We start from the raw sequence: 60948 nt of genomic DNA on the forward strand, positions 1-60948 counted from the left end.
TACCCCTTTGACCCTGCCCCATGCCTCCATGCTGAAGTCAGTGAAGCTTAACGCTGAAGTGCAACTAAAACTTGAAAAACTTCGTTTGGCTGAGAGAATTGATATACATACTGCACAACATTTGAAGATGGTTTGCCTCGCAAAATGAAAAGTCCACCTGCTGCCTTGAAAATACGGTTTTGGTCAACAAGAAAATTCTTTTGGTTTTAACGCAGAAATTACAGATCAGGAAGTGGATTTCTTTTTTTAAGTTCATTAATCTTGAATTGACTTTTTAACTAAGGTCAGGAAGACTGGACAGAGAACACCGGAGTTCAGCAACGGATTGTCAATTGAATGAAGTTCCAGACTTTGACTGGGCCATTCAAATAAATGAATATATTCTTTTGATTTTAGCCATTTCAAATTTGTAGCTCTGGCTGTATGTTCAGGGTTATTTTTGTCCTAAAAGGTCATTTTTTGTGTGTGTTAAGTCTTCTGCAGACAGTGGTGGGTTTTCTTCAGCTATGTTGTACCAGAAAACATAAATACCATAAACACTGAGCAGCTGTTTCATAAATCCATGCATTTTGAATGAATAACACAGGAAAAAGCATCAAAAGCACATGCTCTTTATTCAATCTCCTGCACAGTTCACGGCGACCTTCTGGCAAAAACAGAAAAACAGCTTCAATCGAAATATGATGTATGTGTGGAGAACGCCGGGCTCATTTTCCTCCACTTATTAGTGCGAAGCATATTAAGGGAGCGCTAATGAAACGTGCTGCAGTCGAGACAGAGGAATCCGAAGCTGGAGATTGTAAATCTTTCCCTCTGACACCGAGGTGAACGGTGCTTCATTTGGGAAAGGAGCCCCGCCGTATCAACGGTCCGAAGCTCATAAAACCCTCCCGAGTTTGAACCGCACATCCGGGTCGTAAAAGAATCACCTGAAGAGTTGCTGGAACTACTTTCAGCCGCACACATCAATCACGTCTCAGTTTAGGGCTCACACCGGCTGAATTTGAATATAATATATATATATATATATATATATATATATATATATATATATATATATATATTTTTTTTTTTATTGGAGTTGACTTCGCCAAGATAAAGTCGCAGCGATTAATCTTGTTCTTCCCACGCCTCGCCGCCATGAATCGCAGTCGCACGGGCGGATGAGTGTTTTGGGATCCGACAACATCCTTGCTCAGTTTGTGCACTTCGAGGTCAAACGTCGTAGGATGGAGAAGAAATTTAAGATGGAGAGTGATCACTCTCTATCACTCCCAAAACCCACAACAATGATAATACCAGTTTTCAAAGCGATGAAAGAAAATTTGTAGAGGTGTTGTATGAATAAACCTGTGTGTGTGTGTGTGTGTGTGGTGTGTGTGTGTGTGTGTGTGTTTGTTCTGCTTTGTTTTTTCTCCCCATATCTTGAATAATAGACAGATATATGATGGCTGAGAGATGAGCGCTGGCACACAAGTAGATCTTGTGTAACTGTTTAAATCCGTCTCTGCCTTGATTCTTAAAGACTCATCGTGATAACAGATGTATTCAGTTTCACTTTTGATTTAATTGCAAAATTGTGGATGGGCGCCCCGGGCGATTTTGACAAGAGCAGAACATTGACAAAGATTTGCGCACATTTGTAGCGAAGACTCAGCTACTGACACGAACTAACTGCAGAGTAGTTTTGACTTTCAGAGAGAGCCTAGTCAAAGGAGCCTGAACAGACCCGCTCTCATTCGCCCAGCTGTTAGACATGGCAGACCTCTGTCAGCATCAGTTAGCCACGACTTACCAAGGAAATCGCAACCACGGCCCTCGCTGCAGCGACAAACACTCACACCCACACACTTCTGTAATAGGTCTCATTTCCCTGCCATTGTCCCGGCGTGGCCAGCGGCCAATGAAGAACATCTGCCACGCCAGTCGAACCAGGAAGCGCAGCTAATTCGAGTCCGTTTGGATTGCACCGCTCGCCTCACCTCCTTCCTGTTACCGTACTCAAGGTTTTTCTTCTTCTTCGCTCTCTCTTCTTGCAGCAATTACAACATTTCTCGCATTCCCTCCTCCTCTCTATCCACCCTTTTGGCAAGCGGCGCAACCATCCTGGTCAGGTCTCCTCTGTGTTCGCGCGCCAAAGCTGACAAAACAAATTGGAGGCGGCCACCGTGATCTGACGGCGCGAAAGGAGCGGCGAGAGGAGCTGAGAATCCACACAGGGCGTGCCATTGTTTCCCAACCACCGAAGGATTTTGGCAGCTGTCAGGCCCTTTCTTTCCGAAAACCCGGTCGAGCCTTCCTGCTCTGGCAGAGGTCGGAACAGAAGAGGCAGTTTGCCGTGAAAATAAGAAGCATTTGTGTGGCTCGAGGGCCGTTTGTGCGTCGCGCCGACCCGGAGCGGAAGCCGCGCTGACGGGATGAACAGAGGGAGGGGAGCTCTGACGTGTGCTCGGTATGGTTTCTCTGAAAATGATGACTTACTGGAAACGTTTTTCGATAAAGTGGACTTTGTACAGAGATAATAGGCCGGCCGCTCGCAGTTCGACTCTGTTTCGTTTCAAAAACATGGACGAACGGTTGGGATTTTTCGGGGCTCGGAGTCCAGAGCAGCACTTGTTTCCACTGGCTTTGTGGCCAATAAGCCAGACAGGAGGCAGAAAATGATACCAAATGACAGCACATTTTCCACTGCACATCCGCTCCAATATATATATCTATATAGATATATATATATTTGTGTGTGTGTGTGTGTGTGTTGTGCTTAAGACACCTGCGGGTTGGGTTTCTGAATCTGAAACACACTCAGTTATATTTTAGTTTCTCACATTATTTCCCATTGATCCCTGAAATTACATTAAATTCATATTAATGAGCCTAATTAGAAAGTTTTTGCATGAATACAGACCCGCCGACAATCCATAACCAACAGCTGTCTGTTTTGGAAAACGTGTCGGCGTTTCTATTGAGTTGCAATTTGAAGTTCCCGACGCATTCTGAAGGAAACCGATCATTTTGAGTGGGCAGTCGGTATAACACTTAGGCTAAATGTATAGATAGCTAATAACAGATGTACGGAAGAGGATTAGAGCCAATGAAAGAAATCAGACTTTTTCTTCTTTCACAATTCAGATTTTAAACACAGGAGACTGACTTTATTCACAGAAAACTTAAATCTCAAAGTTTTGATTTTTTTTTCTCCTTGTAGACTTCTGACAGAACAAGTTTAATGTCTCAGAATTATGACTTTGATCTCAGAAGATAGGGTTAAGGTTTGAAAATTCTGGAAAAAAGTCAAAATCCTGAAACTGTGGTCAAAATTCAGAGATAAAGTCGGAGTTATGACAATTTGGATTAATAGTCTTAGATCAAAAGTCAAGAATCTAGAGGGAAAATAGTGAAATTACAACTGTCAGAGAGCGTGACTCAAACAGTCTGCAGGGCCATGTTGCAACGATCTCCAATCGACCCAAAGGGTCTGAGTGACAACTATGAAAGTAAACCTGAGTTGTTTGATAAAAGCGATGAAGCAATATAGAAGAACAAGGACATTCCGAACAAAAGGCGACTCCAAATTTTAAACCGGTAAGGACACTGTGCACCAAGCTGCAAAGTTCTTTGTTCGCAAACTGATAGAAAACACACAACTGGAAGATAAAAACCAGAAGCATGGAAAAAGATGAAGAACACGTCAGTCACATGAAATCCCCATTCTCATGCTGGGGAGTAGATGTTGTTATTGTGTTTCTGTAAATGAAGCTCTCTGCCCTCTTCGAATCTGCAGTCTCCAAGCTAGTCTCGGCTCCTTCAGACTAGCCACTGACAATTAGCAACGCCTCGTGTCACTTCCCATCTGCTGAGAAATTCTGTTTTCTTTTTGGACATTAGCAGAATATTGACAAAGATGTGCCTACATTTGTACTGTCTCGAGCAGCTCTTTTTAGCAACAGCAAGTTTTCAATTAAATAATTGCACTTTTACACCCACAAATGGATGGGAGGCTCGATAAAGGAGACGTTCTTCGGCCTTGCTGCCGCGCGGGTAATACTGTAATAGGCAAACAGCCTTCTTTATCTCTAAAGGGAAAGAATAGGACACCAGGAGACAGATGCACAGGGCAACGGAGACGGCCAGTGTGTGACTCGGTTTAATATCGTTAGCTGCATGTCCTCTTTCATTCGTTACCGGGACGGGAGAGAGCGCAGTGTGTGTATACGTGTGTTGTGTGTGAGAGAAAGGAGCAAGCAAAAGAGGACACGGCACAAGGACAAATATGTCTCACGGAACAGGACAATGTCAGCTCTACCCATACAGGGACACAGAAGAAACCTAGTCGCATTTATGAGCGGAAAATACTTTTAAAAATTCAAATAAGCCCAACACAACATTCAGATTTATTTATATATATATATAAATATAAAATATTTTTAGACGTAGACATTTTTTTTTCATATATATTTATATCTTTTTGTATCAAAATATTTTTACATATAAACCATACCTATACGTACCTTCATGTGTGTATAATAGGTTTAAGTATTTCTATCAGCTCTCCTGCGTTTGGATTTCCTGTTTTGTTCCACTCAGAAAGATTTGCCTCCTGCTTCGGCGCCACACAAATGCAAAGCGTCGAAAGCGTGACGCCCTTTTCACTGGGCCATCCGAGGACATGGGGGACTCACCTGCGCTAGCTGCTGAAAACGGGCCATGCAAACCACCACACACACACACGCACACCCACACACACACACATACAAAGAGTGACACTTTGTCACGAGTAATTGGGGGACGGATGAAATCGAGTGCAGTGGCTACGCAGGGACAGCGTGTTGCACTAATGAAACAGGACACTCATCTGCTGCAGCACCAGAGTCCAGATGAAAAACATCTGTTTCAACATCTCCAGCTTCCTGAAGCTACACGTCTGGGAGGACTGTGGCAGCTCGACCTTGACGGCGGTCCATTTTTATTCAACTTCAGCACCTTTTTTTTTTTTTTATGCCATCGCCTCGGCTGCCTCTGAATTATGGCCGTGGAGATTTTGCTCTTGTTCTGCCTTTTTTTGTGTGTGTGTAACCACGACTGTTTGCACAGAGACAAAATCTGATTAGTGGAAATTCCCACTGTACTTTGACTGGACGGGGATTAGGGTCTGCCCGAGTTCCGCTGGTCTGTCAGATGAATTAGGGCTGGAGCGTAAGGCGGCAGTAAGAACGTTAAGAACGACGAAAATGAAAATTTGACCAATGATTCGGCGGCATTAATCACCTACCGCAAGAGTTTCAGCTGGTGAAGACTGTGGGAAAAACTTTAGATGTGGTAGCAAATATCACCGTTGATGTTGTGCATGTGGAGCATTAAGTATTTTGTACACACTGGAAAACTCTCAAAGGCGCAAACACCCTTTTACGATGCAGAAACGACGATAAATACACCTGTAGTACGACATTTACCCCATAAAAAGAAATGCTTTGGACCAACTGGAAATGTGACCCCAGAGCATGATGCATCCACCACCGTGCTCCTCTGTGGGTTCGGTGTTCATTTGGTGACATTAACTCCTATGTTTTGTGGCAAACAATCTTTTGACCCAAAATGTTCAAATTTGGGTTTAGGAGATCCCTTACTACATTCTCCTAGACTTTGTCAGTTTTCCCTGGGAGGAGAGAGTTCTGCTTTTCAGCCCTACTTCTTTGCTAAGACATGAAAACTACAGGAGCGTTGTCTCGTGTAGAACGCAAGTAGTACTTATCTTTCTTTTATCAGTTTTCGAGACGCATGTGATTTTTGCAACATGCCCGTTAGCTTATGGATGTTCTCCAGTGACTGCTTCCACGGTACATGGTGTACTTATAAACCTCTAAATTGTTTAAGCGCCTCTCCTGACTGATGCCTTTGCGCAGTGAGTCGTTTTATCTTTTGTGATTATTTCTGCAAACTTCTTTTAGGCAGTGTTGGGTGAACTTCTGCGACTCTACTGATGAAACAGCAGAGCTAATTTTTTACTTAGCACTTTAGCTAACTTTGAAAACGTTTAACGCTCTTAGCCTCCCCTAAAAAAGTTTTTTGTGTGTTTGATTCCTTATTACTCGCACTCTTTTTTTTTTTCTTCCCCCACTTGAATTACACAAGAACACAGTTGTGTGTTCCAGCAGGACATGCAACCAGGAACTTATCAAGAGTGGTTTTGGAATGGCTAAGAAATGGCTTAAAGTAAGCTTCTGGAATGACTGTTTCAAAGCCCCGAAGTCCACAAACTTGGACTATGCCAAGAAGTCGGGTCCCAGTCGGGTCCCAGTGGGGAAAAAGAAAAGAAAAGAAAAAAAAAAACCTGCCCAGCTTAAAGTGATTCCAAAAACAGAAACTAGAGCAGTGGTCAAAAACTCAGCTTCAGCCAGAATTGTAGTGGATGCTTAGTGATGATGTGTGGTTGATGTGCAAATTTCTATGGACTCTTGAGTCGAAAACAGTATCTATGAAGATAGATCTAAACACCGATTTGTGTAATTCTGACCATGTGTTGATAATGGAGAGAATCTGCAATAAATTGACACTTGTGCGTCAAATTATTATTTTTAAAAATATTTGCAGTTGTATGTTGTATAACAATTGTATCCTGGAAAAACTGCCAGCTGGAAAATTTGAAAAGACATTTCTTCCATCGGATCTACATAAATCACTTATTACATGTTAAAATCATAAGTTTACATCAACTAATGTCCAAAAGGGATCGAACAAGGGTTTAGTGTCTGCTGTGTTAACACTGGGCTATCAAAATCAATCAATCAATCAAATTTTATTTGTATAGCACATTTCAGCAGCAAGGCATTTCTAAGTGCTTTATATTATAAGCACAAAAACACAAAGTCATGCAACATGGAATAAACAATACATTGTTACATATTACATATTACGCCACATCAGGGAGAACGTGGCGCTGACCGGGTTCAGGCTACACCTTTCTTCCACGGTTCGTCCTCATATTTATGGATGTTATTGCTGGCTAGTTAGCGTATTAAGAGGCCAACAAAGCACTGGGTTACGACAATAGTTTTGTCACTTCCTCGACGGTTTTGCAAGAAAACTATTCGGTTACCACCACTCTGCTTTCGAAAACAACAAATTCCTCCCCGTTTGTTATTTCACAATGAATTGCCGATCAGTCAAATAGCGGATTGAAACTCAAGGACCCGCGGCTATGACTCCAATCTATTATTCCACATTCTTGTTGGTTTCTAAGTGCTATCTTTGACATGTTCACATGCTTCTCCTGTGCTCTGAGGCCGTCTGGAGCAGTCTGGACCTGACATGAGGCAGGAGGAGTCCCCGGTAAGCCAAATATTATTTTGCAGAAATTCAATATGTGGACACATGTATAATATCCAATAACTCAGTCGCTGTGCACCACCCAATGTGCAACAGTCATAAGAACGCACAGTCTGGATGATGTACCAAAACACACCTCAGGCCAGCGTCTCCAAGTGGGGTCCAGTAAGCCGCTCTACAACTCTCCCGACAGCATTTTTTTGTTTTGTTTTTAATTAACTCTCCTCAATGTTTTTGAACGCAAACACGTGCAGCAATTTAGACATCCTGAGCTTTAGCAGAATATTAAGACTGGCATCGTTCACATCAGTGTGGGTTGCAGCCTGGCGCCCACATTTTTTTTCTTTCCTTGTTCTTTTTCATTGTTATTGCAGAACTTGGAAAAAAAAAGGTTAAGATACAGCACGGCTTCTGAGCCGTCAGCAGACCTCAGACGTGTGATCGTGCGCCTCCGGCTCTCCGGTCGAGGGTTTTCACACGGCCTGCGCGAAGATGTTCGCGTTGCTCTTTGGCTGCGTCGTTGGCCTCTGACAGCCGTAATCGCAACTTCGGTTTATTTAAAAGTGGTCTTACGGGAATGTGCGGGGGGGGATCAAGCACTAGCCTCTGTGAAGCCATAAAACTCTCATCTACGACCAGCCGTAAAAGAAGCAAAGGGGGAAAAAGATGCCCATTGAAAGCATCACATTTAGTGCCATAATAACAATGACCCTCTTTTTGTTATTCTTGTTACTTTTATTACATGTAAGCATGATTGATTCACTGCCTCGGAGAGACTGAAGCGTTAGGATATAAGTGACATGGTGTTTGTGATAGAACAGCATAGTTTCCAGGGTTGGGAGTCTCTGGGGGTCAGATGTCCTGTGAGGTTTCAATACCATGTGACTTTTAGGGCGTTTTCTCACCCGATAGCCCGGTAGATTTGGCTGCACGTTCAGCTGCTGTGGTTTTCTTTCACGCTGCGCCGAGGCAAACGACCCAAACTGATTGAAAAACTTGTTCACCACTCCTCAACGGTGGCGGGCGCTGCGCCAAGAACCTCTGCAGGAAACGAAACAAAAACCTCAAAGGAAATGTGAGCACAACTTCCTTTTTCACAAAATGTAAGCAAAAAATTTACTTTGCATCAGATTTTAGTTTAGTTGTAGGACTTGGTGAACGATCAGGAGACATTTCTTCCTCTGGGGTTTTGGTTAAAGGCCCTGAGTTGTATTTCTACCTCCGGTCCGCTCCAATCTACACGCGCATTTGGACCAGAGCAGTTTTTAATCTATTTAAAACCTAATGGGGAATTTGCGTCCATTTCCAGTTGCATCCCACCTACTGCCCAGTAACGACTTGGCTCAGATTCACAATCTGATTATGTTGACAGGAGGCAGCAGGTTCTGAAAGGCATTTTCACCAAGTATTTGCTTATACGTGCAAATCACTGAGTTCATGTGTTCCAGTCACCTCTACGGCTGATGGTGTGCAAAATGCAGCACTGCTTCTATAGAAAGTTCAGTAAAGTCTTGCACTATAGAACGCCGTCTGTGCTATAAGTCTGATAACTGGACCACGCAGTGCGCAGAAGTCGCCAACTTTCTGCAGCGCCAACAGCTACAGACCTCCAAACTGCGTCGCACTTGACGTTCTTGAGCTAACCGGAGAGCCACATGCAAAGTGTCAGATGAAGATGTGTGAACCATTGTACTCAGGAGAAGAGGAGATTTGTTCTCTAGTGATTAGTCATACCACTCTGGCAGCCCAATGGACAAGTCCGGGGTTGACACTTTCCATAAGAACAGCACTTACCTAAGTGCACCATGACAAGGCCTCCTAGTGCCAGTGAAAAGAACACATTGTGCTTCACCATACCATAACAGTTTGGACAATTTCAGATTTTCTCCAAAATCCAAGTTGGACTTTGGAGATGGCCCCTTCCTGTTCCTAGTGACTGTGAACCAGTGACCTTTCTATTCCTCCATCAGTGCCTGACCTCACAAATGTGGAAACAATGAGAGAAAAATGGTCAAGGGTTTTTTTTTTCTTTAGTTAAGTGAGTAGACTAATAAAAGTTTGGGGGAAACTTTCAAAGACGCGTTCAAGCTGCAAATGGCGAGCCAACGTCACATTAAACTCTGGATGAGGACTGAGATATCGCTCAACTCAGACGTGTCTGATAACAGTTGAGCTAAAACGTTTGGCCTTGCGGTGTGTATGTGTTGAACACAATACCCAGCGAGTCCCTCCAAAATAAAAGAAAAAACAAAGCTGTTGAAAAGCAAGCATGTCGCAATAAGATGGAAAACTAACAAACTTTGTCTTACCAAACATTTCTCAGAGAGTGTCTTAAAGCAAAAAAAAAAACTCTTGACTGCATTCTTGATTTTATACATGACATACCACTCGGGAGCTGAATTTGCATTTGGATCTCACGCCATGTACTAAATTGCACAGAAATAAAATTTCAGCCATTTCAGGAAACAGTTATTTGTGGAAAAATTCGTGCACGCAGTCGATTTTTCGAAGATCCATTCGCAGGATCCCTCACACGGATTTCTTATTCGTGGTCATTTCAGATTTGGCCCGTCTTTGTCTTCCTCAGTGAAAATGTGACCTTTTTTTCTCCCATGCTTCTTGCTCCTGTCTTTATTCGCTGATATGGTCGACACGGACAACTTTTCAGCCACCTTTGCATGTTGCTCAGATAAAATTCAGTCATTCTCTCTATGTTTCTGTCTTTTTTCCTTTGAGGACAGTCCAGCTGATTTGACATCAAGTCCAGCTGATTTGACATCAAGCCCTAGCCAAACATCAAACCACATTTCTATCTTGTTTGCAACGCCTTGTAGAGGTAGGTTCGTGAGGCAAAGCGATGCAAACGGTTGGTCCCAGTACAGCACAACTTGATTTATTGGCACTATTACTGGATGACTCAACCAATTTGGCCCATTAATATTGAAATAGCAAGTCACCTCCAGATCCCTAATGGAAGGACCCTACATTCAAAAGGCTTTAATAATCCTACGTTTTCAGAGTAGACACATTACAATACCAGCGTGCTATTAGACAAACAAGCAACATCTGTGTTCTAACAGCTAACTGCTTTAGAAATTAGAGCTGGAGAAATGGATTGTCAAAAAATCCTCATCAAGGCAGCCGAAAGAACACAGTGCAGCATGCGAGGGTGGTAACTTCATGTGTTGCCTTGATTACACGAGTATCAGCTAATTAGGAGGTTTCACCAGAAGAGAAAAAGGCCATTTTCGCTCCTTCAGTTTATCTGCCTGTGTTTCAGTTCCTATGGCAAACTGCTATAAAATAACATTTTGCTTTGTTTGCTCTGTTTCCCCATGACACAGACGCACAGTGGCACAACTTTATGTGCTTTCCAGCCACATAGAATCATTTTACAGCCCAATCAAGCAACTATCTCGTGACTCAAACTATGTGACTTGAAAGAAGGTTTGATTTGTACTTCAAACGCCTTGAAATTGGGTCTCTGTCTCCTTGAGAAAGTCCTGCTCTTTCCAACACTCCGCCTTCAGGGAGCCATCACGTCGTTGCTCTGCTATTGATCCCTTAGCAATGCTTTTAGCAGCATTTCACTGGGATGTAGCTCGTACAGTGAGCTCAGCCGACGCGCGGCTCCGCCAGGTGTTCGCTGATTGCTGCTGGCTAGTCTGAAGGAGCGGAGTCGGGGAGGAGATGCTCTGTAATGCGGAAGCTTGGAAATTGCAGCTCTGAGATGGAACTCGGTCCTTGAAGGCGGAGCTAGGTCCACCCGGGTTTCTCAAACATGCATGAAAGAATCAAAGCGACAATGCAGGTATGATTTTGATGAGGGAATAACATTTTAGCATGATATCCAGCATATTGGGTTGGATCTTCAACCTCAAAAATTGGGTTAAACTTGTTCAAGCCTCCTCCACACAGAGTTACCTACTTCACAGCAGAGCAGAGTGTTATGTACGGTTTTGCACTGCGGTCAACAATGCAGAGTTGTAAACATTAGATAATACATAAGCTTTACATATTGCAGAATCATATAGAACATTTTTGGACATTTAGTTTGAGACAATAAACATTTGAGACAATAAACATTTTTTTATTTAAATGTGCATCCTCCATACTGTGAGCTTACGAAGGGAAGCATAGTGATTAATAGAAATCAGTCACGGTGCTAGAGTGCGATTCATTTGATAGCATTTTTAAATTGACAGCACTATTTAAAATTAACACTGTTATCTTGGATCCATTTTGTAAAGACAATCGTTACGGGGTTTACAGGTCAACGGGCGAAAGGCCGGGTACACTCAGAATGGGTCGACTCAGTTATGGAGATACACAAACACTCAAATGATGAATAACCATTCACACACACATACATTTAGAGTTAAATCTCGCATGCAAGCTTTAGAATAGTGAGAGAAAGCACAAAACAACTGCATGAATGGAAAGAGGCAACAGAGTCCAACAACAGTAAGCTTTTGTCCGACGAACGACTGAATATGTGCATTTTCTCCTTAATACTTAACAATGTTTAAAATATTTCCTTTTTATTGTGACTCCACGACTCTAACCTGAATGGTGACCCGCGTTCAGCTTCTGTCTGGACGACACGAAGCACCGCTGTGAGCTTTCGAGAAACACCCCGTCTGTTTAGTAGACATCGCCGCCAAAGCCGCCAACGCTGGTCGTTTATGGCCTGTGGTCGAATGATAACTATCACATCGGCGTCAGAAGCCCGAGCGATTTGGTTCTAGTCAGGAAGCGCTAAAGCATACGTTTAACTGCAGCCCCGTCCCATTAGAATGAAATGCGGTCGTTTTCTTTTGAAGTAAATGAAGGCGGCAATTCCCTGCATCAATCCCTTACACATAAAATATTTCTTAGGAGGACGACAGTCTCCAGAGACGTTCGAACTTTCTGAACAACCGCATTGAATTGCACTACACATTTATATAAACCGTGTTTTCTTTTAATTTTTTTTTATTTATAAAAAGGACTTGTTTTGTACAGCTGGGATCTACAGAAGAGCTGGATTTTCTGAGACGTATAACTGTGCGGTTTCGAAAATCTTTAATCAAAAGCAACAGTATAAAAATAACAAGTCAACCACAAAAACAAAAGAATAAAAAAAAAAAGAATAAAATAATCAAAAGCTCAGAAAGTCACACAGGATTCTGAACTGGCACAGCAAATGTGTTATTTTGAGCGTCTCGACTTGACAGAACAATTCGTTGAAATTCCCGCTTCACTCAAACTCCAAACGCCAGCCCTCACCTAGATGGAGCTTCCCGGGCCGAGTCTTCTCCGCTGGGCGTCTGCAGTGATACTCAGAGCATCGCCAGGGAGCGTGTCAGTACCCGCATTCACCCCGCTGAATGCAAGCACATCAAAGTTTTAATTGTAGAAAAAAAACAACAAAAAAATACAATCACCACAGAACCTACTAACATATTTAACCTCGTGTGATCCTTTGTTCACACGAAAACCTCCTAAAAAGGTTGAGACGAGAGCCCAGGGGCCTTAAAATAATAACACCCCGTGGAGGAAGTCCAGATTTTCTGCACCGTTGTAGACTTAAAAAAAAAAAAAACACTCGGTTAGCTCCTTCCATCAGAGTGAAGGCTTGGGCTGAATGTCTGTCTTCAGAGTCTTGACTGCATGCCAGTGGGAGCCGGCCACAGCAGAAAAACAGGTCAATACAGACCGTTAATGCCATGACTGAATGGTTTTGAGGTCTGACAATTTGGGCAGCGGAACAAAATCACATTTTAGTGCGGTTCATAAACGTCTTTTAGATGTTAGACGGGATCCTCTATAAATCCCGAAGTGTTAAAAGCAGACTTTAAAGTCGAAGCCAAAGAAAAAGCCTCGATGTACAGAACTGCAACGCTCCCGAAGCCCGGTTGAACTTTTTAGGGCCTCCGGGCGCAAACAGACAATGCGGGACGCTCGCGTAGATCGGCGGGTGAGCAATGAGCGGTTTGTGAGGAGGCAACGTGCCACGCAGACACCCGGAGGAGCGCGAGAGCAGGTTTCCAATTAAATCTATGTCGGACTCCTGTTCATGTGTTCTCGAATATTTTTGGCCAACTAACAGTGATTTTCTGAACTTTGACTGGTTGTAGTGTCAGAAGGACTGGAGATAAAAAAAACTCTTTATCAAGCAGCATATTGGCGTGGGGTGTTTGCTTGCTTTCTAAACAACTTCTCTTTACTCTTTGGCTTCTACAATCACGCACACAGCCAGTAAAGATTTTTAATTTAACTTTTGTTTCTGCAGGACAATCCCATTGGGATTAAAAATCTCTTTAACAAGGGGATCCTGTGCAGTGGCAAAGTGGAAAAAAATAAAATGAAGAAGTTCTTCCAGACATTTGTTTGAATTATATTACAGTCCCTAAAAGGCAAAAAATAAAGTTCTGGAGTGATACGTTTAATCCAATGGGGGCACGGGAAGAACCGCAGAGTGTGGCATTCGTGATCTGAATTTTTTTTTTTTCTGTTTGGTTGTGAATTATTTAATTTCTGCGCATCAATTCCATCTCCGTCAGCTGATGTCTCATTATTTGCAAACACGGACTACTGTTTCTGCCCAACTGTTTTTTAAAATTTTTTTTATTTTAGCCATTTAATTTTTTTTGTTTGTTTGTTTTACATATTGAGTTTAGAGGGTCTCGGTATTTTGGTGCTTTCCATGCCTCACTCTTGTGTTTTTCTTTTGCAGCTCTCCCGTTCCACTTGTACTTTTTGCTCATTTGCATTGGACTCGTGCACGTCATTTGTTCTAGAAATGTAAACTGCACAATAATTTGCAGGATTTTTTTTGCTCAATTTAATCGGGATGAAGCTGTGAAGCATCTGTGACGTGACGCGAGAGACAGGACATCCTCCAGAAGGAGTGATTGCAAATTTACATTACAAGACGGTTTATTTACTTGTCTAATGCCTGGTTCAAAGAGCTACAGATCAGGAAATCTAGATCACAAATGACTGTTTCCATATATATGGAAACAGTCTTTTTTTTTTTTTTCAAAAAAAGCAAATAGCTGATACTGATGCCAGTGTGAAAATTAAGATTGCATTGATTTTCTGTGGGGTGACTCATTCAATGAGCCTGATATGATAGTTAGGCCCACAGCCCAAAACAACATCTGTATATTACATTTGTAAATGGTGCATTATTGGAATTAACGTGATTTAGGCGAGTGCTTGCCCTTGACTGAGCAGAAATTTTCCTAATATCCTGTATTATACAAATGGACCAAACGTCGTTTGAAGTTGAGCAAAAGCCAGCTCACGGTGCTACTGACATCAAATGAAGGAAAAAAAAAGTACACCCACAAGGACGTCCTTTCGCTCGTAGTTCTTATTTGTGCCGGAACCTAGATTGATAAGCAAAGCATCAAAAATACATATTAACAGCCCCCCCCCCAAAAAAAAAAACATCCTCTGGCTTACATTAAAATATTAAAATCAAAAGTTCAGCTCTCCTCTGCATGAAATGATCCTCCAGACCGAAGCCTATGCATGAGCTCGGTCTTGTTTATTCCTCCCCGATGTCTCCCCTCCATAAACTTCTGTCCTTTTCGCCCTAAACCATTTATCTGTCTCATGTTGTGAGGGAAAGGCATGTTCATTTTGAAGTAACAGATAACACCTGCTGGTTCGGCTCGACATAAAAGTAACAGACTTTTTACACGCACATGTGAAATTTAGCCCCGGAAAGCTGATCCTCTGAAAATGCGCGGCGGACTCCAGAAACGGAAGCCCTGCAGTGACCAATATATAAGCTAGCATGAGTCACCCCTGCCAGGACCGCACATACAGTGTTTGATGATGCTCTCTGGTGTTCTGTACGAGCCGCTTCGGTCGGGCCCCTGCACAGCTACGCGCTCCTCTGATCATCCTCAGATGTTACCCTTGCTCCTTCGGGGGACAGCGGGAGCCCGGAGCCGATGGGGCGGAGGCGAGAAAGGAAATCGGGGAAATCAATCATCGCTCGGAGTGCTCGGAGTGTTTCACTTTAGGCGCTGCTTTTCGAAGCACTTCCTTTGATTTGTCAAGAACACCTTCGCTTTTCTCGCTCGGTGAAAGAAATCATTTATGGGGTTTGTTTTGTTTATTTTTGCACCGGGGGTTTTGAACGGACGGCTGTGATGACAAGTGACGATCCGAAAGGATGACCTGATGACAGAACCTGAAGTTTATTATCTTTGGCTTTGAAGAGTTGATACACAACTTCAGTTTCAACAACTGGAAGAGCAGGGAGGTGCTGGACTCTGACCTGAACCTTCAGTGCCACAAAAGGTGGTTACAAAGTCGGCCTTCTGTCACCTGAAGAACATTTCCAGGGTTAACCCTGCTGCTGGCGCTCTGACTAAAACCAGACAGATGGAGCATGTCACCCCAATTCTAACGTCCTTCCAGTGGCTCCAGGTAGCTCAGGGAACAGACATTAAAATACTGCTGTTAGTTTCTAAATCAATAAACATTAAGAATTTGTTGTTGTTGTATCAACCTTCCAGAAAACTGTAAAACAGCTGAAACACTGAGTTTCTTTAAATCAAGACTAAACCCCGCCCCCTGTTAAGAGTCGCTTTTGAACCATATTTGACGTGTCCGATTTTGGTGACGGCACGCATCAAAATGTAATGTCTGTTCAGTCGTTGACTGTACGGCGTTTACTTGATAACTTTGCAATGTTGAGTTTTGATTATGTGAAGCACCTGGAACTGTGCAGCTGAAATGTGCCACGCAAATACGCTTGATTGATCGATTGAAGCTATAAAGAGATGAATAAATTAAACCATCGTTTAGCTGTTTCATGAATATCTTGTACTTGTTAAAATAAATAATTTTTAATGCGCCAAAGAACTTCAGCCCTGTAGTATAGTGGAAAAACCATTGCAAAGACATTTAAAGCAACGTTCGGTGTCAGGGATCTGGATTTTTTTTCTTTTTTGGTCAAAAGCTGGATAACTTGCATCTCAAATAGAATGACACTTTTCCTTATTTGCGTCTGTAATAGTTTTTTTTTATTGCAATGGATTTTATCAGTCTCTATTTGAGTGCAACCTAATTAAATTCAGTTTATTTATGCAGCGGCTGTTAACAACGACAGGTGATTTTAAATCTCACGTAATCGAGCGTGCGTGTCGCGACAGTGCGAAGGAAAAACTCCCCTTTCACAGGAAGAGAAGACACAAAAAACAAAAGAAGCAGTGATGGAGGAAGCCCTTCTGTGCTGATGACACGTGAAAACATTAGAGGTGGGATGTTAAATTGTTGGCTGCATTTCTCGGGCCAAACAGAACGCCAGACCAGATATAGACAATAAGCTTTTCCTTTTCTTGTTTGTTTGGAAGCCTTGCATCATTCAACTATTTTGAATGATGCAAAATAGTTCAACTATTCAACTATTTTCACATACTTTTCATGTCTCATGAAAAGTATGTGAAAATAGTTGAATTTTGAATGCACAGAACAAGTTTGAGCCTCCCCCCCCCCCAGGCTGGGCTCCGTCAGGTGCCAGAAGCTCCCAGACGCGGATCACACGGAGAGCCGTGGAGCTGCTGAAAGAAAAAAAAATTAATAGCTGCCTTTTTATGTTGGCCTCAGGTTTGCGAGAGTTTCATTAGAGTTGGGGGGGAAAACACGCAACCTCAGGTAAAAACTCAGCTGGACGCACGGCGGCGAGGCACGGGTTCGACGCGAGAAGCAGCAGGCCGCTGGAAGAACAAGCACAGATTCATAAACGAAGAAAAGCCCGGCGTTCAGACAGATTTGCTGACAATTTGGCTTTCACAAAGCAGAAGATTAAAAGCCCCGGTTCTTGGGAGGCTGAATAGTGCACGCTGTAACCGAGAATCCAAACGTAGGTGAAACATACGAACCACATACCAAGAAGCAGCAAAGAGTTTCGGCTCGTCGGAAAGCTGCTCGGTGGGATGCTGCTGCTGCTGCTCATGCTGGGAAAACCTTTACGAGGTTTCATCCAACATTAAATAAGTATTGGCGCACGCACTTCATGCTGGGTTGAGTTATTTTCTTCTTCTAGACACATCAAATAAAGGCGCTTTAAGCTTTCCCATCCTTATGCCGTACATATTCCACACATGCTTTAGGATTGGACTGAGGGTTCTCACACCGGCCCTTTTAATCCGTTTTAATGGAACCTTCGTCTAAACGTCCGGTTCGTTTGGGGAGGTGCGAATGCGCAATCGGACTCTGATTCGGACCCAAAAAGCAAACTCTGGTCTTCCTGAAAACCCTAGGCATAGATTCAGTTGAAGTGAACTCTTGAACGCATATGTGGATGCAAGAGGACAGGAGACCACGCCATATACAGGAACCAGAATATGACAAAGAGCATTCTGGGTAAGTACAACCTAAACAAAAGTGGGGGTCTAGCACTAGAGGGAGGTCGAGCTCATGGTCTTTCACCAAAGACAAGAGAGAAATTCTAGAACCGCTAAATTTTGACACCACTTCGTTGTTGTTTACAAGAAGGAAGTTGCGCTGTTGCTTCCTTGGTGCAGCGCCACCACAGGCGAGGAAGGGAACAGGTTTTTCAAGGGGTTTGGATTGTTTGACACTGTGCAGTTTGATTGTGAACTGCACAGTCGATTGTGAATTTTGGTCCGCAATCGTGCCAAAATTAGGCAATTGGATTGCAAAATTATAAGACTAGAGGACAGTAAGAAGCTACAGGGTATACTGCTGTCATCACTGAGCAGCTGACGTCCGTACCTTAAGCTACTGGTCACAGTCCTGGTCACAGTCCTGGGGATGTAATCTCGCCTTGGCTGCTGATGGAACTGGATTCCGTCCCGGGGATTTCCCTCGTCTCCTACCTGGACTCTTCTTCTCCTCTATCTGTTGACAAATGCTCAGCTAGTCTTGTGATCCCGTTCTTCCTCAACGGTTGGGAGAATCGTGTAGAAGATATGGAACGGTTGTCCAGAAAGTACACAACTCCCCAAACTAATTTTTTTTAGACGACTGCAGCTCAAACATCTCCCCAACTTTCCAGATGCGCCGGCCGCACGAGTACGACCGCTCTAAGGTAATAATGTTAACAGTTCTGTACACTAAATGTCAGTCTGACCTTGTCTTTTACTGAGCTGCCTTTAAACCAGGAGGGTGGTGAGGGAGGGGTGTTGATTTACAGCATTAATATTTGATTGGCAGCGAAACAAAAAGCAACTCATTTTCTGACACACCAGGCGTTACGGAGTAGTTTGTGTTTTTCAAAGGAACTCCAACAATACTGAAACACAAAGGATTGGCAGGCATCAGATGAACATTATAGCAGCCGCTGGGCTAAGAAATACAATATTTGTAGTAGTTTGCTAAGAATATGTGATGACGATAACATAACAATAGAACCTGTAGAATGGTGAGGGTTTGGGTTTTCCTGCTATTGTCATTTAAACTGCATACAGAAATATTAGATGGATTGCAAATTGACAAAACGGTGGAATGGTATTTACGTCAGCAAACTATGTATAGTAAGAGAAATAAATGCTTTAATTTTTGATTGCATGTGCAGCAGCATGAGAAAGTACCACCCCGCCAGGATCGATACAGCCACGTGGCTAGGGAGCACTTCGCAAATCCTTTGTCAATCATCGCGCTCTGCTCCTGCGTCTAAAAATGTAACTTGAAGCGGTCCTATTATTCAAGGAGGAAGTCATTCATCAGCTCTGGCAGAAATGACACTGAACCCCTGACACAAGATCGTGGTCGAAGGGAGATGAGCTCTCTGGTCCGATAAGTTCACTTTCAAAGCCGTGTGGGCTTCTTCATACAAGACTTTCTTTTTTGTTTATTCTCCTTATAATAAGGTGGTTTATAGATGTAGTTCTGATATGTTCTCTATTGAAATTCACGATCAAAAACAAACAATTTGGGATAGAAATCCTGCATTTCAGTGGTGGTTTCTGATATGAGCCATATGGTCAGTTGACTTCACTGGTAGCGATAAAGGGGGCGCGCAAGCACCGAATGAAATATAAAAAAAATACAAGTTTTCTATTGCTTTGAGGAATGTGAAGGGCCTTAGGCTTTCCCTGCCTGCAACTGGGAATGCAACTGGGAATAGGAAAACGAGGTTATGGCTTCACTGGTCGCTCCTCTCAGAGTGAGTGAAACCAGAGGAATGTTTCTTCATGTTACTTTGTGAGAAAAATAAGAAGAAATAATTTAGAAAACCATTTTTTTAAATTCTTTTTGCTTTGTTTTTTTTAATCTGAACACACTTTACAATCGTTACATATTTGTAACATTGTCGCAAATATCCAATCACACGAGCACAATTAGCTGCTTGTTGGTGACATAAGTTTGACCTAATTGCAACGTGGCTAAATTTAAACGCTCAATTTTGTGTTTTCTTCATTAGAACGTTTGACAGATTTCTACCCTAAATAACTTCTCGACAATTTACCAACAAAAAAAGAAAGAAAAAGTTGATTTGAAGGTTAGTTACACAGTAAGTTGACATTGTTTCTCCCTGCTTCAGCGGGTGGTGCAGAAAAGCATGTGCTACCATTTGGATTCTACTGCAATCAGTAGTAGCCGCACAGGCACACCTCTACAAGGAAACAAATGCACCTAGTATAACACTTGCCTGCTATTGGCTGAGAGTTTGCCAGGCGACGGTACTTTTCTGTTGGCGCGATCAGGAAATGATCCTCAAGTGAACAGAGAGGCAGCAGAGACAAGTTTTGAGCACAAAGAGAAAGGTTTGAGAGAGCAGAGTGAATATTTGGAAAGAGAGCAGGAGTTTTGAGTAAAAGCACGGCAAGTTTTGAGAAGAAAGACATGAAACTCTGATCGAAAATGTGTGCTCTCGAATCATGTCAAAAAAATTACCCCATAAAATTATTGGTCCGGGGATGCAAATAGCTCAAAGATATAGATTCTCCAAACTGTAACGTGTGTAACATCTCTGACCGCTAAGCGAGAAATATGTAAAGTTTGAGTAGTAGTTTTTCTCTGTGATAAAGCCAAATCAGAACGAAGTAACGATGCGTTTCAACATTGAAATCAAGCAGAAGACACACCGTTTACAGTTCTGATTAACAAATACACATTCAAAGCGACATAGTTCTGGATGAAATATCCACATCCTAAAGCTTCACTATAAGTCACAACTCTTTTCCCGTATTTTTTTTTTTTAAATATCAAATAACATCCTTGATTATATTTGTCTGGAAGATAGATCCCAAAATCCCGGGTCTTCTGCGGTCTTCAGATGTGATGAATTCCTAATTTCCAAATATTTTCTGAATCCTTCATAATGTAGTCCAGCCAGCAGGTCACACTGATTCCCAAGCTCCGCACTCGCATTCTGCCGACCGCAGCTTCCTACCGCAGGACCCCCGCTGCTCGGCGAGACCCTCAGGCCAGACCAGTAGTCTACTCAACACTCAGAGCTCTGTTTAGTAACTCTGGGCGTTTTTTTTTTTTTTTTTGCAAGTCAAGCCAAGGACTCTCCAGGAGTCAAATTGGATATTCTGCAGACCCGGGGCACATTCTTATGCTCTAAATTGCGCAGCTCGTACTTAACAGATAAGCACAACACATTTTGTTTACTCGCCGCCTATCCTCGCACAACGCGAAGGTATTCACGCCCTGGATGTTTTTCACATTCTGTCAGTTCACAACCAGAAACTTCAATGCAGTTTATTTAATAGGTGAACACAAAGAAGTAGCAGTGAAAAAGTAGCCTCGAGAATAAATAAATTGTGTTTTCCTTGTGTCTCCATTAGCTAGTTGTGAAGCGGAACGTAAAGGAAATGACATGTGAGGAAATGCAAACTCTGCTTTGGGGGAGCGACACACCAGGGAACGCCCTCATTGGGGCGTAGCTTAGACGGAGGCGAACAAAAGAAGTTACCAACCTTTGCCGTTTTACGTGTTAGGTTTTAAAGGTAGCAGGTCAGAATGGACCAGCTGTATTTTGGTGTTAATAAATGGAATTGATGAATGCAACTCACTGACTCAGGACTCAGCATGGGGAACGGTTAATGCTCCTACAGTGGACAGGTTTTGTCTTATGTCTTGTATCTGTTTTTTATAGGCCACTATCCAGTCCAAGTATCTGCAATGGGATAACTAACTATGGGGAAAATATCACTTGCATAATCTTTTGGAACACAGTTTATTTAATGGTTAGTTTTGCGTTTTCTTTTTGCAAAAAAATCAACATTTTTGAGCTTTACACCGTAGTTTTGCACCGATTCTTTCCTGGGTGTTTGAGGAATCTTTTCATCTCCCGTTGCAACCGTCCAAAAAACACCCGCTGGGACGTAGCTCCGCCTTCAAGCCGCAGCCCTCCCCTGTTCAGCCCCTTCAGAGCGAACACCTGGTGGAACTGAAGTGCACACATGAGCTGAGCTGAGCCCAGCTTGTATGAAGGAGCTCATACAAGCTCCTTCACAGGAAGACGATGTTAAAAACATTGCTAAAGGGCTAATAGAGGAGCCACGTTGTGACGACTTCATGAAGGCGGAGTTTCAGTAGGAGCCGAATTTCTTAACGTCTTGGCATTAAATCAGGAAGTCCAATTAAGTCTTATTTGACAGGTACACCATTTTTAAAACAACTGAAGGTAACATAATTACTTTATTATGTTACAAAATGGCACTATGTCCTTGCAAAACATGCTGCTACAGCTTTAAGTCTGAAACAATTTTACAGATGCACACAAATAACGGACGTTCCCGATCCTAACCCATTTATTTCGTAATAAGAAACTCAATATTTATTGAGACGTAACAATTTTTTCACATAAATGTAGCTTTAAGTCCTACTACAATACAGGGAATGTATACATAATCACATCAGATGGCAGCATGAAAGGTTCTCAGAAAATATCACTGGTCATCTTAAAAATAAAAAAAGAAAAAAAGAAAAGGCTAGGGACTCCGCTGCCAAAGAACCTGGATCTGGGCAATTTGGTTCGGGTCCAGAACAAATCGCCGCCCCTCTGTTTTTCCTCCGAACGGGTCTGTTTGCGTTTCCGTTTCACTCTTAATGGACGAGGATTGTTTCGATCCAGCCCTAACAAAGTCGTTTTCTTTTTACCTCGGTAGACTTTTATGTGCGGCCGCAGTGGAGAGTGACGGCAGCACTGACGTCAGTCATTGAAAAGAGGATGGGTAATGAGATGAAATGTATCACCGGTGGGGTTTTTTTACATTTGTTTTTTTTTTTTATTCAAATAAAACACGCCAGCCTTTTATCTGTCAGGGTGAATCATGGCCGCGTCTGCGGCTTAATGACGGAAGTATTTAAGCCGGGTTCATCAATCTCCACCGACTTGCTCCTGCCCTGAGGTACCAGCCCGTCTCCCCTCAACCTGTGCCGCATATGATTTAAGTCAGAAGGGGAACATGATGGAGTGTCCTCTAAATTATCCACCTCTTACTAATTGATCTCAACCTTCTTCCCTCGTGTCTTACGGATTTAGACTCTGATTCGGTTCCCTAATGTTGAGAAAATTACGTCGTTTTCCCCTCTCCCCTTTCCTCTCTCTTTTTCTCTCTTGGTGAAATAATAGCCTTGCAGAAGATAGACTTGCAGACTCCTAGGAGGACTTGATAACATTCCAACATTATATCAAAAGCAAAAATATTGACCATAAGAATGTTGACACACATGTGCAAACAACAAAGGAAAAACCAATGCTTTCAGGCAAAGAAAGTTAATAAGTTTTTCTCTTGTTTGTTTTTTTATTTTAAGCCTAAGAACTCGTGAAGGTGGAAAAAAGAAAGAAAAAAGAAGCCAATGTTTGGACTGCCCAGAAATCGGACCAGTAGTCTTGATCTTGGACTCGATCCGCCCCGGCAACAAAAGAGAGAAATTTGCCTCGACATTAAAATTCCGGGAGGAGAGAAAATTATTGCAATGAATTTCCAGAATTACCGACAGGCAGTAAACGCCAGGAAAGCCTAACCCTTCTGAGCAGGACACGTCGTTCAGCAGGCCTCTTTGGATCACGTATCCAGATGGCTATGCGTGTTGCGCGGCTGCATAGGAGTGGACAACAGAGGCAATTGAGATTATTGAACTGGGCTAAACTGACTCAGCTGCTCCTGGACAAGATTTTTTTATTTTTTTTTAATTTTATTGGATTATGCAAAATATGATAGCTCATAAGAAGAATTTGATCTCCTCTCTCGGCCAGTTGGGTTGTTGACGTCCATCTGGATTTGCTGATACATGGGCTCCCGTATCCAGAGTGGTGTCCTTTAGGTAACCCAACCCAAGCACTCTGATGATGTTGTTTGGAAAGACATTACTGTTTTGATACTTTTTTTTTTTTCAGTGGTGGAATTCTGGGAGGAAGATCCATATCACAACAAGGTGAGAAGGATGTTTCATCAGAAAGCTGCAGTCTGTAACTTTTATAAAAATGTGTGATGGTAAGCCATGAGACAGATAAATCTGTAAAAACATCGAGCTCCACCCAGTATCGCTATCGCTATTGAAGTCTGAAGAAATGCATGGCTTCCGGTGCAAAACGGTCAGTCAGAGCCAGGGGGCGGGCCTTAGCGCTGTCGATCATGCTCGGGTACGGGTGCTAATATGCTAATGGCAGAAAAACAATTTGCCGATCGGCGGCCACGCCTACAGACCTTAGCATTCATGACGGGCTCAGGTATCAGGAAGAAGCTGTCGCGTGACGGAGAGCGGAGAGGGTAAGCACCGTGCACACAAGCTTGATTGACGTCGCGAAGACCCGCCTCCGGGCTCTGATTGGTTGTTTCTAGTCAGCACTTGGGAGAAGACAGTTTTTCACAAATTATCTGTTTCATTTGACAAAATATTAAGGCCAAACTAAGGAAAACAATTTTATTTATAAAAATAAATGTATAAAATTACAGGATAATCATAATATTATGAGAATAATATTGTAATAATAGGAAAATAAATGTATCATGTACAATGTTGTATATGTATGTAGAAAGGTATATATGTATGGATAGATTTGTTCACATTGTGCATTTACTTACTTTTTAGATTTATTCTTGCGTATATTCAGTTAAGGTAGATGTATATATGTTCAAATGTGTGTGTGTGCACATTTGTATGCATATGTGTATACATTCAGATTCAAACTAGTCCTAAAGTGACAAATATGATTAGACATGTCACTACGCCACGGTTGTGACATGTCTAAAACAAATCAATAAATGAATAAAAAATGAGGACAATATTTCATAAATAAATTTGTAATATTATCACAAAAAAGTCATAAAATTATGACCTTATTCTCATAAGACTACAACATTTTTTTCACTTTGTTCTCTTCATGACTTTATTCAAGAATTATTTCAACTTTTTTCTCATAATTGTATGACTTTATTGATGTAATTTTCGTTTTTTAAATTTTCTCAGTGTGGCCCTAATACACCGTACCGTCACGACACAGCAACACTTTCAACAAATATGTGAATTTTTTATATTCACATATAGCTTACTCTTTTTTTTTCACTTTTTCTCCCCGAAAAGTTAAGACGCTGCAGGTTTTTTTTTTCACCGTTTTCTTTTCAACAGACCTATAAAATCAGTTGTGAATATTTGATAAAGGACCTGAGGATAGCCTGTACATCAAACAACCACTGGATGAAATCTGTGGCTCTAAAAGCGATCCTTCCAAATTAGTTTTGATAAGTATCATTAGTGGCTCGGCTATCTGGAGCTTTTCAGGGATCTGAGAGAAATTGTGAATTTGGGTTGACAACGCTCCAGACGTTTAAACATTTTAAAATGTCCATTAAAAATGTTGCCATAGGTATTGGATTTGCTGCCGGGGCCTTTTATACTCTGGCGAGGACCTCAACCATTTATTTGGTAGAGAACCCAGCTCATAAAATTAGCTCATTTATTTCTGTTTTCTCATTAGTCTGTTTGGCTACACCTCACAGCTTTCACTTTGTCCAGAACTTTCCCCCTAATTAACATTTTTTTTTTTTTTCAAAAATAAAAAGAACATACCTGAATGTTCTGCTGAGAACTGGCTCATACATCTATAAGGGTAAAAAAAGGAGCGTGAATAAAAAGTTTCAGTCCGGTTTGCATAGACTACATAACGGGGTGGGGAGAAAATAAAAAAAAAAAAAGAAAAAGTTACAGTAGCTGCCAGTAAACTGGAGAATCACTTTGTCACAGCGCTGCGGCTCGTGTTGTACGTGGTCCAAACGTGGTGGGATGAGAAGTCTTCTGCTGTCTGCTAAACAGAGACTAAGTGGAAGCCATCACTATTACCTTGGATAGTTGCGGTTGTCAGCTTGCCATATCCATGATGGCCAGCAGATCTGCCAAGTTGACTCCGACGTGAATGAGAGTGTGAGGCGTAGGTATCCAATGCTGTGTGTGTGTGTGTGTGTGTGTGTGTGTGTGTGTGTGTGTGTGTGTGTGTGTGTGTGGGTGTGTTGTGTGTGTGTGTGTGTGTGTGTGCGTGTGTGTGTGTGTGTGTGTGTGTGGTCATGAGTGCGCCTGGAATTGTTGGTTCCAGAAACATGATAGAGTTCATCTTTATTAAGAGCCACTTGGTAGTTTACATAAGAGAGTTCCTTGTGGGGTTTTTTTGTTATATATTGGGTGCATAAAATTAAAAGATGCATGTGAAAAGTTGGATGGTCGAAAGTCGACAACAGAAGTTAGACTTCAGTGTTTCCCAATGTCGCTAAGGATGTACATACAATTGTGATATAATGATGTTCTTTTCCCACGGTGAAACGAATTGGGTGTAAAAGTCTTTGTTGTGAATTTTCTCAAAATTACACAATCACAATTTTATGTTTCTTAGCTTACTCTTTTTATTTTTTTTACTTTCTTTCTTGCTTTCTTTTTTTTTAAATAGAGAAATCAGAGCGTGCTCAGGATCATTACCTTGCTGGAACACTAAATTGTGCCCAAGTTTTATTTGTCTCTCTGACGATTTGAGGACCATTTGGTGAATTGGGAGATATTTGTCTATTATTGTTGTCCATTTCCTGCAAGGTACGACCACTGCTGGCAGAGAAAAATCCCGCAGCATGATCCTAATACCAGCATGTTTGAGCACCGTTCCAGTTTTCCCCAGTTTAACAGTCTCACCAGTACATCACTAAACATTTCTCATCATTGTGGCTAATTCGCTCCGCATATTTCCTCTGAACATGAACACACATTTTGTTTTGTTAGATTGTAACTATAGCTATTCATATATATCTATATCATCTGCAGGAGAAAAAAGGACATCAATAAGTGTTTCAAGCTACTCCTGATTTGTATTCAAAGATTTCCTATAAATTTTCAGCACAAATTGTAATCAAGTGAAAAATTCAAACTGGTACCTTAAGTCAATTGCTGTTCTTTGATGGAATATGTTGATTAGCTTAGCCGTGTTAGCGACCAAACTCCACAGAGGTCGAGCGGAAACATTGTCTGAAACCAAAATAGTGTCAGCAAACATGACAAAGCCTTAATAATACTGTTTTTATAAACCGAACAAACATCATCAGGTTTAACCTTGCGGAGTTTTCAGTGGTTATCACCAAAATATCCCTGCGATGACTAGACTTGCGCATTCGACGTATGAAGATGCTCTTCAGCGACTTTATCGGTTTGGAAACTTGCCCTTTCTAACACAAGACACCTGAATCCAACCTCAAGAAATTGACCCTCACGAGCTCAGAGGAACAGGTTTCATTTCTGCTCTTAAAAGCATCGTCCGTCGTCGGACACGAACTCAAGCCGACACAAAAGCACACAACCACATCTTTCTTCCTCAAACACGACTTGGAGAGGAAATCATTCCCAAACAACAATGCCCTTGGAGAAAGTTTTCCGTTTGCGTTCAAGCCAGTGCGACTGTGAAGAGGAAAAATAGGAAGGTGGATTAGAAGACTTTTTCGCAATAAGCTATAATAAAAAAAAAGAAGAAAAAAAAACACTTTACCAAGCCAGATGACCTTGTGGCTTCATATGCAGTCCTTGCATTTATTAAGTATTACAATGCATTGCCTCTCCACTTAAACTGTACTGCTCTTTGCAATCAGTCCAAGATAAAAATAGAGCACACCCTGATTTGTTTTGTCAAAATGAATCTCCACAAAAAAAAAAAAAAAAACAGAAAATAAAATCATGTTCAACAAACCAGAATTACTCAACCGTTGTCACACGCATATCAAACACAGTTGCAGATTAATTTGAGCGTGTTAGGGGAGTTCTGGTTGTCCAAAACGTGGCGACTGCGGCAGTTACGTTCTTGCAGCTTCCTTTATGACTGAATTCTCGCTCGTCCAACTTTCTGCTGTCTCCCGTTCCCAGAAAGAGGGGAGTGGATCAGGCCATCTCTCTGGCCCATTGCCAAAACAGTATCTCATCACCAGGCTTGCTTATGCGACTGGACAGGCCAGGATTTAGCACTGCGTGCCTCATCCATCTTTAGCGCTCTCGGGGGCTCTCCTCATAAAGGAGACAGTGATGAATAAATGTGCTCCTACCTTTTTTTCATTTACTCCCTCGGCTTGGGGAAGTGAGGCTACCCGTTTGTCTGTGTTCAGAATGGATTACTTTGAGCCTAAAAAGTTGCTGTTGCGCGCCAGAGGAAGCTCGCAACAAGGCTGCTGCTAGCTCCCTGTTTATGCGTCCAGTTATCCTGCATGCCCCTATGTGGCATTGATTCATTCTCAGAGTACTTTAAAGAACTTTAAAGATAGATGGTAGCGTTATCCTCTGAGCCATAAGAGACGAAGGGGACCGTTTGTTCCGTTAGCAGGAAAGTGCAGCGTTGGGCTTTCAGCTGCCCAGACTAATGGCTAAGTAATATAATAAATTTGTTTACAACTGCTTTATTCGGTCCTATTCTAACAACATCTCTGTTAGTTTTGCCGACACTAACAGGTGCAACAATAAAGACATATAAGTAAGATGGTTAATGGTGGTAATATCACACATGATGGTCTTAACGTACCTGTGAATCCCCGACCACTGCTTTGACAGCTGGCACTTAGAGCTGATAGTTGAATTTTCAGGCGTTATCACTCAGTTTACTTTCTCTTGTGTACCTATGTGGAGGATGAAGCAGCCAACCTAACTTATCTGTTTCCCTGAGCGTTTCCATCCACATCTTAGGAATACAAAGAGAGCTTTTCTGTTAGCTCGGTGTTGGTAGGCATCTTCCACTCGATTTTCTTAAAGGGGATCTGGGAGTTGCTCTACAAATTTCCCATTGAAGCTTTCTGCAGCCATGTTTCGAGCCAATCAAGTCAGTAGGTTACCTTACTTCTCACTATATCCTCTGCAGAGCAGGGATATAGTGTTCTCACTTTGGTTTATATAAACCTACAATTCTATCGGAATACTGACTACCCAAACGAACGTTTTAGGATTGAGCCTGGGATTTGTTTTAATTTCTCATTTTTTAGGTGATGACCTTTGGGGCATGTTCTTCATTTGTACGCTGTTAGTGAACCAAAACCACAATCAGATGTTCTGCTGCTGAAGACAGTGCAGAAGCAGGTAAGCCACATTTGATCATTGAAATCATCTCGCATGCTTACATCAGTGGGGGAACATCGTCTCTCTATCTCTCCGCGAGATTAGACAGGCACCTTTGATGACTCATTCTGTTCTTTCCATTAGCTAGTTGGATGCCGTGCTTGATCCTCTATTAGAGAGTGCTTCATAGGGTGTGTTTACGTGTCCTCTAATATTTTAGTTCGATGACACGCAACTTCTGAAAGCAGACGGAATGTGATGCGCCTCGAGGAGTCACTTCTATGTGCATGAAGCATAACGTCATATGTCAAGTCATGATTAGAGTCTTTATTATTACCACAGATTAGCTTAATATCCCATGAGCCAATATATGTGTTAATCGCTGTTGCTATTGATCCATATGAGACTTTGATTTATCTGGACAGCCGGCTGCACTAACAGAACATCTAGAAAACCCATATTCATTCCTGGGTTTTTTTGTTGTCAAAATAAAAGTTAATCATTTTAACTGTGACCTGTGCAGTTCAAAAAAGAAGCAAGTCAAATAAAGTGCGACATGTTTTATTTCATAAACGTGCAAACCCATACGCTAATGCTCTGTTGAAGCTCTTTTGGTGCAGAGTTAGAGGCTCCTAAAACCAACACTAAACGTGGAAACTACTCATTGGACTTTAAGTCTGAAGTTGGAAGCTCAGAGAAAATGTTGACACCGTCTGAAGGCGAGAAATTGGCAGTTCTCCAACGTAATGCTACGTTGCGTCACGCCATTAGCTAAGCAGCAAAAGTTGACGTAAAACATGCCGTCAAAAACATTATTGCAACATTGAACAGTCAGTCAATCTTGAGCTTGGATGATTGTGCGCGTCGTGCCGGGGGAGGGTGTGAGCAACACGTACACGCACTGATTGACACTGATAAGACACTATTCCTGGCTCTGATTGGTTGTTTCTGTGTATTATTGCAAATGATAGAAGGATAAGTGAGAAGAGGCAGGACCATGTACTGTCAGGACACGGTGATTTTTTTTTTACACAAGTGAAAAAAAGTGTGCCTTTTGCTAGCACACTTTTTCTTTCCACTCAACTGTCCATGGATTCCGCCCTCAAAACGGTAAGCTCTTTTAGTAATAACATTTTCTTTTTTTGCATGCGTGTGCTACTGTATGCAAGACAACTATCGAATACAGAATCCCCCGCCACATGTTCATGTAGATCGTAGCACCACATGTATGCAGAAAGAAGCTTCACCCAGCAAGTCAAGTCAAAGTGCGCTGATGTGGAAAAACACACTATGACGAACTCAAAAGAAAAGAGGAAGCCAATTTCCTACATCATTAACATTGATCCTGTAGGAGCTGAGAATGTTTCCCCTGGGCAAAATTAACATTTGGGGAAAGAGCAATTCACTTAAAGCTCTTGGACCGTAAACAACAGAACCAAATAAGAAGTGGATATTTTATATCTGTTGAACTCAGGTTATTTCCCCACACATTTAACTGAACAAGGCATTTACCTCAAATTCATTTCGAGGCAACTGTATTTTTATCCATATGTTTACGGATTGAAAATAACCTGGAAAGTAACTTTTTTTTTTTGTTGTCAGGTTTCCATTTGATGACACGGCTGACCAGTCAAAGCCGTGCTGCAGCGTAAGCCCGTCATCCCGGGGCTAATCCTGTTCTAAACTGCCCAGCGCACAGCAGCGAAGAACAAGAAACCCCCCACACCCTCTCCTCGAGCTAATCTTCGTGGGAATCCCGGATTACACGCAGTACCAACAGTGAATCCTCTAAACATAATAAGATAAGATACTGGATTAGGCAGCTCTCTCGCTCTTTGCGGTCTCCTTTAATTCAGCCTGTCGTCTCTGTCAAGATACGGGCCAACGTTAGAAAGTTGAGAAGACAGTGGAAGTTCTCTTCATCGTCTGCAAATCTGCTAAAATAAATGTTTTTTAAAAAGCATGTTATGAATCCATATATGGGGATTTTATCAGACTTCCAAATTCTCCTCCCAACTTCAAAAGTCACAGTTCCCAAACCAAACTACAGATGGCACTATTGCTTCAATCTGTCGGGCAGTGAAGTGCAATTTCTCATGTTGATCAAGAGTCAAACTGACAACTCTTTTTCCTCCTATATAACTTCATCCATGTGCTCAATATAAATGTAAAACTTACACGGGAGTCGAACAACACAACCAGAAAAATAAATAAAACCTCAACTCTGCATCAAGTCAAACAGCTTTCACTCTGCAACTCTTCAAAAGCCGGTCCGTTCTGGGCCGAACCTCTCTCCTCTGTAAAACTAACTTTGGTCGGTCGAAGTTAAAACATCGGCTGGTTTTCATTGGTTCTGGTAAATTGCTGAGGCAAATCAAATGCAGACACTCTCGAGTCTGTCTTTGAGCCAACCCAAAGACATAAAAAAAAAAGAATTTCCTCACTAGCGGCGTTGAGCCGGAGACCCGTGTCAGCCTAAGAGCCGTCAGAAGAATATGAATTCGACAGTTCTTTTTCCTCAGCCCGAAAGGAAAATTGTAGACAACTGCCATGGCTTTGAAAGAAAAAAAAAAGAGGTATGGAAGTAAAAGTTGATCCTGCATGGGTGAATAACTCCAGATTATTATCTGGTTCAGGCTCAATTCGTAAAGCCTGAACCGGATAAGGGAAGCAGGCCCGCCTCAGACGACTTTAAGATGCATCCTTTCCTCTGTCTGTCAGGATTCTTCCCAGATTCATCAATAAACTTTTTCCTCCAGTAATCATTGTCAGCATATTTTTGGAGGTCTGCATTGACGAATGACAACATTTTTTCAGCTTGCTGCAGTTGAGTCAGCTGCCATCTGAGGCCAAACAAACCTGTAATTAACCTTCTGCAAGAGACAGAAGTTCTAGTCTCGGGTTTCCTCCATATTTTCCATTTCAGAATTCCATTATTTTTCTGATTAAATTTCCTTATTTTTCCTGTTTTTTGCTACACTTTGAACATTAGTGCACAAAATACTAACATTGTTGGGTTTTCATATTGGTCTGCAGGTAAACAGCTCAGCTCTTTTTTTATTTTTCTTTTTTTTTGCATCTGGGTCTAACTTTATATCAGCTTCAATCCAGAAAAATTCAGATTCAGATCCGTAGTCTTTTCCACTTTGGAAAAAAAAAGGTTTATTAGTTTATTTTACAGAGTTGTGAAAACGAGCATACGGGATCATAAATAGCATGTATTGTACAGCTAATGTGTTCTGGTCACGCTGTATGAATATCGATGCTGATGTAGTACAAAGTGATAACAGTTCAAACCTGCTAGAAACTGCATAATCCAAGCTGGGTAACTATCTACAGCATGGTTTACTTAAGTTAAGAGTTATTGAGAGTGTCCTCCATTTTCTGTTAAATATCAAATAATTACAGAAAAAATAAACCTATAGGTGGTAGAAAAAGAAAAAAAAAAAAAAACACTTGTCGATGAATGAATGGTCAAATCGTAAGGATGTTTGAGCTGCCATGTTGCTCCGACTTAACAGAAGAAAAAGGAAACATGAAATCGGGAGACCTATGACATGGTGATCTGCATGGACTCCAGCATCTCCTCCACTGCCTTTACGGAGCATTTGTTCTCCTTATTGCCTCGACCAGCCAGCTGCAGAGGAAGGAGAGGGAGAGAGAGAGAAAAACATTACGTATTAGGCTTAAATAACATGAAACCAGACCGGGACTGGAATGATTAATCGAGTGAGCCACAATTAATTGATTACTGAATTAATCGTCGACTAATTTAGTAACTGATTCATTGTTAAGTGCACTACATAGACATGGAAAAAGGTCATTTGCTGAAAGAACACCACTCAGAGCAATAATTAAGTCTACTCATTATGTATGAGGCTTAAAACGCAACCAGTTCAGGGCTCAAATGATTGATTGAACAAACGGTGATCAACCAATTTAGTAATCGATTAACTCTAAAAGAGGACATTTGCTCAAAGAACAACATCCACATAGTAGTAATTTTGCCAAAGGTGGACAAAAATGTTTATACTTTGCATTTAAACTAAAGAACAACCTTTGTTTGCAAATTTGTTTGTTTAGATTCACTTTGCTTTTAATTTTATAAAAAAAAAAAAAAAGGAAAAAATCTATTAAAAAATGTTTGCTTTCTAGTTATTAGTCAAAATATAAATAGATTGGTAGACAGTATTTCTTTAGCTACAGATGCATCCTGTGCTACAAGTGAACAAGAGTACACTGCAGAATTGCAGTTTAGGGAAGTTTATATTGCATTTTAGGGAATCCTTGATTTTCATATTTGCATCTTTTAGCATCTTTCTAATATTCTCTAAAAAGGTTGAAGTAGTGAAATGAAAAATCTTCAAAATGCGCCAACTTTTAAAATCCGATTAACCGATTAATCATCAGAATAATTGACAGAATAACAGATCACTAAAACAGTCATTAGTCACAGCCTTAAACCAGACACTTTAATAAGGCTTCATAGATGGCTCATCCACTGAAAACATCCTAATTCCAGCTTCAGACCTAGAAGCTGAAATAATCAGCTCTGGAGTCTTTAGAGTTGGCAAATAGGTCGTGCAAAATAAGAAATCACCTCTAATTAAAAAGAGTTTTGTTCAAATGTTGCGTAAGTGACATTTTTGATTGAAGAGTGCTTGGCTTGGAGACAGGAGTCAAGTAGGAGTCCACTTCCATGGCCTCTGGAGCAGGAGCACATAACACCCCCCCAACACTGATGTCTGCTCCATGTCCAGACTGTTTCACAGGAAGTGAATCATAACCACAGCCGTGTACGAGACAACTCAAGCGTACACACCCAGACACACAATTTTTCTACCTAATTTAGTTCTGCAGCGGGCAAGGCAGCCCCTTCCAAAATACGTCAAGGAAAAATGACTTCCTTAACTGTAGGCGAGGAGCCAGAAATGGAACAAATTCGTCCAATCAAACCTCTTACACAATCATTCGGGGCAACGTGTTGAGGTAAGGTCGGGCCTACAGGCTGCTGCGACGATGAACAATATCAGTGACGTCAACAGGATGTTCAGTCGAACAGCTTTCCTCCAGAGTCTCATGGTTGCAGTGTGCAACTGTTTGGAGTCAAAATTCAAAGCGAATGGCAGAGAAAACATCAGAATCTGTGTCAAAACATAAAAGCAGGTTCTAAAAGCTTTCAAAGTTTGAAATTATCTGATCAGATGCACTTTGAAATTGGTGATAATACACAGGACTTCGGACGCTTTGTAAGGTTTTGTTCTAAACTGCAGAAACACAAGAGCAACAGATGGGCAACTGAAGAGACCAAACCCAGGGCAACCATACCCATCTCTCTTAAAAATGCTTTATTAAACCAAAAGGGAAATTAATTGTTGTGGTAATTACATGTCAGACAACTTTCTTCAAAGAGTTGTTTGCAGATGCTGACTTCTGTGAGCAGGAAGGATCTCCTCTAGCAGTCAGTATTACAGCAAGTCAGAAGAAGTCTCTGACTGAAGAAACTCCAGTTGTAAAACCTCGTGAAAAGGATGCTCAGGGTTGTCCATAATTTTCCTAATTTTAAGAAGGGACGCACAATATCTTCGCAATGACGTCGGTATCGGACAATTTTAGTCATTTTTGTAACGTATCGGCATCGGCCTGATAAGTAGAACTGGGCCGAGATTGAAAACAATGTTTGTATCCATGTAAATTACATTAGGTAAAACACTTGGGTGTATACTGTGTTTATTTAGTAATGACATAATCAGTGTGGATTTATTTTCTGATCAGAGGTGTACAATATATTAATAGCATTAATAGTAAATAAGGACAAAGATATGCTTTTTTTTTTTTCCATGGGTCCCATAAGTAAAATGGGTCTGAAGCAGAGAAGCAATGTCGGAGCTATGGTCATTTTTTCATGTGTCAAAAGAGTAGGTTTATACAATATCAGTAAGTTTTGGATATTGGCTGTAAAGCCAATGTTAATATCTAATAACAATATCGGCAGAAATGTTCACGCTGGTGCATCACTAAATATTACATTTTCGATCATAATGCTCCTGTAAATTTAAGTCCTTTACACACTGGCCCATGCAAGATGATTAAAAACTCAACATATACCCCTCAACTTCAAGACATGCAGTCAACCAAACTGCAAGCAACTTTTACATGTTGCCTTTTTGAAGCAGTGTAGAAAAACCCTGCTTACTCTTTTTTTTCCTCCTTCTTCTTTCTTTCAATAAAAAGCACCGCTTTTATTGAATTGACACGTTTATTCATTCCACCTTTGGCACTGCTCAAGAGTCCACAAACAGGAAGTAGCTGTAACCTAAACCTAGCCCATACGGCTATTTCCATGCTAGAACTTTTTCCTTCCTTTTTGCCAAACTAAGACAGGGCAGTTGGCGAAGGTATAAAATTGGCTACGTAATTTCCAACAGTGACTCATTCTTCTAGATTTATTGTGCGTGTATATATATATATTTATATATGTGTGGGTGTGTGTTGAGATGGTGTAGCTGCAATGATCAGCGCATTTAATTGCTTGCTGCCTAATGCACCATTAGCCCAGGCCTCGTAGTCAATTATCTCCTCAGCCTGAGGTGAGACCACCACATTAACTTCTGCCCTCCTCTCCAACAGAAGGAGCAGACCAGACAGCTTCACATCTATTTAGAGCATCTGATAATAGAGTCATGAGGCAGTGGGAGCCTGTGGTTCGTGACAGTGGAGCTAATCAGAGAATTTGTTTGGAGAGTCGGGGCACGAGGCCGACAAACGCAGTGCAGCCGAGAACGCCCTGCTCCCCCGAAACAAAAGCGACATCTCCAGGTCTTTCAGATGTCAGTACCTCGGTCGGCCGTGACCTCTCGGTCGGCCGTGACCTCTCGGTCGGCCGTGACCTCTCGTCGACGTCTCGCGCCCACCTGCCTGACCCCAACGCTGAGGTATGACAATCACCAGGTACCGGAGTGTAATAAAACCGGACGACTGACACGAACAACGCTTTAAAGGGGCCATCAATCAGCCAGCACAAAGAGCTCAGCAGCCTGCAGCTGTCTGACGGAGGCCCGCGTCTCCGTTACCTTAGAAAGGCTCAGAAGTTATTAAACTGGAGGAAGGGCAGACGGAATGAAGGGCAGAACCTCACACCTTATTATTTAACCCGTTTCACGTGCGTGGGAGAGGGGTTAAGAAAAAAAAAAAAAAGGAGGAACGTCCAAGTTTTGCTGCAAGGCATAATAACACAGATACACACAACTACACCAACGTTTACAACTTTTCAGGTCGTTGGGAAAGAATGTCGAAGAAAGCAAAACTTGTTTATATGTTGTGACATTGTAACGTGTTTATTGGGTTCATATGCAAGAAGCTAATATAGTCTATTGCATCCCTGGGCAGTCTTGCATTTAAAATGAATACATTTCCACTAAATGTGCATTCTTTTGTCTCTGTGATGCTGCTTGTTCACTGATGCTGTGGTAAACCTTTGAGGGTTATTTATGCTGAGAATTTACATACATATATAACTTCCACTAACAATCAACCGCAGCTACTGGATTGTATTTACAAATATGAATGACGGAAACTTTTGCAAAACACTAGAAAGGAGGAACGCGATGGTAGTTTAGTGAATAAAGCATCCGACTGTTGTTACTCTAAAGCCAACTTTCATATTAATTCAAAAGAGAAAGTCGTTTAGCCACTAAAACCCTTTGAAAGTCCTTTTAAACACACCAATCTAATGCATTCATTGCTGATTTTATCTGAATGTTTGGGCACAAAATGAACGCTCTAGATTAGAGTCATCTTTCTTAATAATAAACAAACATTAGAAACATGCCAGGCTGTTTGGTTCCAAGCAGCCGACGTCACTGAACCCAGATGTGCTCCGTCTCTGTGGGCAAAGCTTCTCCCAAACACACAAGACACTAAAGAAAATATTTAAGCAGGGAAACATGTCCTGAACTACTGGTTATGCGACTGACCAACTCCTCTGAACGCTTTCAGATGGGCTCCTCTAATTTAGGTTTGCAGTACAAAGACCTTTGCTTTTGGTCGCAGATATAGAAAACAAGATCAAATGGACAGACTAAAGAATGCTTTAAAAACGTCAGATGAAACAATTGGTGTGTGGGGGACTGAAGAAAGACTGAAGGCTTTCTGCAGCCGATACAGCAGCGGAATATGACGAATGCATTGTTGGAGTACATCTCCATCCTCTCACCTTGTAGGCCCGATTTATCTGAGCAGCAGCCCAAGCCGCATATTTGATATTGTCCTTCTTCACCTTGGCACTGACTTTGGGACTGGCAGCGATGTGACTTGCGGACTGCGAGAAAAAAAGAAAAAGGAAGGAAGTCGTGAAGGAGAGAACAGGGGAAGAAGTGTTCTACTATCAAAACTTGGTGAAACAGCAATAAAAATAAAAAAAATGGTAATTGAGATGAATGTGCAACCACTCTCACCATCCACCACTCCACTAGTCATTGTGGCAGAATGAAGAGAAAAAACAGACCCTGGACTGATGACACAGAGGGAATCATTTATGGGGAGGAAAAAGTGAGTGCTTTTAATGCTTCATACGCAAATTGTCACTTAACAGGGTCTAATTTCTCCGACACCATTGATTCTCGGTGATGAAAGGACTTGTATGTTAGAAAAAAAGTAAGAAAAAAAAAGTGCCTATTGCACAGTGAGTAGATTGCCTTGTGAATCACAGTCTGTGCCTGCTTCGACAGCTCCCCTCTGAACCACAAATCCCATGTCTTTCCCATGTTCCTGCCATCATCTCCACACAGCAAACCCCAGAAGACTTAGTCGGCCCGCACTTCAAAGCTCTCGCTTCCACTGTGCTGAAACCTTAACTACATACCAATCAACCTGGCCCTGTTGTTTTGAGAAAAAAAATTGGTTTGGCTTCTGTATTTTTCTTTTTTTTTTTTTTTTTTTTGTATGCCTTTTCTTTGTTTCTATTTTTCAACTCAATAGAAACCTCAGTTTGGATGATGTCAACCCTGACAGGCTACCCCTGAATAACAGCACGCTCCATTATGGAGGGGAATCCCCGTGCATGTGTTGTCAGTAACTCGACCGCAAGCCAACTGTGGTCAGTGCTACCAAGTCCACTGTCACACTGACTCACAGGGTTTGGGGTGGTGAAAGTTTTCTGCCCTTTCACTGAACTGCCTGCACCTGTCAAGACTGAAAAAAGTGACAATTACAATTTCCAAAGGGGAAAAATATAACCACTCAGACAAATTTCTAAATCAGATGTGAATATTTCCTGAGAAATGGGCTAAGATGCCTGGAATCATCTGATTTTATGCTTGATCAGAAAACTAAAAAGCATAGCTAGGGACTGAAAATCGGTTTTAATAGACAGAACATCTGGCTATTAAGTTTATTAACATAACAATATTCAGTCGATATTATTCAAGTTCTGCATTTTGCACATTTTCCTAATAATGTGTAGCCCTGCTAATAACACTTTTCATTAGGGAAGCTAATGAACTGAGTGACAGTTGCTTGCTCATACTATATTACAATATAATGAATACTTTTGCACTACATTATGGAAATATTCTTTTGTCTGTCTTAACATACACATCTTTAAGTGACATTCCCATTCTTAATCCCTATGGTTTAACAAAACCTGCTTTTTATTGTAATAGTTTAAACTGTGAAGGTCTTCCACAAGCTCCAGGGATGTGTTTATGGGAATTTAGACCTTTTGTTTTTCTGAAGTGCATAAGTGAGCCCAAACACTAATGTTGGATGGCAAGGACTGGCTTGCAGCCTCCACTTAAATCCATCCCAAAGGTCACTGGTTCATCCACACCAAACTTGGCCCTTCATGTCTTCATTGACCGGTTTGTGGATATCGGCAACAGGTCACGGTTAGGATCCCCAACCAGTTTCCACAAAATCATCACCATGAAACTGGACAAAACGTCTTGGTTTGCAGATGCATTAAGGCTTCCTTACACTGCGTCAATGGGTTTGACCCCAGCTCCTGCTTGTTAGTCAATAGATTATGTTGGATGATGCCGGTAGCTTCCCCCTAATGTACCAGTATCATACGTGTGCAACAGAAGGGGATCCGGGTTGGTTGTGTGGGTTGCTTTAACATTGACAATAGATAAAATAGCATGTCAAATCACACCAACCCGCATGTACCTGCTCCCTGAAAGGGAACCTAACCTGGAAGGTCTCGACCCACTTTACATGAGCTAATCTGAAAGCCACAAGAAGTTTGGCCTTTGCTATTGACTCCGCCGGAAACAACTTCTCCGCACTATGCAGCTTTGCATTTTTTGCTTTGTTATCTGACATGACTTCATGGATTACTGGCCGTTGTTCCTAGTCGCTTTCACTTTGTTACATTTCCACTGTGGAAATGTAATGAGTGGTTTTATTAACCGACCCCAGGAGGGCGACCAGTTTTCGGAAGATGTTTCAGAAGCAAATTATGCTCAGATGCTTTAATATTAGCTGGTAATTTCGCCAAACACCACATTTGGCGCATCAGACTTTTACAGAACACTGACTACTGCATTGCTGTACATCTTTAACCTGACCAGCCTAAGGGCAACATAGACAAATGTCTTGAAATAGAACCTGTCCTGCTTGTGGATTTGCTGCCACCAACTCGGTGAGGTTTGACAAGGTGTTGGCTGCTCTGTGGTGTTTAGACTGCAGGAAAAGGTGAAAACACTAGAGTTTCCTTCTTCCCTTCTGAAACCTGTATTCTCAGCAATGCTTTATTTATGTTTTTATGTCACGTCTCTTACATGTATTTTACTGGCCAAAGCTGACAACATCCTGTTTAAACAAATGCACAGATGGAAGGCGGTTTCAACCCAGGCTGCAATCAAATCAGCACTGATTGGATAATTTGCCATTGACAAAATACCTGCTGAGGTCAGACTGTTCTCGCTGATACATTTTTTTTCTACTACTTGTCTCTACTTTATCTAAATAGAACATGAAGCATTGCTAATACAAGATTTTGGTTAAATCAAGCCCAGCAAAAGGGGAGACTTTTCCAGCAGTGGGGTTCAACGTCTGAGTCAGCAGCGAGATGACCTGTCTGAGAGCCCCTTCTGTTTTCCCCCCACAAAAAACACACACACACGCGGTCTTACTTAACTCTCACTGTGGCCAACCTTAACCTTGACAAACCGCAGGGTTGCTAAAATGGTCCTGCTGTTCTTTTTCCCCTTCTTTCCCTCTCCTTGTGTTGCTTCTTTCTTTAAAGCAAGGCAGTACTCACCATGTACAGGCCAAACAAGGCCCTCATGTTCCGGTTGTTTAACCTCAGTGCCTGGGCAAAATATTTTCTGGCCAGCTCCAGGTTTTCCATCCCCCCCTGTGTGTACTTCACCTGTGAGAGAAGACATTATAGCAAGGCTTTTGCTAAAGGGCAACTGAAGCAATGACAGCATGACATCTGAACAAGCAACACATCTGCTTTGATGAGTCTACAGTATGTTCCCAATGACATTGAGTGGTCCTGCCCTTTAAAAGAGAAATCAACCTGATCTTATTCATGTCACAGATGCAATTAAGAGGGCAGATTTTGAAGTGAGCTTGTGTTAAAAGTTGTAAGCAGTTACTATCGTACTTGCAGTGACTCTTCGTATCTTTATTTAGGATTCATCCAGATTAGTTTGAAGGAAAGTAAGAGGAGCGACGAACAAAGCAGCAAAATTAACTCCTGCTCTAGAAGGATTAGAGCAGTTCATCCAAACACAAAAAAGACAGCAAAAAGGCCCATAAAATGGCATGTACATAAAAAGTGTGACCTTTTTGACATTGGAGTCGTGTTAAGATGATGGAAGATCATTTTTGGCTTCGGCCCCTGACAGAGAATAGCCGTTAGCTTAAGGCTCTGAAACTAAATCTGGATTTAAACTAAATGAAAACGCCGGCAGCATAGGATATTTTCTGTTTATAACATTTTAACATAACCTCACTTCAAAAAAATAGCAATAATCTTTCTTTTCTTATTAAGAGAGGGATCTCAGCATTAACTCCACAGCCTGCCCTCAAGGTCGATGATGAACTCACCTCCGCATACTGTTCACAGTACAAGTGATTGTGAGGATTGGTCATCATCAGCTCTTCCAGACAAAACGCAGCTTTTCCATAGCTGTGGAAATGACAAGGCAAACAGTAAGTCAATAGATTCAGCTCAGGATGAGTCATCCGTCAGCTTGCCCACCAACCTTAAAATGCATTTTGAAACTCACCAATAAAGTTTCAGGATTTAAATCTTAGCCATCACACAAGATTTCAATCTGTTTCCAAGTAACTGACATACAATATATTTACAGGATCAGGGCAGAGGGTAAGCTCTTCCTTTCCATGCCATCTGCTGTGATGATTTCTCGAGCTGCCTTGTGGACACTGGGGATAACTCTTAGATGCGGGTTTAGTTTTTGTACTTCTCTACTTTCCTCAGTTCAGCACCGCAGGTAAAGCGGTAACATTAACAGGCATATGACAGCACTTCTTAGCAACATGCATCAAAACTGTTGTTCTCACACTGATCTACAGCAGTTTCCACTCTTAAAACAAAGTTTTCCTTTTCCAAAAACCATCAGGATAATTGAGAGATGGACTGAAAATTCTGCTGTTGATCCAAGTCAGTCAGTTTTCAGTTTGACTAGAGCTGACCAATGACATAACTCTGATGTGGATACTGTTACTGGGGAAATAAGACTGAAAATTAGCTTCTTCTTTCCCCCCCAGGTTTAGTGACGTGTTTAAAAATGTCTCATGAAGAAGTTAAAAGCAGCACAGAAACATAAGAGGAAACTCTTCCAGGAGAGCAACACTTTCTACAAAAACCAGGAATATTTAACAACACAGCAAAGGTGTTTCATTTTATTCCACTGAGTTTTAAAGCTAAAAATTAGCATCTACATTCTCTAGACTTTATAGAAAATGCTGTTTTGGTAATGGTAGCCTAGGTAACTTAAAAGAATATGAATACCCTGTTTTAGTAATTCCTCTTTCACATATGAATCCTGAACTCTGCTCTGGTCCCAATCAACACCCACAGGATGGCTTAAAGACAGATTCTTAGTGATGCTTTAGATTTTATATTATTGTTCCTAAAGCAAAATTGGTAGCAGCAGTTCAAAGTTTTACAAAATCATAGATTGTAAGTTAGCAAAGTTCTTATAATGCAACTCTTTCAGTCAAGCTCCACAATCGCAGACTTTCACTTGACATCACCAGATCCCTCTGTTTTGTTTTTTGCACTAATAAATACTTGAAAATTTATTCAAGAAAAAAAAACCCTGCAGGGGGCATAATTTTTTCTACTACACTGCTGCCTCAACCTTTGTTGATGTCAAGTAGTAGCAGGGTTTCTGCAGGCTGCACAAACTAAAATTTAAGACCTTTGTAAGACTGTTGTCGGAGGAATTTAAAACAAATATCACCACAGAAATGCAGAAATGTCATCCAGCCAAGTGGTGATAAATTTCCACATACTCATGATGGATAACAAAAAGCTAGCTAACTAGCTAGCAAGGGTATGTTAGCAGTGAGATATCGCTGGCCTTAACTGCCTAAAGTGAAACGACGCAATGAAGATGTCTGCGTGCAACTTGGTAAGACAGATATGGTAACTAACAAAAATGGATCTACTTAAGTGCTTTAAAGAATAAAAATGTTTGAGATCACAATCTGTCTGCGTTTTTTCATATTTGTTCTTCTACATTTAGATTTTGGAAGAGGTTCAATGAGGAAAAAACTATTGCGAAATGTCTTACAAATATTTCTGAAGTAGCGCCACAATGATTTTTGTTTAATCATTAGATTTGCAATTTTTGGTTGCAAAATAATCAATCCTGGATGGACTGTCGAGTAATAATAACATTAAATAATTAACTAAACAAGGATACACTTTTGTGCAGTAAGCAATGCAGGTAAGCAACTATGGGAAAGAAAAAAAAGTGCCCTTTTATGCAGGGATTTATGCAGAAATCAAGTTAAACTTGAATACACTCAATATATTTTGTATCATTTCTGTTCATACATTTTTTGAATTAGACCTCTCTTCACATGACTTCAAACTAACATATCTTCCATCAAATATCTTCCACTGTGTCTGAAGAATGAAGGCAAATGTTGGGATGTGAAGAGAACCATAACTGAAATGGTGAATGCGAGAACAAGAAGAACTTATCAGCCTGTTTAACATCTTCCATTCTAACCGGTTGAAAGATTAGCAGAATATCAAGGGAAGGAAGGTTTGGGACACAGAAAGAAATAAACATTGGGAAGGAGTTGAGTGGAAGGGGGAGATCAGAGGGCTTGAAGGGTTGAGGGGCTGCTTACAATTACCACTTCCTTTCCGTAAAGACTTTCAGATGTGCTTGTGCAGAGGCCGCGGCTTGCATCAGAGTTCACCCCGTCAGCCATCAAGCAGAATCTTGTACCACATCCAGAACCCTAACCCCCACGTACTCGCCGTCTAAGCCGTCTAAATTCCACCGTTACCAAGCTGCAACCCTAAAACGGGTTTCTGAACTAACTCCTAACCAGGGCTGCCTTAAGGAAGGTTGTAGCCACTATGATATGTGAGGCTGCAGGACTTATTTTTGTTTCTTTTGGAGGCTAAGAAAACCGCCAGAAAATGCTTCCCTCTGTACTTAACGCCACACTCTCGCAGCGTCGAAAACAGAAATTTATTTAGATTTGGCAAAATGCATTTGGGGGTGGGAGGGTGCCTTTGGGTTATGAGTAAGGCTGCGACTAATGATTATTTTATTAGTGATTGTAATCGGATGAACAAATTGGTACATTCTGCAGACTAGTCATTTAACCACTGAAGCCTTTTTTTTTTTAAATAAAAGATACCAAAAACAATTCACTTGCTTGAAAAAATATATGTAAACAATGTTAAATATATGTAACATTCTATTACCTAGAATCAAATAACCCAGCATTCCTTTAAGTGAATATTTGGTCATTTGTAGATTAATTAACCAATTATTGCATCGACTGATAAATAATTGAGTAGGAAAAGCTGCTTAAAGGAAGATTTTGGTTTTTGCACACTAGAGGTTTCCCTTTAGGAAAACCATCAGTTTTTACAAAATTTCAACTATGACACTTTAAGAGTTCTGTGTTAAACACATTAACAAAAGCTTTTTTGACATCTTGTATGAAAAAAATGTATTTTTTTTTTGGGAGAGTTTTTGTTTAATTACTGCTTTGAGTGTGTTATTTTAGCAAATGGTCCTGTTTTAGAGTCTTCATACACAAGTAAACGATTACTCAATTACTAAATTAGTGGACAATTACTTCAATAATCGATTAATCACAATTAATCACGATTAATCACGATTTATCTGATTTATCATTTCAGCCCTAGTTATGAGCTTAATGTTCTATATCACATTCAAAACCAGAACCCGGGAGCTGGGCATTGAGGGGAGGACAGATTTTTTTTTTTTTTTTCTGTTGCACAATTCAACAACAACCCGTGTTTTCTTTCGCAGGCGGTTCAGGGAGGCAGGACAAGCAACACCACCTTCTCCTGGGAATTTCACAGCAAGTGTTCTCCTGCTCCATCCCTCTAGGAAAACCCTGGTGATAATGCCTGGCCGGCCGGAAGAGGAGGAGGAGGGGAAACAGGGAGTTTGTAACCCAAAATAAAGAAAAGAATGAAAAGAAATTGACACGCCTGTTGATAAGGCCCTGTGGGAGTGAATGGTGTGATATTAGAAGTGTTGGGATTAGCCAGGAGATAATGGTCTCACCCTTGGATTTCCTCTGGCCGCTAGAGCCATCAAGCCTCCCAGACAAAAGCACCAAATATCCAATAAGTAGCTGCCTGACGACACAACACATTCCTGCTGCCACTACCTTTGTACCGGAGCAACCACAGAGACAAGTGTCTACACAAATGGCTATAGAGAAGACTTAATGAAACAGCAGACACTGCTTCAAACAGTGAACCTTCAAACAATCTCAGATATAACAAATCTGGCACCAATCATTTCACAGAGTTTTTTTTTTTGTTTGTTTGTTTTATTTTTTTAAAACAAGTCTTTGGTCTGGAAATTCATCTTGAACGCATGCATATATTCCAGGCCAGGGAGTCTTGAGGAGCTTAAGGCTGAAATCCTATCAAACTACTCTTATGTGACAAACATGGACAAAACTCTACTCAGATCCCTGGCTGAGTTAGGCATCTCAGACCGTTATGTTGTGGCTCTCCCGCAGCTCTCAAGAGATCAAGCTGTCAGACTGATGCTATTTAAATACCAAATACAACATGTTTCTGCCTTATTGTTTAAATAAGTTTATTTTGCTGGAAAAAAAGTTATTTAGTAGAACAAGATAACTATTTTATACACTGAAATTTTTTTAGTGTGTTAGAATGTCCCAAAGTGCCTTTTATTTTATTGAACCTTGGGTTCTTATATCGTTTACTTTTGGTTTAAAATAAATACAGTAGCTGTCCTGAGGGAAAAGCAGAAATAGCTCACAGACTGTTAATGGTGCCTTACATCACCCATCTGGAGAAAATGCCCTGCTTGTATGGTCTATTATATTAAATAGGTTGTAATTGTACAGGTTAGTAATTGCTTAACCGGGAAGAATGGGAGCTATTCATATCTGCTAACTGATTAGAAAGACATGCAGCCTATGTTGCCTTGCAGGAATATTCACACTCCTTCCCTTCAACTTTTACACAATTTGTCACATTACAACTACAAACCTCCAAAGTATTTTATTGCGTGATAAATTGGCACAAAGTAGCACATAATTGTAAAGGGGAAAGAAAATGATACATGGTTGAAAAAACAAAAAAGTAGACAGATGTGGTGATTTAGAACCATCCTCTACAAGTTAATTCTCAAGAAACACATTCGGATGTAATGTAGGAATAAAGTATTTTGAGTTGATGAGAACTGTTAGTTTTTCACTAGTTGTAGCATTTATAAATGTAGACAGGTAAACCCCATTACACTGAATAGCCAGGCTATTATTTTCATTCCACTTAATTATTATGCTACACTTTATGCTGTTTCATCACAAAACTCCCAATAAAAATCCAATAAAGTTGGTGGGTGTAAAGTGAAAAAAATGTGCAAATGTCCAAGGTGCATAAATACATTTGTAGTTCACTGAACATCAGAGTACATATTGACATATTGGGTAATGCAGTCTTATCTAATTCTATTCTGAAGCTGACCCAAACTTTTCACAATGTTTGAAGCTGAATGAACCACAACTCCAACTCACAACGTCCTTCTGGGCAACTTTCCATTATAAGTTGCCCATTTCTGCAGCTTCATTTTCAATAGGGGCATTTTACAAAATTAGGTTGTGAGAAATAGGGCACATAATTATGCCAGGGCTGGGCGCTAAAACGATAACGACATCTACTGCGATAGACAAGTGATAAACAGAAAATATGTCCAACAGAATTGAGATAATTTCACTGAACTCCAATGCAAAGCCGCACAGCATTCTGGATGATGTGGGCAGATGAAAGGCTTCAGCAGTTTAACCTTTCATGACCCAAATAAGAAAGGTTGGTGGTAGCAACAAACTCACTAACTCTTTGGGAACAAAATGCTTGCCAGCTTGTCTCGCAACAAGTTAGGTAAGCTAACAAGACGTTACCAAACATGTGCAGAATCCTGGTCTAGAAGGATTTGGGCTGTGTGCCCAACAAGCTCATCAAAGCTGCTAGTATCCATTAAGATTGTGGAAAATTAAGACATTTTCCCATAACTGCTTAAAAAAGAAAATCAGTATAGAGTAAGAGGAGAATGAGTACAACAGCTCTTGTGATATGTTTTTTCCCCATATGTTCAGCCCTAAAATATCCAAAGAGACTCATTATACTTACTCATGTTCATTGATGTAGAGCTCTGATAACTCATGCCATGCCTCTTGGTCTCCAACAAACCTGGAAGCGCAAAATCAAATTTTGTTCTTTCTCTTTTTGAACAAAGTGAACACATTCCAACTAACGCAATGTAACCACGCCGATACTAACTAAACAGCTTTAATAAACGTGGGGATTTGTTGCCTTTATTTAAAGTCGACTCATTTTTAATTCAAATCAAAGTTGGAGCAGATAAAGAAGATGAGAACTCACTGCTCCAGATACTCATTGAGTTCCCTTATGGCTTCAGTGCTCTTCCCCTGGGCCCTCAGTATAGAAATCTTGCGCTTCCTTGCTGCCTGTGGAGGAGAGAGTAAACAGGATTAACATCCCCAGCTCAAGTGTTTGTGTGCACAGTGGTAAAAAGCTCCGTAAGAGGGGTAAGAGCCACTGTAACTCTTACCCCTTCACTGTGAAACAAAATAGATTTCCTAGAAGAGAAGCCAAAATGTTTCCTGCATTACAGAGATTTTAGAGGATATGTTTGTTTTTTTTTGTTTGTTTCTTTTTCAATACAATTAATGTGAAACTTGCATGAATATACGTCTACTATAATTGGAAACTGGTTAGTGGCCATGTCTAGCATGAGATGGGCACACATTATGAGTCAGTGTTTGGTAGCTGGAATGAGCTCAGTGGCTGAGATAAAGCGGTGACTCATCCTCTTACCAAGTGGGGAAAATGGCACACTCCCCCAAACCCTGACGCCCGGCTTTCCTGCCGGCGCAGCACGCATCCCCAGCTGCAATGGCCTCCGACGCGCATCAGCTGAAAATTGCTTTCCGCCTCGTTTTGAAGCTGGAACTGACCTTAAGGTGGATTAGATTCTCATCAATCTGCATTAGGAAGAATTACCCTGGCTGCTCTGACTTTTCCAAATATTTTACTCTCCCCTCGTCCCGCCACCTCCTCCTTCTCTTCTTCTCCTGCTTCTTTTGATACTAAAGGGGAAAAAGCTTAACAGGAGGTTGCTGCTCCATTAGCCGCGCGCTGCCCCGCCACAACCTTATTTTATTTATGGACTGGCACTTGACTGAGTGGGGTTTCCTCTCCTATAGCAATAACTGAAACCGTTGGGGGGCCGTGTATGACTCATGTCTAGGGGACTGTAAATTTGGGCCTCGTCTGACACTGCCATCAAACAAAATCCACTTATCCATCAAGATGGGATAGAGACCTGCTGAGAGACTGCAACCTCATCTGACAGGCAATATTTTAGCCACCAAGGAAAGGGAAGAAAAAAAAAAGAAACACAGGGGCACACAGGATAGCGAACATCTTCATTAAACAAATAAATGTTATTCTTCCAGCCTTCAGTAGGGAGAGCGTAATTTATCCAGAAGTGAATCTAATTCCAGCCATTTGTGGATAAACCTCAGGAATTGTCCGATGTAAAACGCGATGGGAGGAAATGCAAAGAGCGCAGCAGAGTTTAATATTAATGCTATATGTGGTTTTGCTCGATGTTTAATAAAGTACTAAACTGCTATTTTCTTGTGGGCAAAAAAAATTTAAATAAAATCCTTCTCGGAAGGTAAAACAAAGAGACAAACACTTGGCTCGCAACTTGATGTAGGCATTGGAATATATTGAGCAGTGGAAGGTCTAAGGAGATTGAAACGCTTTTTGGAAAAGCTCCTTGGCAAAAAAAAATAAAAAAAATCCTAAGCAATTTTTGTTGATTCAACAATTTTGGTTAATGTGCACCACATCTATTCCACAGTCTGTAATTACAACAGCTCCCTTTCCAATCTCTGCTTCACATGCTGGGATGCCTCGCAAGTCTTCCTCGTGAGCTGCCAATTTTCCGCCATCTCTCAGACCCATCTCCGGCACAATCTCGTGCTCCGTGGAGAAAGCATAGGGAGGAAAGTGTCCCCACCCCAAGACAGGTGGGCTAAATGAGGTCATTGTGTCTTTCACACCAACTGCCATCAATACCCTTATAGTGAGGAAACGCATCGTGGGAAAAAAATGTTGAAAGTTACCATAGGGGAATGTACTTTGTGTGTTTTGTTCCATTCCCAGTCCCATGTTTGAGTGGCAGCTTAAGCCCGACAGGGTGGCAGGCTCCGGCGAGCAAAGAACAGGAAATGGACTGTTCCCTTTCCGAGTGACTCCCAGGAGTCTTTAGGTGGTGGAGGAGGTGGGGTGCCATGGGAGTCACTGGAATCACTACTCCCACTGTCAAAACAGTGGGTGGATGCACAGTAGCACCAATTCCGCATTTACCGCTGTTCCGAAGCATAAACTGGATGCAAAGACAAGATAATCTGATTGTTCTTAATTTTGTGCGCTGCCAAATAAAAATTTAAATGTTAGGTATTCTTCATGTTTTTTGTTTCTGGGTATTTAGTTAAGAGTACGCAAAATGAAGCCTCGCTTTAAACAGAGCTAACCAAATCCTATGTATTATTTAACACTGACGGAGTTAAACGAACTTAAAAACACCTAATTTTTGCATATTTTCACCTCAGATGCGCTAATTGGCTCATAAAGTGAAAACACCAAAATTGTTTATGGGAGGAAGGCTAGATAATCTGAACTGTGTTTGTAGGTGAAAAAGAACTGTTTTCCTTTGCTACCACAGGTGCTAATGGTATAGAATAAAACAATGTTTGACATTATTTTGCAAGTGCTTTATTTTTTAAACACATAGCTGGATGTTCATCTGAGAGAGATACAGACCAAACCTTAACCAACCTCGTATCGATGTGTCAGAGGAAACTTGAACGTTTCTGGGAAAGTTGGGGACGGCTGTAGCAACAGTGAATCCAGGCAAAGTTTCTTTTGTGAACCTCTTTAAAATAAATCACTCCTGTAACAGGACACAAGTACTGATGGGAGCAATTATCAGCAGGTCCATTACGAGTACGGAGAGTCACGTGGGAATGAAAGAGCAATAACCCAACATGCGAGTCTTCCCCCGTAATGAACTGTGAACTGAATTCAGAGGACAAAAGTCCGGTAGCGTTCTGTACAAAACGCTGTTCGGCGCTTGCCACAAAACAGACGTTTCAACTGAAGTCAATGACCAAAAAAGAAAAAAAAAAAAAAAAGGAAATAGATTAGAAGGTGGATCAGAAACTTTGGGACCCCAGGAGGTCTGATAAATCACCACCTTCAAAGACCGGACCTTTATTAACATTTCATTTCCAAACATATATAACACTGACTAAGATCATGAATCACCTCCCAATGACCCAACCCCATACCCTAATCAGTCTTCAGTGTGTGTGTGTGTGTGTGTGTGTGTGTGTGTGTGTGTGTGCGTGCGTGATAAGTTGATCAGTGTAGTGATTGAGAGCAGTGAGGCCAAAGAGCTCAACTTAGTGAACTTCTACCGCTAACACCAAAGTCAGGCAGATTTAAAGCCAAGACGACAACGATGTGAAGCTGAGTTTGAGGCAAAGCAGGCAGATTTGTTCTCCATCTTACCGTGTTGGTGGGGTCCTCCTGCAGAATGGCGTCGTAATGTTTGTTGGCCTCGTCGTACCTTCGCAGGCAAACAGAAACGGGTAGAAATTAGCCTGGTAGCTAGTCACAAAGCTCACGTGGGCAGAATTTTGTCGTGGGAAATAAGAGAGAATTTAAGGTAATGAAGTCTGTGTCTACAGCACGGCAGAAGGCTGACTGAAGTGAAGGCTGCACAGAAATCATTTTGGCTTTGTTAGTTGTGCAGCTCACGCTATGACACGGTAATTTCACCTTAATGAGTTATGAACACAATAAGAACAGATCGAACCATTTTTAAGATCGCATGCAACCGTTTTCAAGTTCATTTTGGTTTAAGCGATTAAAACTGCTGCTCTTACGAGTCTAACTTGAGAGTTTTCACTTTAGATGAAGTGAATACCCGTCAACCATCTCACCCTTTTTCAGATTTGTATTTGTCAGTGTGTGCACTTTTCTCACTGTACGATTCAAACACTTCTCCAGCATTTACAAGGGAAGTTACCAAACATTTCCAGCACCACACATTGGAGATAAAATCAATATAAGTGAACAAAAAAAAAGACAGTTCGATATGATGTTATTTGTTACTGTTATTAAGGTCTTGTAATAGAATGCACGTCTACAAACATGCATGTAAGACAACAAACATAAGAACAAACTTAAAATATTTGCCTCCTAAAATTGGCTATTCAGTTCGGAAAAATATTAGGCAAAAAAAAAATACACAAAAAGAACATAACCTTATTCAATTCCACTTGTTTAATTCACAAAGAACAAGAATAATTTGAGCCTTATTTAACTTCAGACAGAAAAACAGCATATCTGTCTTGTTATTTTGTGTGTGTAAACTTTAGGTTTCAATTTCAAATAGAGTTTTCCAAATTTCGGCTTATAATCAAAGATTAAATTGCACTTTACTACAAAACTGTGTAGGTTGAATATCAAGAACTTTAAAGGAAAAATCAAATCCTTGAAATTCAAGCATTTGTGATTTGAAGAACCCATATGAACCCTGACTTTTACAACAGTTTAAAACCTTGTATCTTTCTTTTTAATTCACCGTCAAACACCACTTGCATTGTTTCTTCTCATAGAATCAAAACAAAATCCATTGAAGTTTGTGGTCATAAGACACTTCAGCAAAAGGGAAGCTGTATGAGCCATACATACAAAACAATATAGGGAAATCTGCACCTCAGTTTCATATCAAATGAGGCACCAAGGTGTGATTCCTGACTGTGTTTTTTTTCAGCGCTGAAGCGCCTGCAGCAGGAGCCGGAGCCATGGCTCTGTGACCAGAAGCCATCCCACCCACAGTCTGCAACATACAGAAGCAACTCTGGTTCCCATTAGCAATGCACAGCCCCATTTCCAGCCCCGACGCTTCCCTCACATTCACTTTATTACTCAGTCACACTTTGGGAGATTTCAGATGGCACCATGCAACCACTCACGAGCCACTTTGATTTGCTTTATTTATTCAAGAACCAAGTGTGTGTTTGCATGTGTGTGCCTTGAAGAGGAAGGGCTGTACTGTTTGAAGTTGTGTCATTCAAGTGGAGCGCTGTCTGCAGCCAATTAGATCCTACTGTGCAGTTTATTTAATCTGACAGAGCCCGAGCAATCTTTCTCAATTATCACATAAACTGACATAACCAATAAACCAGCAGAGGTGATCCTCGCCGATTCATAAACAAACCGAACTGTCCAGGCCTCGAGCTGACCCATTTACGCCTCGTCCCCCAGATCTATATGCCGAGCATGGCAAAGTGTCAATATTTACCAGGCTAAGACATTCTCGCAGGAAAGAAACCAAAACAAGACAGTAAAAGTGTAAAAATAGAGAGAAGGAAGGAAGAAATGAAGCAAAAATAAATAAAAAAATAGAAATGGCGGTAAGAAGCAAACAAAATGAGAAAAGAATAGCGCAGAAACCAGAAACGACTGAGGGACCCCTGGAATAACAGTGGGAGCCGACCGCTTCCTTCCCGGGAATCCCTGACACAAGCTGAAGGGCCACAGGAGCACGCAGGGCTGAGTCGCTGCTCCCCGTCCACCCACTCACACCCCCACTTCTTCTCCACGACGAATGCCGGGCGATCCAATATAAACACAGCGTACTGTACATAAACACGCCCTAGTCGCAGCACCACTTAGGCTCTGCAAACACTTTTTTTCCCCTTCCCTCATCTCCTAATATAATCACACAGAACCGTCTCTGGTGCTGCTGCTGTGTTTTTTCTTTTGGCTGTCTCTCGCTTACCTTTCCAAAGCTTCCAGCCTCATGCCCGTTAATCGCTTCACTCTGTGGCTATCTGGAAATTGCTTCCTCAGTTCCTGTAGACAGGTCTGGAAGGAAGTGGGGAGGGGGAAGGAAAAAGAAGAAGAAACAAAAAACAAACCAATTCAGGCAGTGGTATTTTTATTAAACACTTGTTCTCATGCAGGTTCCCTAGAATTTCCTAGGATTTGTTCACCATTTTCTGTAAACAGAAGTGACTGGTAAAATAACGTGGCATAAAGCCAGCAGCCAACCTCCTTTGTCTGACGACAACTTGTGGTTAGTCTGCAACTCATCTGGGAAACTTGCAGCCATAAAGAAGAAAAATAAGGATTCTTACTGCTACTTTTTTATTGCTTTTCCACACAAAGGTGGAGTTTATACCATATGATCCAAGTCAGAACTGCTACAGTGCCTTTTAAAGGCCTGAGGATCACATTTTGTCATGTTTCAATTAGGACTAAAAACATTAATCGGCTTAAACGTAACTAATTGATTTTTGAAACTATCAGCTAATTCAGTAATCGAATAATCTGTAAGTGGAGTGTACAGAGTTTAAAACATGCCAGCTAACTCAAAGCAGCAAAAACTGAATACAAACATACATTTTGGATTTAAGGTGGAAATAAATCCACCTTTGTTTTTGTTCTACCCATAATTCCACAAGTGGCCTCGTTTTATCTTCACTTGGGTCAGTCTGAAAAAGAATATTTTCTACTAAGCATTTTTTGCTATCCATTAATCAATAATGGCAAATGTGGTAAAATGAAAAATATGCAGAATCTGCCAATATTTTTAACCAATTCATCGTCGGACTCATCGACTATTAGGATAATCATTAGTTGTCGCCCTACATACAACTAGAGCTACAATGTGACGGTTTAGATCAAAACCGATTCATGTGATATATTGGGCTGGTGAAATCCTTCCCAGCATCCTTTTCTTTCCACTTCACGTTTATGCCCAACTTTCTGTTCTTCTCTCAAATATGAAACATAAAAATAAATAAGGAAAAATATCAATAAAACAGTTTGAAGTTAGTGGTTGTACTGTGACAAAATGTACACACATTCAAAGGTTATGAATATTTTCACAAGGCACTGTAAAAAATAAAAAAATAAAAAAACATCCTCTGCACTAAACTGAATTAGATGGAAAAATCTACGGAGCGACTTGGATCGCTTCCACAACCCATCAACTCAACTAAGGTCCTTTGTTTTGTTTTCATTTTAAGCATGGCAGCTGGACTGAGAGGATCGCCACCAGACAACTCATTTTAATAAGCGAGTCCTGCCTTGTTCCTCACCAGAGTATGCCACATTTATTCATGACTACTTCTGGTACTATCTCATGTCTGTTGTTCTGTGCTTAAGACCTAAGTATACTTAGGAACATCACTAATGCTGAAGAAAAAAGTCAGAACAACTAATTTGATATACCCTCTGAATTCCAGCTGTTTTTTTTTTCCAAAAGTACAGAGGGAGCCAAATAAAAATGACTTTTTTAAAAATATATTTATATATACACACACATACTTTTTTCAAATTTGGCAGTGCGGGGGTGCTGCAAACTCAAACTGGCTGCGACAGGGTGAACGATTAACTTGTGAAGCTTTCTGGGCGTGTGAGGAAGTGTGGCGAAAACTCACCAGAGCCAAGTCGTCCCGACTGCAGTCCAACGCGGCGATCATCACCTGCTCATAAATAATCCAGACTGGGCAGAAGACAGACGGACAAAGAGGACAGTGTTAAATGCCCTTTCCATTCGTTATGAACAAAAACAAAAACAAAAAAAATAAGATCCTAAATTCTACCTGATGTGGAGTTTGCCCTCAAGAGCAGCTTTCCTCCTCACCCCTCACATAACCAACCTTCCAGTTCATTTAAATGACTGTTTTGCACTTAACTCAGAATGTGACGTTACTAAGGTAGTGTTGTCCAAACTGTTTTGTAGAGGGGGCCAAAACTGGCAGGTCATGAAGTTCTTCAAACAAATTGAAAAGAAATCAATATTAAACTAATTTTTGCTTTTTTAGTTTAAACTTGCTCCACAATAAACATTTTAATGAAATCTCTACATCAGTAAAGATCCAAAACATAAAAAAGGGCTTTGAACAGTTTTATATCGACGTCACATTTATTTGTATCGCACTTCTGAAAACAAAAGACCTGCACCAAAGTGCTGCACAAAAACTTTAACACAATAAATGCATCATCATTTGTTGAAAAAAAAATACATAACCATAGTAATAATAATACAATAAACTAATCAGAGCAATAATAATAAGTAAATAAAAGTAAAACATCACAACAGAAAAGACAGGACTCAATTAAATGCCAATGAATACAAATAAGTTTTAAGAAGTGTTTTAATTATCCAGACTGTGGGCAGATCAAATCTGGAAAGGTTGCATTATTAAAAAAACATAACAGAACAGACACTTTTCAAATGTTTTAGGTCATCAATTGCTTATATTATTCTTAAGGGGTCGGGCAAAGTCATTTCAAGGGGCACAAATGGGCCCCGAGCCACACAGTGGACACCCCTGCCACACGGCAAACTCTCACAATTCTAGTCAAATCAAGCATTTGCTTAAATAGAGAACAGAGAATATTGTAATGTTACCAGTAATCATTAAGATCAAAGGTAAACTCTTTATTTTGTTTTGTTGTGTTTTTCATTCAACTGAAATCGGCCGGTCAGCCTTTTTAAATATCGGTGACTGGACAAAAAACTGCAATCTGTGCACCGCAAAAAAAAAAAAAAAAACAGTCCCTTTATTGCACAAATGTTATAGAAACTGTTTAAGTTACAGATTCTGTTGGTAATAAAATCCCTTGTATAAATTTTTGGAATATTGTTGAAACATAAAAGTAGTGAACGGTATTACATTTGTTTCATGTTGGAATTGTTTTTGCAAAATGAAAAGTGTTCCAAATCTATCAATATGTTTAGCCTTTTATTTACTGAACTACGTATATTTAGTACCACTACCACAGAAAGCTAATGCTATAATTTAAGCTTCTGAATTCTGTGGTAAGTATGAAACACTCATTTTCCCCATTTTACATTATCATTACAAAAGACTGACAACCAGCCAAGAAAGACTGATTATTTGAATTAATACAATGTGTTAGACAAGGCAAAATTAACACTTCTTTTGTGAAGCACAGGTCCTCATAAAAGCTTGCAGACAGTGCCAGAACAAACAACTTTTTTTCTTCTTCTTCTTATGTTAGTTTAATGCTTCCAGGTTTTGTTCCGATAATTGCCGTCTCATTTACAGCTAATTCGAGATCTGGGCTCAATAAAAGCATAGCATGTCAAAATGTTTGTATCACTCTCACGAGGACAGTCGATTGCATGCACTTTCCGCACCAATAAAAAACAAGTGAGAAAATGCTAGAATGCAAGAAAACGTTTTGTAGAGTTCAGTTATTTTTGCCAGTTTTTTTTTTTTTTTACAAATAAATGTAATTCAAACAAACATACAAAAGAATCTAATCAAATAATCCACATTTTTACTCAGACATCATTTTGTCTACATACACTTTGATGCATTTTTGTTTGACGGATTTTGAAGACGTCCATGAGAGCCAGCCTCACGACTCATCTGACTGACTGCTTTCATGTAATGACAGACAAACTTAAAAACGGTGAAATCATGGCTCTGCACAGGCCATGCCATTGTCAGAAGTCCCGCTTCTTCTTCAAGCAGAAGATATATCTATAAATGACATAAGCCTCTCTTGCCCTGAAGATAAGACATGATATTTACGGAGCTGCACATATGTCTCAGCATGAAGGGCTCCTCAAATCCTGACCAGAGGCACGGCTGCGTTTAAAAAAACGAGGCATCAAACGTCCAAGGAGCTGCCATAATCCCTTGCTGATACCGTTTCATTATCCAACCCTACAGCGAAGCGACTCCCCTCAGTTTACTCTCTTGCGTCGCTTTTGGTCTCAATTGTTCCAAAAGCATCACTTCTGGAGAGACGCTTCTGGACACCGAACGCATTTTATGCCTGCGGATTTGTCTTTTTGACCGTTCCGAGCAAAAAGCAAAGCCAGGCATCAAAAATATGGATGAGTTTTAACAAATTGCGATTTTTACCACGAATTTGATTCAATTAGTCAAGATTAAAAGAGAAATATGCAGAGTGTATTGCTGGGCTAAAACTCAAGCACAGCACTGTTCCGTTCAGAGATTGCATCACCAAGTGGTTAACAAGAGGCGTGCTTCGGTGTGGAAGTTATTACTGAGAAAAACAAACTCAAAATTAGCTAGTTTTATTATATGTGAAATATAAGTCAGAGGCTGAACAGAAGGTGTAAGGAGATAATTAAAATGAAATCTATGGAAGTCGACAACAACAGGAAGCAGATAAGGCAACACAAATTTTACCATAATTTAGACTTAACTAACTCACTCCTTGTATTATAATTTCTTTAAAGAAAATGAAGAGCTAACCAAGTAAATGTATACATTCCCTCGAGAATATACACAAAACTGCTACTTACACTTACTATTGTTAGTTGGTTGCTAATGTAAGATACATAAGATGTTGTTAAAATTTGTGTGAACAGGTAAAACTGAGACATCTGAATCAGGTAGTATTATTTTTCAGTGTTACCTCTATGAATAGAATAGCAAGAAGCAATAAGACACATTTAGTTACAAAATCCTAAATTTAGCAGGTGTTAATTTATACTAAGTTTTACTTCAGTCTAACACAACTGTTTAAATAAAAAGATTTTATAAAGACCTGCTGTTTATATCACTGTTTGTGACTAAAGTATAGTTCAATTCTTGATTCTTCTAAAAATCTTGACCCATAAAAAAGATGTAATGGTTGCTGATTTTTTTTTTGTGCGATTGGTATTTTTACTTTTTCATTTTTTAAAGACTCTTTACAGCCACATTCCTGTATTTAAACTGAACATGTGTGCTTTCTGCATTAAACGAATCCATGACTATCACTTAAAAGACATACATCATATTCTTTAAGTAAGAACATAATAATCTACTTGTGTTTTTAGGTAATCATTACTATTAAAAAGGCACTCATTTTTCTTACAAAGTTCTGCTTCACACAAGAAAAATCAAGTAATTGACACATGTTTTTAGTTGAGTAAAAAAATGAATAAATACATTTAAAAAAAGCTACTTACTGTCATCCCCCAGTTTTGATCCATGTTCACTGATGAGCTCTTCACCAACATCCACTATCTGTTCACTATTTCTGCAGTTGTCTTCTCTCCATTTACGCAGCTTGTCTCTCATCTCTGTACAAACAGATATGCAACCACATAAAATCCTTTACAGTTTGCATCGTTACTCGGTTATTAAACACATGCACACCTGAACGTGTGTAATCTGGTCATTTTGGTATTTTTGCAGTCTTCTAGCTATGACTGCTGGCCATTTTTAGCCGCACATCTTTCACATAAAGCACGCAAAATAAACTTGAACAATGACTATGAAACTATACCTACCTAACATGCACGTCACATGACCAGCGAAGCTTAAGAAGATATGTAACATCGCTTACGTTGCGTTATATTTCCTCGACACCAATGAAGAGTTAGCTTATTGCTAGTCACAACCATTAAGGACATACTTCTACGTTTACGAGTCGTTCTCGTTCAGACAACCTACAATCTCTAAACTGTATAAATGCGCTACACGGTTTATTATCTACCGAATACCACTGAGGAGTCGATAAGCTCGTTTTAATGACATGTATCCAGTAAGTTGACATGTTAGCACTGTTAGCTAATTAGCATTTGCTCAGCTCTTCACAGACGTAATTCCATGTAAATTTAACAGTTTAACAGCGAGGACCAAATACAGTTCGATAAAGCAAGAAAATTAGGCCATTTAAAATGCATAAATAGAGCATGCCACTGCGTAAGAACACATAAAATGTATTTTTACCTTCCCAACCCACATCGTACATTTCTGACAAAGACGCCATCTTTTTACCCCCTCATATGACAACATACGCCACTTCTACGTCAGAAACATGCCGACCAGAGGCGTGCCTGAACAAAAATAAAGGTTTTATTTTTAATACATAGTGCTTAAAAGCCATTTGCCTCCTTACGAATGTTTTCGTTGCTATTGACATAAACAAAGGGGATTTTACAGAAAGATATCCAGAGTAAAATTTAAACACATAAATAAAACACAATATTTTATAATTTATTGAGATTGATAATAATAATAATCATCATCATCATCATCATAATATTCTTTTTCAAGGAGTTGTGTTGAAATTTTTACTCACTCTTCTTTGAAAAATTATTTTATTTAAGATGTATTGGGAGAACTCCAAAACGTCACTTTTCATAAGATGCATTAGTGACGGGATAATTTGCTGATCTGAAACATATGAGTGTGACAACATCGAAAGAAACACATTTGATTTTGCAATCATACATTTCACATCACAAAGAAGCACTTTCAGCTGTAAACATGGTGAGCGTGTCATTTCCTAATGACTTTCAAGCCCAATTTGAGCTTGTCCTATGCAGTGTAAGCCTAAACGTGTGCAATTGTATAGGAGTCAGCAAAGTGCAGCATGATTACCAGGAGGCTGTATCCCATATCAATTTTTGTACGAATCTTTATCAAAGTATTGGATAGCAAGGTCCGCCTGTGCCACGACTTTTTCCCCCCCTGAAAAATTTGAGAACTGCTTTACAAGCATCTGCCATTTTATCCCAAATTCCCAGAGGACCCTCTGAGAATCTCATTCCTTGACTGCGAATGCTTGCTTACACTCTTCTCCCTTACCACATTACACACTTCTTGATGTGTACAAACCTGCTTACAAAGGACATTTCAGAGATGTAATGTCATATCCACTGCTGCTCACTGTACACAGCCTTCTGTTACATGCTTTGTTGATATTCCTCCAAGAAAGGGCAACAAGGGCAACAAAGAGATGCTCTTAGGTACACTGATATGCTAAAACAGCCTGACATCATCAGTAATGGGCAAGTGCAAGCTGGCAGGAGAAATGTCATCATCCCTTCCAGGGATACAAATAATAACACCGTGTACAGTTTAAGTTACGCTCAGCTCTGGCAATTGGTGTTCTTGTAATTTTCAAGTCTGCACATGGCAGTCGGTTGATATGTGGTTGGGGTTTCTGCTGGAGCACCAAATACCAAAGTGGCCACATTAAAACAATCACACTCTGTCCTCTGGGGTGGAGGGCTTCCTCTGTCTGCCAAGGTGCTTTTGAGGGCCAGGGCCCTAATAATGACCTGCAATAAACACCATGCAGCGGGTGAGCCTCTCGGGATTTCGAGAGATGAGGGTGAGAGCCATATGCGAGTACACTGCTCATAACTTTGAGATGCAGCTGGATGCTGTGGTGGTGAAAAATATCCTCTTGACACGCAGTACAGTTGAGAGGTTTGCGCATATACTCACATCATGGGAATGAAAATCACATTAGTTTGGGGCTTTCAAAGATGCATTTGAACATGCATTTCTTTTTATTTCTGTGTGAAAAAAATGAATAAAAAAGAAACAATTTCAGTTATTTCTTAGGACAACCATTTGGCCTCCGAATATATTGCTGATTTTCTCCCATCCACACATGTTAAAAATTATACATATTAGTTCAGATACGACAGCTCTCCAAAGTCTACCATGCTCTTTTGAAATGAGTTTTTGAGATGTATCTAAACCTTTTTCCACATACAGTCTCGCATAGATTCCTAACAGAACAACTGAAAAATATTCAATTTAGTTTCAGCATTCAGCCTTCTTGCCATATCCACATTAAGTCTGAACCCAGCGCTGGACTGGAAGTCGGGTGTACCGGGCACTTGTCTGCTGGGTCAGTGGTAATTTTGGGCTGGGATGTTTTTTTTTCTTTCCGACCGATTAGCCATGACTGATTCTGTACTGGACCCACTGTGAAACGTAGTATTGGCAGGATAATGCTGTGATGGAACTGGAGTTTCAATCGCAGAGCTAATCACAAACATATGTTGTTTCAGATACCAGTCCAATTTGGCTTAAAACCTTCAGGTATTTGCTAAAAATATATAAAATTTAAGTCTCCCTTTGAGTCCAACCACACATCCAAATCACCAGGAGGATTACTTATGGAGAGAGCAATCAAACTTTTCAAATAACTGAAGAAAATACCACAGCAAATCCAGGAGTTCACCTGAAGAGGGCTGTGAAAAATAAGAGAAACTTAGAGAATGTCTGCATGGTTGTCAACTCAAGAAAAGAAAAGAACACGTAAAAATTAAATTATGAAATTAACTCAAAGCAATACCTTCCCGAAAGCCTAATAACACAAACCCTTTGCAACCGGGTTGTTTCACCTTTTTCACTTGTTTTTCATTTGAATGAGAAAGAATAAATGTTGCATTATAGCATATAAAAAATTCTCTGAAATGTCAATGCCAAATGTCAATTCTCTGACCTCAACTGCTAACATCAGAGGAAGAA

At 40.7% G+C, this 60948-nt stretch overlaps 1 protein-coding gene across 1 annotated transcript; it reads right to left on the reverse strand.

Annotated features, from left to right (window-relative positions):
• Positions 1 to 31949: 31949 nt before the first annotated feature.
• emc2 (ER membrane protein complex subunit 2) lies at positions 31950 to 58468 on the reverse strand. Its single transcript, XM_055042231.1, has 11 exons — positions 58405 to 58468; positions 57639 to 57752; positions 54115 to 54179; positions 52449 to 52534; positions 50168 to 50225; positions 46943 to 47028; positions 46691 to 46750; positions 40876 to 40957; positions 40079 to 40189; positions 37031 to 37135; positions 31950 to 32452 (listed from the first exon to the last, which is right to left on the reverse strand). Exons 1-11 carry the CDS (start codon positions 58442 to 58444, stop codon positions 32366 to 32368), a joined length of 894 nt encoding a protein of 297 aa, XP_054898206.1. The 5' UTR covers positions 58445 to 58468; the 3' UTR covers positions 31950 to 32365.
• Between the last annotated feature and the right edge of the window lie 2480 nt (positions 58469 to 60948).

The sequence above is a fragment of the Poeciliopsis prolifica genome, unplaced genomic scaffold (assembly GCF_027474105.1).
Source record: "Poeciliopsis prolifica strain line A6 unplaced genomic scaffold, Auburn_PproV2 SCAFFOLD017, whole genome shotgun sequence".
Classification (NCBI taxonomy): domain Eukaryota; kingdom Metazoa; phylum Chordata; class Actinopteri; order Cyprinodontiformes; family Poeciliidae; genus Poeciliopsis; species Poeciliopsis prolifica.

Coding starts and splice junctions, on each gene's coding strand:
- emc2 (XM_055042231.1), bottom strand. CDS start 58,444: ATGGCGTCTTTGTCAGAAATGTACGATGTGGGTTGGGAAG. Junction 50,226..52,448: donor AGGCTGGAAGCTTTGGAAAG/GTAAGCGAGAGA, acceptor TTGCCTGCGAAG/GTACGACGAGGCCAACAAAC. Junction 40,958..46,690: donor CTCTACATCAATGAACATGA/GTAAGTATAATG, acceptor TCATTTCCACAG/CTATGGAAAAGCTGCGTTTT.